Here is a 72,089-nt window from a genome sequence, read left to right as displayed (position 1 = left end):
ACCTCCTGTTCGTCAAGCAGCAAAATCAAGTCATCCACCAGAAGTGAAGTGGCGCCAGTGGGCAACCCCTAGCTGTTTTGGCCAAAATCTCCTCCTTTTGCAGGTCGGTTAGAATTAGCCTATTTTTCAGCATTTGTTTGATCCAGTTGCATACGATAGCAGATATCCTTTTTAATGCTGCTGTATCATAAAGAGAATTTGGTAGTGCATTATCAAATACGTCTTCTATATCTAGAAAGGCGGTTAATGCAATCTCTCAATTATTAATGGAGTGACTGATTTTCTGAACTACTTCGTCCACTGCTGTTTCTGCTGATTTTTCTTTTTGACATGCATGCTGGTTGCCACTGAGATGATGATCACTCAATGGCCCGTCCTTATTATGTCTATTAAAAATGTTTTCTATTGTCTTACAGAAATAATGTAAGAGTTATCGGTCTGTAGGATTTACGTAGGGTGTTCTCTTGTCGTCATATTTTGTGTATGTACACTACCCTTACAGTTGTCTAAGGTTTTGGTATATACCCTAGTGTTATGCTAGTCCTAAATATTTTTGTTAGGATTGGCAATAAGATGTCCAATCATTTTTGTAGTAGAGCAAAAAATGTTCCTTTCTTCCCTGAAGATTGAAACGGATCAAAGTGGTTTATGACCCACTTTACATTCTCCGGTATGATGTTTATTACAGAGAATTCCTAGTATTCTTTCCTAGGATGTTTAGGACGTTCTAAGTTTTCAGTCTGCTCATCAATAATCGTTGATCCTGGGAAGTGCTTCTGTATTAAGAGCTAGCTCTAGTGTTTTCTTTTTAGATTCGGCAAAGGTGCCATCAGGTTTTTAAGTAAGCCTGGTACCTGTGCCGGATCCTTGGAAAGAATCTAGTGGATTCTAGTGCTGGCAGATATATCTAAAATACTCTGGCAGAACCTTCATGATTCCCTTTTCGCTCTTCTTATCTCTTTATTGAATTTCGTAAGAGTTTTCCTGTATGTTTACCAGTTCCCCAATTCTTTGGCTTTATTCGATAGAATTCTTAATTCCTTTCTTATTTCCGGTTTTATGTTCTTCCGAAACCTTTTTTTTTATTCGACTTGGTTTTAATTGAGCAATTCTCCTAGTATGATGTGAGAATAGCTTCCCTGATTTAAACATTTGCTTCTTTAATATCTAATGTATCACTGAATATCTCTGTTTCGATATTACTAATTGTATTTCCTATCTTTGCTTTCAAATCGGTTCAATATCCTTGCCAATTTGTACATTTCGAATATCTGTAGCTAATTAAAGATAGTTTATCTGTACATAAGGTAAAGTCAATGTATCGATGGTTCGAGGTAGTGCCAGTTAACAATTTTGTTGCTAATTTGTTCAGCACTTATAGTTATATCAATAACGTCCTGACTTTTCTTGTTGGTAAAGGAAGGTTGATTACCTTCAATATGATATTCATTATTATTATTCAATATGAGCCTGTTCAGAATTTTTTCAGTAGACATTCAGGTATCTTTTTCTTCATTAGGTATGTATGCAGGACATATCCTAGTTTTGGGCAGATCAGTTCCTTCGATTGTCTTAAGTTTTGCTCTTTCCCATGCGTTGAGTCATTCAGTCAACTCAGTTAGCTATTTGGAGCTTGTGGTTTCCACACATGCTACCTGAAGCCATCCCAGCTGATGTGAGCAGCAGTAGAAATTAACTTCTGGCCCGTCTTAGGGTACATCCTCGACGTCTTGTAGAATGGCTTTCTGCAGATTCCTAAGATTATCATTATCTATTAGCTGTACTGGGTACTCAGGTGGATTATTCCTACCTTGATTCAGCTAGTTGCATCTTTGTAATTCATTTCCTCGGTTCTGAATCGTTTCATTTGCGCACCCTCAAGGGTGTTTGCATGGCCTGATTCTTTTCCCAGGAGTTTTGGTAGAAGAAGGTTCCCTCCTTTCTCTTTTTTTCGGGGGTTTTCTTGTTTGTAGTACCTCTTCTAGAGCTTTCTCATAGAGTGTTCCTAATTTCAGACGATGATTTAACTACCTCCGTGCCGCTCCACCTAGTCTCTTCCTTTTTTCTCTAGAGTATATCTTGAGGGCAATCCGAGATCTGTTCTTCTACTTTAGAGATGTCTTTTTCAGGGGCATTTTTACCGACCTACTAAAGATCCATTTTTTCTTTTATTTTTTCTTTTCTTTTCTTCTGTATATTTTCTTTAAGAAGCAAGGCTTCTTACAACCGGAGGTCGCCTGGTATCCGGAGAGGGCCGTTCGAAACACTAGACTACAAGCCCAAGGGACATTTTTAGGGGTTGATTTGACCCAACATGAAGCACATTTAAATCAATACTACAATATGTAATAACAACTTTAGAAACTATGCCGCCAATTTTTATCGGTACTGAACGCATGGGGTTTCAAATTAAGAGTCGCGTTTTAGATTTCTCACCCCTTTTTCAGCCAAAATGAACGGTGTTAAAAAAATTTAATCTATGAACCGATCAGAATGGTCAGTGGATGAATGCTATACTATATCAAATTGCTGAAAATGTAGAAAAAGTTATCTGATAATAAAAAGTTTTCCCTACTTTCGGTGCAAAATATTTTTGTACGGCATTAGGTCGCAGGTCATTATTTTTGTATTACCTACCTAAGTTATAAATTTTTTTTACTATTTAAATGGGAATAAGCCACAATTAAAGGTTAAAGTACGTTTATTGACGTTTCAATTTCCACTTCGGAAATCGTTCTCAAAAACAAATTTTGTTTAATTTACTAAGTTATAAAAGCCGTACAAATATGTTTGGCCAAAAAATTCCCCCTACCGATTGAGTGGTAAGTTTATCCTACCTGTAACTCACCTATATCGATAATAATTGACGGCATAGTTTCTAAAATTTCTATTACATGTTTAAAATGGGATAATTCCCGTGAGTCGGTTGTATACCATATAAGTTAAAAAACTCGAGCATCGAAGTAAAAAACTTCCGTTGAAAGTATATACCACTTATGATCATAATCTACTTTATTTTATTTATTAATTTATTTATTTAATTTAGTTTAATTTGGATTTTTTAATTTAATTTTTTAGTATTAAGTTTTACTCCGGTTTTTGAGTTTTTTGGTATTAATAATAATAATATTGTAGTATTTTTTTATATGTTGTAAATAGTATGCTGGGTCAATATCCCTTCCATGGGCTTGTAGTCTATTGTGTCAAGTGATCATGCATCGTTTAGCACGGTGTCCCACACTTTGGATTACGGGTTTTTCCCTCTGGTATTCTCCATCAGTTTTTTATTTTGCATCAGGTTGTCTTCTGGGGTTATGTAGAAGGTATGAAGGTTTATGGGAGGAGGGAAATTTGTACGTGCCAGTTGGGAGCGACTGTCATCGAAAATAGTATTTGGAAACGCTTGAGGTCCGTAGTGGATGCTCATCATGGCGCTCAACCATCATTATCCGTTTAGTCGCCTTCTACGAAAAGTAGGAGAAACTGTGGGGATATTCTTTTTGAGTGGCCCGTGCTCCACACGGGGAACTCTTTTATTTACTGATTAAAATTTTGTATTATTAGCTAGTAGGATTTTTTTTTTGGTATTTAATTTTTTTTAATAACTTTGCTGATTTTTTTCTTTAACCCGAATATGCCGGAGTAGAGTAATCACCATTTTTTATCGATTTATTTCGTAATTACTTAGAAATAGAGTTTTCAAGACATATAACTATAGTAAGAGTGTTAAGGTAGTGTTTAACAATTATCCAGCTTTTTTACTCTACTTACAAATTAATATTTTAATTTTAATAGTTTTTTTTTATGTAACGACTATTTTTGATGGATAAATGCTTCTCCATATACAGTACTTCAAATGGCTCGTAAAATATACCACACCCGACACAACCAATTCACTCTTCGTTACGGCAAATGTAGACAAAGGCTTACATAACTATTACACTTCAGTGAACATAAGAATGTATGACGATATATGTATGAAAATCACGATGTTACTCGTTAACCAGCAGGTAATTCTGTATACATGAAAGTTTAATGAATATAAACAAATTTGATTAAGATGCCATGAAGTTTAACAAAGAGACTGCAAAAGTGGTGAAAATAAGTGTTTTAACATAATCCAGAGATTATATATTATTTCTTGTCCGTATCCAGGAAAGGTAGTGTGTTATTATATTCCTTTTCCATGGTAAATGTTATTGTCTCTTCTATATTTACACAAACCAAACTTATGTGGAATCATCTGATATTACTTATTATTTAAATATAATTTGAAAAAACCATCCTACAAAATCAAAGAATATTTATTTTAAAGCAATTTAATCACAACAATACACGAAATTTAATGAAAACCATCAATTCTTAAATAATAAAATTGAAATTATTGGTTTAAAAGTAAATATCATACAAAATTTCAATGTAAAAGGAATAAGATTTAAATTGTTTTTGTTTATTTATGTGTTTTTTAGTAGTCATTGCTAGTAGCCCTAGGCCTTATGCAAGTTCCAATTCGCATGGGCATGCTCCTAAACAAATTGTTAACATTTTATTATGGTAGGTTGTTTCGTTTCTTCAAGAGCAGTTTGTACTAGCTCTATGGTGTTTTGTGAATTATGTCAGCGAGGTTTATTTCTTTTTGAAGCATATCCCACAAATGCTCTATAGGGTTAAGGTCGGGTGAGCAAGCAGGCCACTACAGAGTAGTGATATATTCTGCTTCAAGGAAGTCTGTAGTGACTCTGCTGGTATGTGGAGATGGAAATTAAATTATTTTCAAATCAAATTAATATACCTACAGGCTATTAAAGTTGGTTGAATGGAGATTAAAGGAGCTTTTCATCGACTATATTACTTTTCCAAAGCATAACACTTCCTCCTTTATCTCTGCGTACAGATCTGGCTGTTTCCGTTATTGCTTGTCTTCCTCGCCCTCTAATTACACGAATTCATCGGTCATTTGATTTTACACAAATCTTGGTTTCGTCTAAAAATAGCAAATTTTGCCAATTTCCAATGTTTCAGTTTTGGTATTGAAGACACCAATTTAGTCGATCAATCTTGTGCTGCCTTATTAACTCGGGAATCCGTAACTCTCTACTGCTGTAGAGTCTTTGGGCACGAAGTCTTCTTATCGTTTCAACTGAAACACTTACACCTGTACCTTCCAAAAGCTGCTTTTGAAGTTGCGGGTGAGAAATTGTTGGGCCTCTTCTAGCTACTTGTGACAGAAAAAAATTGCGACAAGCCGTTATTACTTTTTGGCAACTTAATCTTGATCTATTTTTAATGTTTCTAGGCGTTTCTAACTCCTGATACCTAGCATAGGTTTTTAACACAACGGGCTGTGTTACGCCTACCACTGCAGCTATGTCCCGCTGTATTTTAATAATTGTTTGTCCATAAATATATGTTAATTAAATAAATAATTTCAAATGGTCATATTAGATCATTAGGTCATATACACTTAGATTGTCTGGGTGGCGTATAATTTTGAAAAAAGTTTCACATAGGATTTGTTGTCCATTTTTTTTTTCTATTCACTACAATGAACATCTCGACACTTTTTTCACAATTTTTTGCTGCAACCTCCCACAACTTTCGTCTCAAGATGTTAAAGAAATCTAACGAAATATAACGAAATTATTGATAAGCTGCTACCCAAATGAACCACCTCCCACCTTTTCGACATTTATATGATTTACACAGCTGTTAACATCATATATATAAATATATATATATATATATATATATATATATATATATATATATATATATATATATATATATATATAGATAGATATATATATACATATGTATATTTATATATATATATATATATATATATATATATATATATATATTTCCAAATTATTCAACAAGCGAATTCAGAAGTTTAATCGGTCATTCAGGTTGGCAAATAAAAAAAAAGTTAATTAAAATCCTTTGTAAAAGGTATATACCTATTTAAAAACCCAAACGGGCTGTGTTAGACAGAACGTTTTCGGAATACATCATTCCATCATCGGTGTCCTAGAAAATATGTAACCACTTAATTAAAAAGAACATGAAGTTAAAATTTTGACCAAGGTTAAAGAAAAGTGTGGTTAATACTTACTAGGAGTACATGAATGTAGCCACTAAATATATGGGTAAAAACCCGTTAACAAATAATTAGTTACATTTGTTCGACATTATATCTTATAAATACTTATGATGTTAAAGTTACCGTTGGATTAGGTAACATGACGACATATGACTCCACGTTGAAGTTGCAAGTCCTGAGACGGTGTGTCTACGAGGACTTTATGGAAGCAACTGATTGAAATGACAATGTTGACAAGTTAGGACGGAAGTCGTAACAGAGTAGTCAATATAACTGTATGTGACACATTTATGTTTTAATGAAACTTGGAAATATGGGATGATTGTGTTATTATTCTGAATGGAAAATAAGCCAAATTTTAAAATATTTTCCATATTATAGTATTATCCATATTATAAAAAATACTGCCATAATAATTGTTTATTTTAACTTATTCACTAAAAATTGTACAATGGGAATTCACTCTATAAAATATTGCGGTTACCATAATTCCTAAATAAAAATCAAACAAAAATGATAGATATTGATATATCTTAGATATGTTAAAAAAATAAAAAAATTCAAATTTTTACTCTTATAGTTGTAAGTATTGAAATATTCACTTTATTACATATAATAATTAATTATTCTAATAAATTTACTGTTTTCTCCTGAAGAAGTCACAAAATCGTGACGAAATATTGAGACATAGAACAAATAGAGTTTTATTTCTTACAGACCGATTGCTTACTATATACTATATATATATATACTATATATATACTATATACTATATAATATATATATATATATATATATATATATATATATATATATATATATATATAAAAATGTGCACTCGTAAGTGAATGGGATGTTTTCGGTCAATTTGGAGATAAAAAAGACAAGAGTTGTGCTACTTTATCTTTATTGAAGACGTTTCGCCTATTGTTCAATAAGCATCATCAGTTCATCTAAAAGAGTGTTATTAGCGATACATCTAATATGAAAAAACAATTAAGTAAATGATCTTACCTTTAAAAGATCTGTAGCATTACAATGTTGTTATTGCAAAGAAACATCAAAAAATTAATATAATAAATATAACAGCAAAAAATATAAAAACACAGAACGCTGGAAGATTCCCAATTTAACTAATTTGTTTTAAATTTCACTTTTGAAAACATTGATTGATTAAATCTATCAAAAAATATAATTGTCAATTTTGAATTGTTATATAAACAACGGCACGGCTAGGGTTCTTGACTGTTATGATCATATCATGAAAATGAAGTATTTGAAAGCTCGACTGTCAGAAATGACAATCAGCTGGTGAGATTGAAGGAAAAGTTTTATAGATGTCAACATAAATGTTATGATATAATAAAAGAAGTTGAAGAAGAAAACAATAATTAAAAGTAGAATACGGAAGAATCAATTTTGTAGTATTAGTGCATGGTAAATTTGGCTTAAGTTGCTGATATCAGTTCTCTTATTTAATGCATTAGGTTGTTTCAAAATATGACACATCTCCATAAATTGTCTCTTATTAAGGTTACGTTCTCTACAGAGAATTCTAACATCATCAAAATTAACAGTATGTTTGGTGTTGATTGCATGTTCTGCAAGGGCACAAGTATGTTTAGAAAGTTTAATGTCACTACGATGTGAAGTAAGGCGTCCTTTAAGGGAACGGCCAGTCTGACCAATATAACATGCATCACATTCAGAACAGGGTATGTGATAGACTACATTCACTTGTTCCAAAAAGGAAAGAGGTGTTTTAATTTTAGAAAACAAGTTCCTGACAGTCTTAGCATTATTGATAGCAATCTTAACCGGGATATTGTTCTGTTTGTACAATTTAATAAGCTTTTCAGTAACATATGGGAAATAGGGTAGTGAAGAGTAATGATATTATTCATTTTCATTTTCATGATATGATCATAACAGTCAAGAACCCTAGCCGTGCCGTTGTTTATATAACAATTCAAAATTGACAATTATATTTTTTGATAGATTTAATCAATCAATGTTTTCAAAAGTGAAATTTAAAACAAATTAGTTAAATTGGGAATCTTCCAGCGTTCTGTGTTTCTATATTTTTTGCTGTTATATTTATTATATTAATTTTTTGATGTTTCTTTGCAATAACAACATTGTAATGCTACAGATCTTTTAAAGGTAAGATCATTTACTTAATTGTTTTTTCATATTAGATGTATCGCTAATAACACTCTTTTAGATGAACTGATGATGCTTATTGAACAATAGGCGAAACGTCTTCAATAAAGATAAAGTAGCACAACTCTTGTCTTTTTTATCTCCAAATTGACCGAAAACATCCCAAGAGTAAGAAAAAAGAAGTACTTGTGACTCGTTTGGAAAAAATATATAAATGTTTTGGATGGGTTGGAGTCAATAAAAGGGGCTATTGGTTAACTATTTATTATCTCGAGCTTTCAATTGTGTTTACAATTCTTATAAAGAGCTGCTAAAGACAAAATATCTTACAAAGTTGCCAAATAAAATTAGTTTGGTTAATAAAATTGCTGCAAATCATTTCAAAAATAATTAATACTAAAATGCCCTTATCTAATAAATTCTTCCCTGAAATTTTAATAATTTTGAAAACATTTTCCGAACAAAAATAATTGAATTTATAAATAGTTTAAAGTAGCAACCAATTACAAATAAGCCTCAATGTCATAAATGCCAACTTAAGATTTTTACTTTTGACAATTATATTGTCAAAAATAAAATTTTGTTTAAAATTTCTTTTTTGTTTAGTAACATAAAAGAAGAAGATTTATTCACCATTGATATAGTTATTAGTAGTATTAGTATTTAATATAGCATAAAAACAAACAAAGACGCTCACCAAAATATATATGTAAGTACCTCTATAATATATGTGTGAATTACTATTGTAAATCATTATTATCAAATAGGTTATAAATATAATGAGTATAAGAGATATAATTATAAGAGTAATTTTAGTTCGGCTAATGGATTAAGTCCACAGTCAAAAGAAACCAACAGCACACACATATATTATAAATATATATAAATATAAAATATAATATAAAATATATATAAATATAAATATATATATATATATATATATATATATATGTATATATATATATATATATATATATATATATATATATATATATATACATCCCGAGAACTCAGTAATTTTCATATATATATATATATATATATATATATATATATATGTATATATAGATTAAGTTGGTTGATGTTCAACGTAGAGACGTTAATTACCCAATACAAAGAATTGCTGATCTGCGGCTTCCTGGAAGTAGTAGGAGAGGAAGACCAAAAAAGATCTGGGAGGAGGCGCTTAAGCAGGACATGTCGGTAAAGGGTATTAATATTGATATGACTCAAGATAGACATTTAAGGAGAAATGTAATTATAGAAGCCGACCCCGCATAGAGATAAAGGTCAAGAGAATAATAATGATGATATAGATATATAATTATAATTAAGTGGTTATAATATGAATTAAAAGTATTCGGTTTAGTTTTTAGACGGCCTATGTAATAATTTTCATATTTCTTGTTTGAAATAGCCACAAAATATTTTATAATAATAGAAAACATCATTCAACTTTCTTTATTACCACTAGTTCTTATTACACAATATTAGCGCTTTTAAACTAGAAGTTAAAAAGATGAATTGATGGAAGTACCCACAAGAAATGGGCGTATTTCTCAGGGTCATCCGGTGCACTTCGTGAAAGTAGAACAAGTGCATATAAAACATATTCGCAAAGTACCGATTTCGTCCACCATTATATATTATGAACAAGTCATTACTGCAAGAAAAACTAGTAATTCTGGTCATGTATATCTTTGTGTTGTATTATAAGAGCATTCCAAACTGAAAAATATTTGGATCAATGTTTATCTAAGTGTTATTTTGCTCATTGATAGTTATGTGTTGTATTTTAATTAAAAAGGTGCATTTTCCATAAATTTTTATTATCAAATTATTATAATTTACGAACATGTTTGATACGAACCAAATAATTAATTTGCAAATTATATATTGTACCAGGGATAATTGAAAAATTCCAGGAATAATTGAAAAAAAATAAGTAATTTAATATTATCTTTTCCCTAATTTAAAAATTTTCTTTCCCTAATAAAAAAGTACCTTTTTCCCGGGGAAAAAAGTAATTTCATAAACAGTGATATTTTGTTACCTGTCAACCGAATAAAATACATTTTAAATTATTTGAACTATTCTTTACAATAATAATAATAATATTAATGAGACATTATGGGCATTAGGATCAGAACACGAGGGGGTACTAATATCAAAAGGAATAAAGGAATACATCCGAGGAATAAGAAGTAGAAAAATCATCAGGAGAGCTGAAGAATATTGCTGAATACTCTAAGACACTCACAACATAATCCAGAAAATAACACACCGCTACAATGCCTGGACACATTAAAACAAAAACTTTCCGTTTATTCAGGCCGCCTAATGAGATACAAAGTAAGCAACAACCGCAAATGCGACAATATACTTTTTGAGCATACAGAGAAGGCGTTTTGTAGGAAACTTAATTTCACTATAGATAACGAAAATAAATCATACCCAAGCCAAGAAGAAATTCAAGAGTTCTGGGGAAATCAACTTTCAACGCCAGCTACTCATAACATCAATGCTGGATGGATTGAAGACACAACGAACAACCGTCAACATTACAATAATATTCCTTACGAGCCCTTCACCACTGAGGAAGTCTCGAATACTATCAAAGAGCTTTATAACTGAAAATCTCCTGGACCAGAAGGAGTTTAGAACTTCTGGTTAAAGAAGTTTTGGAGTGTTCATGAGTATTTGTCAGTATTGATTAATCATGTTATCATCATTTCTTAAATAGGGAACCATTTATCTAATATCAAAGGATTAAAATAACACCCAAGTACCACCCACTTACTTGTCTTCCAACTTTGTACAAATTGGTCACATCCTGTGTGGCCCGGCGTATCTACCAACACTGTGCTCTAAACAATATCATAAAGCCTCACTCAGAATTATCGACTCAGTCATTTCTAACATATTAGCTATACATTAAAAAAAGGAATCCTTTTACTGCCTTTATTGACTACAAGAAGGCCTTTGATTCAGTGCCGCATGAATGGCTTATAGATATATTGAATATATATATATATATATATATATATATATATATATATTTATATATATATATAAATATATATATATATATATATATATATATATATATATATATTTATATATATATATATATATATATCTTTATATATATATATATATTTATATATATATATATATATATATATATATATTTATATATATATATATATATATATATATATATATATATATATATATATATATATATATATATATATATATATAAGGTTCTTGAACTCCTAGGTGGAGCATAGAGCTTCAGTGAAAACGCGCCATCGGGTTCTATTTTGCGCTAAGTCCTTCACTTCATTCCAAGACTTTCCTTGGCCTCTTATCTCGTCCATGATGGATCTTCTCCAAGTTTGTACTGGGCGACCTCTTTTTCTTTTCCGTTGGGAATTCCACTCTAGGGCAGTCTTTGCGATACTGGAACTATTTTTTCGGAGTGTGTGACCGATCCAACCCCACTTTCTGGACTTAATTTCATTTTGTACCCTCTTTTGTTCGGTCAGGTGTAGCAGATCTTCGTTTCTGATGGTGTTAGGCCAGAATATACGGACAATTCTTCGTAGAAATTTGTTAACAAAGACCTGCAGTTTGTCTGTGAAGGTGTTTGTCACTTTCCAGGTTTCACATCTGTAGAGTAGAACAGACATGACATTTGATCGGAATATTCGGATCTTTGTCCTTGTAGTATACTCGCCAGATCTCCAAACAGGGTTGAGCGTGCTGAAACCTCGTTGAGTTATCCTCATACGAATATCGTCTTCTGTACCTCCGTTTTCTGTTATGACACTTCCAAGATACGTAAAGTTTTCCACATTTTTAATCTGCATATTGTCGATAGTAAATAGCGTGTTGTTCCTTACATTTATTCTCATGGACTTAGTTTTACTAATATTGATTTTCAAACCTATTTTATTGGCTTCAGTGAAAAGTGTTTCCAATTGGTAAGCCAGATCTTGGAACCTTTGACCTAATAGGCAGATATCGTCCGCGTATTCTAGATCGCTTAGGTGTGTGGTTAACGTCCATTGTATCCCTCTTGTGTCGGAGTCTAGTTTGGAGAGAACATAGTCTATAGCTATGTTAAAAAGAAACGGAGAAAGCACGCATCCCTGTCTAACTCCAGTAAGTACGTCGAATTCGTCACTGTTGATCCCATTTTGTGTCACGCTGCATTTCGCATCAGTATATAGTGACTTTATAATAGAAATTATTTTTTGCGGGATGTTTCTTAGCTCTAAAATTTTCCATACAACAGCGTGAGACAAGCTATCAAAGGCACGTTCAAAATCAACAAAAACTATGTATAGGGGTGTGTTCCATTCAACCGATTGTTCCATTATTACCCTCACAGTATTAATGTGGTCTATGCAGGAGGATTCTGGTCTAAAGCCTGCTTGATTAGCTCGAAACTCAACCTTGTTTGTTATTCTTTTCAGTATGATGGTCGTGAAAATTTTATTTATGACAGTAACCAAGGTAATTCCTCTCCAATTTTTGCACCATGTGAGGTTGCCTTTTTTGGAAGCTTGATAATGTTACCTTTTTTCCAGCCCGCTGGAATGTGGTTTGTTTCGCACACCTCTCGGATTATGGGGAGCAAAAGTTCAGCAGTTAGATGCGGATCAGCTTTAAGTATTTCAGCAGCAATGTTATCGATTTCCGGTGACTTGTTGTTTCTCAGAGATTTGATAGCTGCTATTATCTCCGTTTTGGAAGGGGCCTCGCAAGAAATATGCAAGTCTATATTCTGCGGGTTTTCGACAATTTCGTCTGCGTTATCTCCGGGAATACCTAGCATCTCCTGAAAATGCTCTTTCCATCTCTCTACTTGGGCATCTGTTGTAGTAAGTAATTCGCCTGTCTTGGATCTTACAATGTTCGAACAGTTGGACCCTTTTTGTGTTAGTCGTCTAGTAATTTGGTAAAGCTCCCTAGTTCTGTTGTGTTGTGCAGCTGTTTCTGCTTGTTTTGCCAGTTCTTCGGCCCACCTTCTTTTGTCTCTTCTTGCTTTTCTTTTAACTGATTTATTTATTGTTTGATATTCCTGTTGTCGGTGTGCTCTTCTTTCTACAGTTTTTGCTTGCAGGATGTCCTTTTTTCGTTGTTTTCTTTCCTCGATAAGATTCCATGTTTCATCTGATATCCATTCCTTTCTATCTTTCTCTTTTTTACCCAGTTTGTCTTCAGCTATTTCTGTCAAAACATCTGCGAAATCTTCCCAGCTATTTATTTCACGTTCTCTTGTTTTGAGTTGAAATTCCTCTCTAAACATATGTCTTCCTGGGACCGTTTTTAGTTTATCTAGATTGTATGTTGGTCTCTTGGTGTTTCGCGTGGTTTCGTTTTTTGCCATCTTGATTTTAATGGTACCAATTACGAGATGATGGTCACTTGCGATGTCTGCTCCTCTTTTATTACGTACATCAAGAAGAGATGATCTCCATCTTTTTGATATTGCGATGTGGTCTATTTGATTTAAGATAAGATAAGATGTGTGATCCATTTCCCATTTATAAGTATTTTGAGATCTTAAAGAACAATCTTGTTGAATTAGATCTTAATGATAAGCCTAAGCAAATATGGAATTTGGACGAGACCAGCTTATGCGTTGACCCATCCCGAGTGAAGGTGCTAGGAGCCAAAGGTGTTCGCGAACTACGAGTGGTCCAGGTAAGGAGAATGTAACAATATTATCTGCGGCAATTGCATTTGGAGACAAAGTACCACCATGTATTGTATTTAAAGGAAAGTTCGTATGGGACCAGTGGATGGCAACACAGGACCCAGATAATCTTGATATAGCATATGCAGCTACTCCAAACGGCTGGATGGAAACGGACGTTTTCGTCAATTTCTTAAAAAATACATTTTTGAATGCTGTGGGACAACAAAGACCACTATTATTGATATATGATGGTCACAGCACTCACGTAAATACAAAAGTCATCGAATTAGCTCGTGAAAATGAGATTACCATTCTCAAGTTGCCGCCACACACATCGCATTTACTACAACCCTTAGATTTGTCCGTGTTTAAATCCTTTAAGACTGAGGGGGACAAAAAATTGGTGGCTTGGCAGCGAAGAAATCAAGGAATAAAAATGCCAAAGCGAACATTTTCTGGACATGTTCGTGACGTGTGGTATGGTACCAAGCCAGAAATCATCCAAAGCGGATTTCGGAAAGCGGGAATATTCCCATACAAAAATGACGTTGTAGAAGAAGATAAATTTTACCCCGATGCCTATAAACGTTGAAAGGAGATAAATAACAAAACTGCGAATCAAGGTGACGAAAATATGGAAGCAACTCTAGAAGATTTACCGCCATCGGTTTCTTTTGAAGACTTGCTTTTGAAAACAGTCAAACCAATGCCTCGTTTGGAACCAGTAAAGAAAACACGAGTAACTCCTGGTGCCGAGGTTATAACCAGTAATGATTATTACCAAAAATTACAATAAAAAGCAAACAATAGTATTGAAGCAGTGCCCATCACCAGTGGGGTAAAGTATCAGCGAAAAATAAAATCTAGACGACGAAAACAGCATAGTTCCAGTTCTAGTGACGAGTTATCTGATATAGATCCACCGTTAGATGATGATTCGTTAGATGAGCTATCTGATATATATCCACCGTTAGATGATGATTCTTTGGATAATGATTCGCTAGATGATTTGGTTGAGGACATCCTAGATGACGATATGGGCAACAATATTGAAAATTTAAAGGAAGATTTTGAGTCTGGATAGTGGCTTGTAGTGAAATACACCGGAAAGAAATCTGTGAAACACTTTATTGGAACAATAGTGGGATTTGACCAGGAAAACAAAAATCCAATTGTTAAATTCACGAAAAAGAAGAATAACAATTATACATTTTACTGACCAGATAATGATGACATTGACACTGTTTCCAGGGAAAATATTGTCATGATATTGCCAGATCCTGTAGAAAATAGAAGAGGAAAATCGTTCCAGTTCAGTGTCTCTTTGAAAGGATTGAATTTCGTATGCTAGGAAATTTAGCTTTTATATTTTGTTCTCATCAAAAAATTTTGGACTTTTTATAAAAATAAATATTACTGACACTAAATTTTATGTTTCTTATTCGCAATTGCCCCATACATAGTGAAATACACAACACATATAATAGCCACATGCTATTCCCTCTTGCCCCACAGTCTGGGGCAAGTGAGAATATTTGATCAGGTAACAAAAAAAAATTGTATTTGATAATGTTTGCATAATTAACACGTCTTACTAAATCAGTACTAATTAGAAACTTCTAATGACTTTATATACTAATTGTGATTATTCTAGAATGCATACTTCAGTTTTAATAGTGACATGAACATCATCTCTAGAAAAATGCGTTCGCTCTTACCCTGACTTACCTTACCTGATACTATATCTAATTAGTACTTGTAAATCATCGATACATATTATAGCCAAACCGGTTGCACAAAGTGTATTGCAATTAAAAATTTTAAAAATTAAGTACTAATTGGATCTAATGTTTGCCCCTGAATTTTGATGATCAGTTAATTGATTTAAGTCTCATAATCATTCTTTACAGTAGCAGCTAACTATAAGTTTAATCAGATTCTACATACGCCATTAAACTTAGTACTCAATGCTATATCATAAATAATGCAGCATGTAATACCTTAATATTCACCATTAGATAAAAAGTATGTATAAGTTATTTGTCGTTTGGGAATAAATCTGTGCTGATTGTTAAGGTTGATACACAATAATATAAAACTAAAGCGAGGACGTCCACAATTCGGATTTAGAATCGAAGTATTGATTAATTAGTATCATTATTTACTATCTTATTTCCATTAAAATACAGCAGGTTCTAAATCAGGTCAAAATAAGTACTTTTTATTGCAACTTGTTTAAATAAACTAAAGGTTAGTTTTTGTAGGTTCTAATATTATGTACATTATTACCAACATTAGTAGCATGGCTTTTTCAAGGAAGGAAGATTTTCCTTTCTTTTCTACGCTTTCTTTCTTTATTTGCAACATTTCTAACAGTATTTCAGTCGAACCGGAACGGATATGCTTGATTTTGGAATCTTACAATTAAGCCATTCTCCTTCGATCTTGTTGCCATCCGAGAGTGAATCGGCGAACTTAGTTTCAGAGTTCGTGAAAACTCTCATATAAGAAGTGGGTTGGTTAGTGGAGCGGGCCATTATGAGAACTATTTTGGTGTAAGGAAATTTGTTTTCGGATAGGTTATCCTCGATGTTTTTCTGGAAAAGTTTTTTGTCAACGCCGGCAATGACTAGATGAAAGATTTGAGGATCATTTAGAACTGGTTGCGGATTAGGGGGTTTTCTGGATTTGAGTTTTGAATTTAATGAGATCATTTCGAGTGAATTGTCGTAGTTTTGCCGTGAGATCTTTGAGGTCTAGATATTCGGTAGTTCGCACTGAGTGAATCTTCTTTGGATGTGGACGGGGTGAGATTGTGTTCCTCTGTGTGTATGTTTCTTTGTGTTTTCTTTGGTAGGGTGGGCATTCTTGGTGTTGTGTTGTTTGTGTCTGTGTATTCTGTGGGTTTTCGCTTGGAAACGGTTATGTGACTGTGGTCTGTGATGGCTTGCACATTCTCTTTCCATTCTCTTATTTTGGGAATGGGACCTGTTGTGTAGAGGATGGCCTGGTTTTCGGGTGGTTCCATTTCTAGGTTGAAAGGGATGTCTACTAGGAAATTGTGGTTATTGAGGATTCGGAAAAATTTTCTGTAGTTAGAAAACTTTTTCGGGATAAGGTGTGGATAAGTGTGTTGGTGTAGGTGGAGGTATAGGTGAGGGTGACGGTGAGGGTGGTAGGGGTTTTAGGCATTTGGTTTTAGTGAGGGATTCGCTTATTATTTGTCTGATTTGTTCGGAATGGAGTCGTGATTTTTTCGTTCTTTTTCTAGTTTTTGGACTATCCGTGTAATATGTATTCTAACCGCCTCAGGATTTTGGAGGCAGACCTCTTCCAGAGCCTCCCGCCATTCCTGTGGCGACTTTGGTTTGTATCCATCTATAGTGACAGACACTTGTGATGTTTGTGATGTTGTGGAATGTGTGTTATGTGTTTCTGTGTCTGTGTCCCATTCTGTGTCTGGTGATTTTGGTGGTTTGGGTGGTTCTTTCTGTTTTCGTGCTCTTGATCGTGTTAGTGGCATGTTGGTGTAGTGTGTGAGCGGGTGTATTTATGTGTGTATGAGTTGTGTAATTTGTAATTTAAAAGTGTATGTTGTGTGTGTTTGTGTAATTTGTAAATGTGTGAATTCGTGTAAATTGTATGTGTATCAATTGTGTTGGTGTGGTAAATAGTAAGTGTGTCAATTGTGTTGATGTGTGTAAATTGTAAGTGTATGATGAAGGATTTGAGTGTGTGTATGTGTGAGGTTTGTGTGTGTGCGTGTTAAGTGTCGATACTCCCTTGTCACCTATTATGTTTTTCAATAACCGGTTCTAGGAATTATCGACCGGCTGGTGCCACGCCCGTTTGTTTTTGATGCTTGATTGCCAGTTTTGGTACCTTACATGCACTATTGTTATACTTCCACGTGTCAATTTCGCATCTAAAGTTTGTTTCTGGTGGTCCACGCTTCCAGATTCGCGACTCGTTGATACCGTGATTCCGTTCGCGTATTTCGCGCCCGTTGATACACGTATGTGCCGTTTCGTGGGTTTCCGATTTGGACCATTGCTATCGTGTTCTCTTCTCCTGTTGGCACCGGTTTTCTGGTCGGGAGTTGCTTCTCCGGAAAAATTAATAATCTCTAGACATAGTTAACTGAAAATACAGGCTCGTAATAAGTTTTAAATTCGAGAAATTCAAAAGAAATTTAGTATGCTACAAGACAAGAAGTGAAACAAAAACGCAAAGAAAACGGGATGCATATTTAAGATTTAGAACATTAGGAATATGGGAAGTATAATTTCGATTACAAAAGTGTAAGGAACAAAACAAATATATTACTAAATGAAATAAAGCCAGAGCACTGAGAAGTATACTCAAAACAGTTAGAGAATAATTTTTATGAGACGGAAAAGCAAATATTGAGAACAAGAAGAACTCAATGTAAAGAAGTGAATTAATTCAGATAGTTGCAAGTAATTGCCAAACAATAACCACCAAGTAACATGGAATATCTAGTGAGAGACCGCAGGACAAATCGACTGTAATTATCGGCTGTGATGGGAATGCACACTATCTTACCTAGAGCAGCACAAGCACCAATGAAAAAATAGTCATTGCTACAGTTTTTGTTAGTTAGACATGCTAAATGTAGGAAACAAAGCAACTTTCGTCACTTCATAATGAAAGGGTTACAATGGCTTGTGTCAGATGAAGTGTCTTGTTCAGACTATTCAGAAATAATAGCTAATGAGCCTATCAAGGAATATTATAGTATCCCTTGTAAAACAGACAAGAAAGCATATAGAGCATATCTGAAATATTATGTAGCCATGATTAAAGGGACGATAAGGCATATACGGAGCTAAAAATGGTTGCCGAATAATTTCTAGAGGCAATCGAAGGCAATTCTCTGAAGATTGTGAAGAATTCCAACAGGAAAGTGTCCTGGTATAATATCAACCTTGAAAATCAAAGGACAAAAGTCAGATAAAAATTTAATTTCATAAAAAGATCAGGTCAGCGGGTCTGGAAAATCACTGTATCCAAGTGGAATTTATCCAATACTTCTACTAAAGGGACATGACCTTCTGTGGATAAAGTTATGCATTGTGCTATAGGATAGCTTAGTACTGGGTATATACCACAAATATGGAGGCTTATATGAAGAGCTTTTATACCTGAACCTGGCAAAACCGAATTGGAAAAAATCTGGTGTCATTTGTACTGGAGATTCTAGAAAAATTGCACGATGTGCATATTAGGGATGGAGAATTGGTTAAAAATCGAAAACATCAGGGGCAGTATGTATGTAATGTAATTACATTTACTGTAGCGTAGTTACAGAATGGACTTCAAATGTAGAGCTCATGGAAAAATGTGGGTATTATTTCATGCGGGACAGCGGGACCAGGGACAGGCTTTTGTCCCTTCTCGCGTCCCACACTTTTCCATCAGTCCCGTCCCGCAGATATTTTTGCTGTCCCATTTCGCGTCTTGTCCCCCGTCCCGTCCCGCTGTTCCGGTCACATTATGAGGAACAGCGAAAGATATGGATTGCTGCATCTAACATTACAGGGAAAAGTAGAAGGAAAACGAGGCCCAGGAAGACGAGGGATTTCCAGCATAGAATCTACGTACGTGGTTCAACACAACAACCGCAAATGTTTTCAGATCAGCAGTGTGCAAAGTAGAGATTGCTGTGATGGTCGCCAACATCCGTTACGGATAGGATTTACAACAAGAAGAATGGTTCAGAAACATTAGAAACTCGTGCGGCATATCTGATGTCAAAAGGATAAAAAGAGAGCAGAAGAAGGATCTCTGTATATTTCAACAACCAGCATGAACGCGATGCAAAGCGTACGATAACCAAAGAATAAGGTATTTAGTAGATAGGCAATGCCTGCTGACCTACCAATTTCTCCTTTAAACGTCTTACTTTTACTTTAAAATCTTTTTAAAATTTCCCAACAAACTTTTAAAATATCGGTGTATAAATTACTACAGTAGGAGGAAAGCATTAGTAAATATACCGGGCAGCCAATAATACAAAAATTAATATTAGCCATTAAAAACAGAAAATATGGCAAACGCTAAACCAAGATGTCGAGTATCCTACATTTTCACTAGATTTTAGGTCATTTGATGAGAATATTTGAAAATTAAAATTGGAAATATCGAGAACTACTCTCAAAGGGTAATAATTTATTTCCAGTTTTTTTTTCTAGCAACCACTCTTTTTAAATAAATTTAATGATTTTCAGAATCGTAACTATTATAGTATATAGTAACAGTATGCATTATATAAATTAATTAACAAGTAGATACCATGTTTATATTTTAATATTATTTATTAAAAGAACACGAATATCAAAGAAATTGATAATGTAATAGTGTAAGAGATAATTGTTTTCAAGGTAACCAAATCAATCACAATAAAAAATTTTAACGAGTTATAATTTTATTTATAATTTAATTGTATGATTAAAATTGTGTAATATAATGATATGTTAAAAATATGTAATCTATCAGTGTTATTTTTGTATACAATATCAAACAAACATTCATACAGCATTCTTATTTTGGTTATTCAAAAACCAATAATTATTTCGAAACTAAATGATTGTATCACTATGTATTGTACAATTTTATGTTATTATTTTATACTGAAGTAACATTCTATTGAAAACCATCAAATATCGCAGGCGTACCTGCATGCCTTGATAAACAAATACCACACAAACAAGCAGACTTCGCTAAGGGTAAGGGCACAAGGGAGCAAATTCACAATATGCGATAGCTCAATGAAAAAGCCCGAGAATTCAAAATTCCTATATCATCTGCTTTCTGAACCAGAAAACATTTAACTGTTTAAAATGGAAAGTTTTGTGGAGAATTCTACACGAGATGTGAGTTCCTGATCATCTATCAGGTCTGGTAAACTGCCTATACAAGAATAATGAAACCAGAATAAGAATTAAAAACCGTCCAACCCTTTTAAAGTCAGTAGCGGAGTCCGTCAATGATGTATTCTATACCAAAGTCTCTTCAACTTCTACGGGGAATATTATAAAGAGAAAAGCAATTGAATAATCAAATGGCGGTATAACTATTGTGAGAAAAAAGATCTCAAACCTTAGATATGCAGACGATACAGCTAACCTGCTACAGCTAATATAAACCGAAAGCAATATAAAAACCAATAGATGTGGTCTCAAGATTAATAAACAAAAAACAAAAATTATGATAGTCGATTATTTAAACTTATTATTCAAACAATCGGAGCCCTAGACCAGTTAGAAATGGTTAACCAGTTTATTTATCTAGGATTCTATATTAGTAATGCAGACACTTGTGAACTGAAATATGTAGGAGAATTATTATTATAGAAATTATAGAAACTATGAAAAAATCGCTTTGTCCAAGAACGTCAGTATGAGATTTTTACGTGCTTTACTTTTTCCTATCTTTAGTTACGGGTCTGAAACGTGGACAATAAAATCGGAAGATAGGAAAATAATTAATGCCTTCAAGATCTGGTGCTGGAGGAGAATGCTTCGAATATCATGGACAGAGTACAGAAAGAGAGAGTTGCTCATATGATAGAAAATCATAACATTCGTAAGTAATGGGGAAACAAAATCAATATTCGGTAGTCATGTTTTTAAATATAATTCAAATATTTTGTTAATTGTAGCATTCTAATTTAAATATTTCCCAATAAATTTTTCTCTATTTACAATCTATAATACATAAGTTACATAAGTAAACTGTTGGAGTTGTTGGACTCAAGAGAACTGTCCAGTGATTTTACCTTGTATGTTTATAATTGTGGCACTATTGTGAATCAAAACGGCACTTTTAGAAATGAAAAATAACAAATCCTCTGGCGATGATGGTGGAAATAAAATTATTCAGGCTTTGGCCAAGCTTTTCACCGAATGCGTCTACCAAGGAAAAACTCCTTCTCAATGGAATAATGCAGTCATTACTTTATTACACAAGCAAGGAGACAACATATTTAAAAAAACTACCCTCCTATTAGTTTGAATTCACGCATATATAACCTTTTCACAAAAATTATCAAAAAAAGACTGGACACTAAATTAGACTTTTATCAGCCTAGAGAACAAGCTAGATTTAGATCGGGATACAAAACTAACGACCACTTACTAGTGATAGAGAACCTAATAGAAGAGAAGTTTGCAGAATATAACAAACCATTGGCACTAATATTTGTCGACTACGAGAAAGCATTCGATAGATTAACCTTCAGAAAATGTTAAAAGCATTAGCAGAGTGCTGAATAGACTATCGCTACACTAACATAATCAAATATATCTACCAAAATGCCACAGCTAGCGTAAGACTATCTGAACAAGAAACAAATAAATTCTGTATACAGCTAGGAGTACGGTAAGTAGACACAGTATCTTTAGAACCGTTCACGTCGCTTTAAGAACATACTTCTAAGAAGGCACATCTGAACGAACTTAGTATCAACATACATGGAGAGAAGCTCAGATGACATCGTCCTTATAGCCGATCGTATGGATGTTGCAATAATAATGTTTGAAACATTATATTACGCTTCCTTGGAGGTCGGACTAAAGATTAATATGAACAAGACGCAAATAATGACTAATCGGGTGCTAAATCGAAATATTAATATTCAAGAAAGGGATATTATACAGACTTCATCGTATAAGTACCTAGGACATAAAATTCGGTTGGGTAGAGATACATCATGAGATACATCCCAATCAAACATGGGAACATACAAAGATGTGGATTATAGACGCAATAAATATTACAAACCCCAAAGAAACCCCAAGGAAAGAAAAACACTGGATGGCTGATGAGACACTGAACCTAGTAGAAGAACGAGGAAAAATTAGAAACAATGCTTCAAATCCAACAGAAACTGAAAACAAGAAAGCAAATGTAAACAGACGCATAAAATCATCAAGTAGAAGAGACAAAAATAATCATATTAAAGAAATATACAAACAACTACAAGAACACGCCGACCGTCAAGAATCTAGAGAATTGTTTGCCAAAGTAAAATACTTAACTAAATAGTTCAAACCACAAACGCAGATAATTAAAGATACTTGGGAACGATCATCACCAATTCAGAGGGCATAGCAGCGACATGGAGACAATATTGTGAAATGCTGTTTCATAGTGACCATGAAGACGTTAATCCAGAAGAAATAAATGACGAAAAAGAACCACATATTTTAAAATCGGAAATAGAAACCGCAATAAAAAAATTAAAAACTGGAAAATCTCAAGGAGAAGACGGAATCACGGCGAAAGTACTTAAAAAAATGGGAGATATAGGAATTGAAGTAATGTTCAAACTGTGTAATGAAATCTGGAACACAGGACAATGGCCAGATGATTGGTGTAAGTTCACTTTCATACCCCTTTATAAGAAAGGCTCACCAACTGACTGTAATAACTACCGCACTATAGCCCTGATCTCCCACACAACTAAAGTTCTGCTAACTATAATTAACAAAAGATTAAAATCAATACTTCTACCACAGATTCCACAAGAACAATGTGGATTTGTCCCTGGAAGAGGCACACGAGAACAAATTCTCAAGCTCAGACAAATTATAGAAAAATCTAGAGAATTTAATCTAGAAACATATTTGTGCTTCGTCGACTACTCAAAAGCATTCGATACTGTAAAATCGCATAAAATGTGGGGAATACTGAGAGAAATGGGTACCCCCGAACATCTAATATACCTACTGAAACAACTGTATATCAACAACACAGCAAACGTGAGAGTTTCAACAACATATACTCCGATAATTTTAAACTAAAAGCCGGTATTCGTCAGGGATACAGAAGACCAAGGTAACGATAATCGATCGAGTTAGAAATAACCAGTCGGAAATACGAAACGTAGCGGGGATTGAAGTGGTAAGCCGTTTCAATTACTTAGGTTATGTTATCACAAACAATGGTGGATGCGAAGAAGAGATACGTCGACGCCTTACAATGGCCAGATCAGCAATGGTCAAACTTACTAAAATCTGGAAAGATACGGACATAACCAGGAACACGAAACTACGCCTAGTACGGACGCTTATCTTTCCTATCGCTACCTATGCGTCAGAAACTTGGACCATTAAAAAGTCCGACCCACGACGTATAATGCCTTTGAAATGTGGGTATATCGTAGAATGATGCGCATACCCTGGACAGCACATCGTACAAATGTCTCAATATTGACAGAACTCGACATAAATACTAGGCTTACACAATCATCAACCAAAATATATTGAGGTACTTTGGACACATTACCAGATGAATGGAAGGCATGGAGAGGTTGGTGATTGAAGGCAAGGTAGATTGTAAATGAACTCAAAGAACTCGAGGAAGATCGCCACTCCGATGGTCAGACCAAATAAAGTGCGGTACCGGTTACTCTCTGTCTGAGGCAGCACACCGCGCCCAGGAGAGAGAAGAATGGATAGCAATCATTCTTCAAATATCATAACGTCACCATATCCTTACGAAGGATAAAGGATAGAGGAGGAGGATAAAATGTAATTTTCATTACAATCAAACGTGAGTTAATCCCATATCAACATAATATTTAGCTTAGACATTCCGCAAGAAAACAGTTTCTGAAAAAGGCTTGCTGCTAATATTATCCTTTACCTTATGAGTAATTTTCTTGTCAAGGGTCATAGTTTGTAATTTTTGCATGAAAATACCTATTAAGTAATACTATTACTGAGTGCTTAAATATTACGTCTGATCCATTTGGCTTTATGGAAACCTGGACAATAAAAGTCAAAAATCTAAATAGATTTTAAACGTTTGAGTTGTGTTGTTACCGTCTTCAACAACCGAAAATGTTAAGAAATAATTTGGTGAAGATATGACCAAGACAATAAAAGAACATAGTATAATTAATAGATTCAATTCATGACGGAAGAAATACTAGACCTTAAAAACAAAGAAAATAATACAAGAATAAGGCAGACGAATACGGAAGAAAACAAAGAGAAATAAAAGAAAAAATACGAACGTCTAAAGAAAAGGGGAATGGTTGATTGATCTTCAGAAACATAAGAACTAAAAAAGAAACATGACATGTTTAATATACACAAGAAATTATGTTAAGTGGATGGACTGTATAATAAGAAAAACACTAATACTCATGCTAGCAAATAATGCAGGATAATTTATTATTGATGAACAAGAAATACTTGAAATATTGAGTAACTATATAAAACTGAATTATTCCAAGATAACATGAGACAGGCCAAACTCCTAAAAATGATAAAAGAGAACCACAATAGTGCTCTAGTTAAGCTTTTGAATGACGTGTATACTACTGGTGAAATACCTGAGGAATGGCTGTTTTTATAGCAATTGTACCCATTTTGGTACCCGTGAGGTACTTTTTACCTTAAATGTAGTTGTCGCGACCAACGTAGATATTCCACACCCCCAAGAACGTCAAGAAACCAAGAAATTAAAGAAAACCTATTATTTATATCTGTTATGTAGTTTGGGTTTATCTTTTTCATGTCTTTTGGTTGATGTTCCATTGGAAAATCCCTCCCCTCCAGCTCCAAGTTAAAAGTTCTTCCCCCAAGGCAAATGTCTAGATTCGCCACTGGAGGGACCTACGTATCATAGAAAACTTATATTGGAAGCAGAAAGCGGTTGTACGACTGGATGAGAGATTAACCGACGAATATTAAATTCGAAGAGGCATCAGACAGGGATGCATTCTATCCGCGCTGTAATTCAATATCTATTTGGATATAATTTCCAAACAGCCTTTTCAAGATAAAAGTTTGGAAGTGAAAGTCAATGGTGCACTGATTAATAATTTTAGATACGCTGACGACACTGTTATCTTATGTGGTAGTCTCCAGGGTCTTCAAGATTTATAGGATTCCATAAACACGACAGGAAGAGAAATGGGTCTAAAAATGAATGCATCTAAGACAAAATTTATGATATTTGGTCGCCAACTTCACGACAATGCTTCCCTACAGATAATCAACAAAACATTAAGAGAGTTCCTTACTTTAAATATCGGGGATGCTACATTACAGATGGCTATATTTGGTAAATGTTGTTACATGGCACCGAGACCTAGACTCTAAAGGCTGATACCATCAATCACCTAGAGGCGTTTGAGATGTGGTTGTGGTTGCATAAAAGAATGCTTCGGATACCCTGGACAGAAACGCAGGTCAATAGAGCTGCGTTAAATAGACCAAATGTCTTTCATGAGTTTTTGGAAATTTTTATAATGAGACAAAATTTCATACCTAGGTCATGTGGAAAGAGAGCCTGGCAGTATCCTCTGCTGGTTGCATGTTATTTCGAGAAAAAAGTTGGTTCATCTAATTTTAGAATAGCTTGCGTTCTAGGTGAAAACTTTTTAAAACATTCGGCGTACCTTAAACCAAAAGATCTTCCTCATCCACTGTTCTTTGTTTCTTTTGCTCGTTTTTATTTTTAGGTATACCAGTATAGGTATATACTCGTTTTTATTTTAGGTATATACTCAATGTCATTCTGTTGTTTCTTATTCTTGGATTTTCATTTTTTCTTTTTGTAAGAAGCATTATTTTTCTGTTGGGATCTACCTTAGAAAAGAAAAGAGAGAGTACAGGTAACGAAACGTTCGAAAAAATGAGTCCAGTTTTGATTTGAACTCCATATTTTGGTGCCTGTACATTGCCCATTACTACATCTCGCAGGGTTACCAGGTCCACTGATTTTTCAGTAGATCTACTGATTTCAACTTCAATATACTGATCTACTATAGATCAGTAATATCGATCTACCAAAAAATCTGTAATAATATAATATAAAATCATATTCAAAAAGTGGTCATTATATCAGTGGCATTTATAAATTTTTAGAAAAAATCCATTTGCTGATATATATCCATTATCCTCAATCTACTGAAGAAATAAAATATGACCTGGCAACCTTTCTGGTGTCGGTTTAGGCATCAGTCAATTCCATACAATTACGCGTCCCTCTCTTTCCTTGTTTAAGGGCTCCACGGACTTTCTATTCGCGACGTCTTGAGTTTACTTCTTCTGTCATTGACGACTGAGAATCTCTACAATTAGGGTACAAATATACGTAGAGATGATAAAGCTTATCAATGAAGAATATCTTCAGACGTTAACACTATTATTTTACAAAATATATACCACTGTAATCTTCCCAGAAGACTGGCTCAGATCGACATTTATACCTATACCAAAGAAAAATAAAGCAAATAGCTTAATGCCTAAATAATTAGCCTAATGAGCCATTTTCTGAAAATTTTACTCAAAATTGTACATCAACGAATATAGAGAGAATGCGAAAGAAACCTGAGCGACAATCAATTTGGATTTCGTATGGGCTTGGTACAAGGGAGGCATTATTTGGCCTCCAGATATTACTACAAAAATGCCGAGATCAGCGAAAAGACGTATTTCTCTGTTTTATCGACTACGAAAAAGCGTTTGATCGAATAAAACACACAGAACTCATAGAAACCCTAACACAACATGGTATAGACCATAACACTGTAGCACTTATTAAAAAACAATATTGGGATCAATTGGCGTCGATCAAAATAGACAATCGTATGACAGCAAAATTGCCAATAAAAAGAGGAGTTAGTCAGGGCTGTGTACTTTCTCCACTGTTATTCAATATATATATATATATATATATATATATATATATATATATATATATATATATATATATATATATATATATACAAAGAATGCAGTTTATTAGGGCTGCAGTCAGTAGGTTTGGCCGGGATGTTAAAGAGACACTCTTTTGACTTTTGGTCGAGCTTTCGGAATTTCTTTATTCCTTCTTCAAGACACTGTAATTAGAAGAAAGTGTAAATATTTACAACATATCTTAAATTGTCATTACAACTTACTAGTCGTTGAGATTATCTATGTAAAGCTACGACACTCAACATTAAAAACACACATATAAAATATAACATTTAAAATAATGGACAAAACAAATTTTAAAATTTAGTTGAATAGTTAAAATTTCTCTTGTTACATCTTTTAATGGTGTGTTTTGACTGATCCATAGAGAACAGAAAAAAAACAAAACAAACATAGTGTGGTTTAAAAGGTAATATATATATATATATATATATATATATATATATATATATATATATATATATATATATATATATATATATATATATATATATTCCGAAAAGATCTTTCAAAATTCCCTCGAAAATATTGAAGAAGGAATAAAAATCAACGGTAAATACATAAACAACTTAAGATACGCAGACGACACCGTCTTTATTGCGGACAGTGCTGAGTGTTTCCAACGACTTTTGAATGCCATAACCAGAGGGGGAGATAGCTTGGGACTAAATATAAACACAAATAAAACAAAAGTAATGGCTGTTACACGTGCACCAAATGTCGACATTAATATTTGTATCTATAACAAACATATAGAACCAGTAAAAAGATTCCAGTATCTTGGTTGCTGGATAACAAACGATCTTGACCACGAGGTCGAAATACGTGCTCGTATAGAATATGCTAGGTCCGCATTTCAACGAATGAAAAAATTCCTAATAAACTCTACGTTATCGTTGGATATCCGATACCAATTTGTAAAAACGTTTATTTATTCCATATTGCTATAGGGAGTTTAAACATGGACTCTCGGAATTACAAGTATGAGGCGTATAGAAGCCTTTGAGATGTGGGTTTTTCGAATGATGCTGAAGATCTCTTGGACAGAGCACGTGACCAACAACGAGGTGCTAAGAAGAATGGGTACTGAGAAAGAACTCCTAAATATTGTAAAAAACAGAAAAACGAGTTATCTAGGACATATTTACAGAGGAGAAAAATACAACTTCCTACGACTTATAATGGAAGGGAAAGTGAAAGGAAGAAGAGGTCCAGGAAGAAGAAAATGCTCCTGGCTGAAGAATGTAAGAAACTGGACAGGCATGAACACACATTCGATACTAATAACAGCTCAAGATATAGAGCAATTTGCTGTAGTTATAGCCAACCTTCAGTAATGGAGAAGGCACCTTAAGAAGAAGAAGTAAATTATAATTAAAAAATGTTAATAAACAAAAAAGGTATTGCACATTAAACCCGAGAGTAAGCATTTTTTCAATTGTTTATAATTACTAAAATAAACAATAAAAACATTTTAAACACATTTCACTATGTGAGTTTTTATGTAGTTACTATATTTGCAAAGTATGGACCCGATCGGTAGAGTAGTTTTTAAAAACAATTCTCTTTACTTACCCCATTTAAGAGAAAAAAAGGTCCTTTTCAAGAATGATTTTTTGGTCTGATTGCCTTCGTAACATTTCAAAATTTTCGTGTTTTTAAAAAAGGATATTAATTTTTAATTGTTTATAAATAATTGATACATAAGGAAGTACCATTTTTCGCTTTATAGACAATTTAATTATCTGCACCCTTTTGCCATTTACAAAAAAAAACAAAATACAACATCTGAAAGGTTATAAAAAACACATCTTAAAAAAAGGAGAAGTTTGTACAACCAATAGGACCTGAGATAATATTATTTAGTTTGGCAGTTTTAAATGAAAAACTTAAATTTCGTTACTTAAACGTTAGTAAAAAACCATGGCGCAGTAAAAATGTCGAGACTCACTCATGGTACGCCTTTTGTATTGACTTGTATCAAAAGATAAATAATATACCTACTAATTATACTAAAAGCTTTTTTATAATAATTTTCACCCGTGTAAATAGAGGACTTCCTTTTAATTTATTTCATATCTTGCTATCCCTGCCACTTCAAAACAAATAATAACTTGTAACAGAAAATTATGAGCCTCCTTGTATAGCGTTAGAGATTAACCAATGAGTAATGTACATAAAAAAATATTTGTTTAGAAAGACGATTACCAGCCGATCAGTGCAGCCGTGACCTCCAAGTAGAAACAACGATAATACAACGACCGGTAATATGGCGAATGACGGCGGTAAGTCCAAAAATACTATGATAATGTGATAGAATTTTAATGACTATTTCATAGGAGTTTTATTTAAATATTTGTCGTTTGCTGCGACAGTGAAACTGTAAATAATTTGACATCGTTTATAATAAATAATTTGTAATAATTTGTAAATAATAACAATTTGTAGGTACATTTAGGCACTGATCGTTCATTGCTGTTTCAGAATTATCAAATATTACTAAGGAAATACATATATTAAACTTTATAGATATAGTAGAATAACGAAAAGTGCCGAATGTCGATCTTGCCGAAAGTTTTTGTTGATGTTTTAAGACATAAGAAAAGTACTTTGTATATTCGCATTGAGGCTCGTTGTAAATGTTGAACCTGTAGAGTTATGAAGTACCTAATTACATTTAATAAAGTCTGATTAACATTAGGAAGACCTAATTTGCCCTTTTTTTTGAGTTTCCTTTGATGCCTCTTAGTAAGTGTAGTTGCTCCTAATTTTTATTTACTTATAGAAACTTAAGGTATTTTGTGACTTTAGATAGGAGAGAGCATTGTCTTCGATTTCTTGTACTCAAAGTATTATAGTAATAATTTAAAATTTATGTTTCAGAGTTTGTAGTTAAATATTTTTGTTATTATACTCTCTTCTTTTAATAAGACTAGACTCTGTTTAATACGCTGTGTTTAGCCCTCTTCTGATCTTTTCCTGAACACCAACCCTCGTAATATATTTTTGTTCTCCATGTGTTTGATTAGCGAGCCTTATCCCATAGCCCATCTTGCCACCTCTCTTCTGGAACTCTGTCATAAATATTCTCTCCATTGTGGCTTGCATGCTTTGATCCGCCTTAACAAACTCTGTACACTAAGTTCTTTTCTAATTTCCCTCTTTTCTTATTTGTTTAAGGGTTACTCCCTTGATAGTTCTTAATATTTGCATTTCGAGAATTCTAAATATTGTTGTTGATATTTTTGCTCTGGATTATGTAACGTAAGTGAGTATTCGCTCCGGGTGTGTCTGTAACACAATTTGCGTCCTCATATTTCTTTATTTATAGTTTTTTCTTCCTATCCTATCCTTTCTTCTTTCTATCCGATTATAGAACGTTGGCGATCATATTGGCAATAGTAACTTTGTTTCAGGCACCCCAAAACAGATTAGCGGATGTCTCTTAATATCACTCTCGGAGGAGATTTCGGAGCCAGGATATTCTTCTTCGGACTGGGCGTATTCTGCCGGTGATCTTGCCTTGTATTATGAGGTATAGAAGTTTATACCTCTCTGGATGTCTCAATATATGGCCGAAATATTGTAACTGTCGAATTTTTATTGTTTTTGTCATTTTGTACTCTTTTTTTATTTTATCCTGAATATTCGTCGGTAAATCCACATCTCAAAGGCCTCAAATTTTTTCATTAGTGTTTCTGTAAGAGTTATTTTATACGTTATTTTATACATTATTTTCTACATAGTTTTAATGGAACAAATTAAACATGTGAAAATAAATAGTTAAAGAAAATTTTCTACTGTTTTTAAGTTGTTAATATTGGAAAATATTTAATAAGCATAATAAAAGTTTCTACTGTTTGGTTTTAATAATACTGGAAAATATTTGGTTTACTTGATTATTAGACAAAAAAATTAAAAGTGATAAAAACTCCATTGGTAGAATTCCACTTTTTATCACCTAGTTACGCCAAATGTAGGCCACTTACAGTTTCTTGTTGCATGGTTGCATAGTTCGACCGTTTCATGACTGTATTTATATTACCACAGAATACTCCATCCCAGTGACAAGATAATGTACAGTCAACAACGACTGAAACATAATAAGAGGCAGACAAACAGGAGTAATCCTAGTCGCACGAAGAAGAAAAAGAGAAATCAATTTGGTCTTGATTATGTGAAGAATCTGATTCGAACTTACCCGCTAAGACCTTTCGGAATTCCTCTTCATATGTTCTTACTTTGAAGGTATTTATCCGCGTTGTTTTTTTAGAAAATGTTTTTTTCTCCTCTTTCATGTTAATGAAAGTGAAACTGTTGTGTCTCTGACTCTAAACTATTTAAATGCGTTTTTTCCGAAAACAGTTAAAATTATCGTGTTTAATGGGGAATTTTAAGGGAAATGATTTTTTTGTTACGGAGTATCAAAGCGAAGTAGAAAACCCAAATTTGACTGGTGGGTGCTGCTGGTAGATCTTATTGTCTAAATGGTTTAGAAATATCTATTATAAAGTTTGTAGTTTAGTAAAAATATAGAACCAGCTATACAGATTTTAAAGAAGAGATGCGGTAGACTATGTTGAAAAGTAATAAAGCAGCAGGATATTCTGCCACCCAGTCTGAAACAATTGTACTTTCAGATAAAAACTGTTAATTTATTCTTAATAAAGTTCTAAAACTATTATCTTGTAACATTTCTTTGTTATCTTGTATATTTAGTGAGAATAAACCACAATTTGAATTGAAAATATTATAAAGGCCACTTCGGAAATCGTTCTCTACAAATTATTGGTTTAATTTTTTAATTATCTTAAAGCTATTGGCGAATTTTGTCATTGTCTCTCTCTCTCCCTTTCACTATCACTCTATAGTCATATCCTTATTACTGCGAACATACGGTTTTTAATTCTTATTTTGGTTTTATTATTCTCGTATAGGCTGTTCACCAGAGCTGACCGACGATCAGGAACTTCCATTCGGGTAGAATTTTCTATAAAACTTTCTAGTTTACATAGTCAAATGCTTTCTGGTAATCTAGAAGGCAGATAATCATGGGAATTTTGAATTCTCGAGCGTTTTCAATGAGATACCGCATATTGAGAATTTGCTCTTACGTGCAGGAGGGATTGATGATTTTCGATAGAATTTTACTTGGGTATGAAATTAATGAGATGGTTCGGCGGTGACGACATTTTGTAGTTTCATCTTTCTTAAGAATTGTAGTAAATAATATACAGGACCATTTACCGATTCTCCATATCTGAATGCACAGGTTTTACATTAATTGGAGACAAAGTTTACCTATGTTAGGTAGCAGCTCTACTGTGATATGGTCGAAGACAGGTAATTTATTTCTTTTAAGATGTTTTATGGCTTTATGTCTGATTCTAAGTTTGCTGGTGTGATTTATAGCTATGTGCTAGACGTTTTTCCTTTATAGAGTTCTATGCAGAATTTGTTCCAGGTCTCCATAATATTACCTGTTTCATCTTATATAGCATAGATTTGGATTTAAATTTCCGAGCAAGGAAAGCTTAGCTTTCTGAAAAAGATCTCTTGTTTTATTTCGATGTACGTGGATATCTATTTACTGGCAGATGTTAGAAACGTATTATTCATCTTTATCTTACGATATCACTATCAATTTTAAGTTACCTTCTTTCTTCTATAATTTCCCATGTTTGGTTACTGATCGATGGTTTACGACCGCTTCTTGCGAATTAAAGACATTGATTAGCCATATCTAATATGGCTCGTTTTAAGTCCCTCCAGAAAGTATCAACATCATCTTTGGAAGTACCAATTGTTCCACTTCATACTGGGTTTATTCTTTCTTTGTTAGTTACCAGTTCTCTTTCAGTTAAGATAGGGAGTCGAAGAGTTAGCTTGTGCTTGTTTCTAAAACGCAAAAGTTTTTGCGTTTGTAATTCAATACTTTCAGCTTGTTATGTCCCTCGAGGATTTTTAAGTGTAGAGTGTTCGTGCCAAAACAGCTACGGAGGTTCTACTAAGCCTGCCTCCCTTGCATTTGATAATACAAGGAGAGGCAAGATTAAAAGCCTTCAGTATTAAACAATCACTGAAACTTCACAATAAAAAAAGTAAAGTTCGTGTAACCTTCTGGCTAAGGTCTAGTGTTAGGGTTTTCAGGTCGCGTAAGCGCCCCTAACATGACTTGACGACTACTTTCGTAGCCGGGACCGACGGCTTTACGTGCCCTCCGAAGCACGGTAGCAGCTCAATTAAATTAAAAATTGAAAATTTTGTCGGTGCCGGGATAATAATAACTGAAACTTCACAGCAGAGATATGAACAAAGACGTGTACATATGCTTTATAGACTACGCAAAAGCATTCGATAACGTAAAGCACGAAAAGATAATTGAAGTTCTCCATAAGATCGGAGTCGACTACAGAGACATTCGAACAATAGCGAGTCTCTATTGGGGCCAAACAGCTAAAGTGAAAGTAGAATCTACATTTACCAATAAAATTGAGATCAAGAAAGGGGTACGACAGGGCTGTATCTTGTCTCCTATTCTCTTTAATATATACTCAGAAGAAGTATTTAAGACAGCGCTGGAGGAAAGCACAGAAGGCATAAAGATAAACGGAGAAATAATTAATAACATAAGGTATGCTGATGACACTGTGATTCTAGCAAGTAGCATGGAGGAACTGAGTTGCCTAATGAGTAAGATACAAAAAACAAGTGCACAATACGGACTCAGACTAAATATCACAAAAACCAAATGGATGTTAGTAAGCAAAACCCAACAACCACCACAGCAACTGATATTAGACGATGAAAGAATTGAACACGTGGATTCGTACATCTACTTGGGAGCAACAGTTAACTCAAACTGGGATCAAGCGAAGGAAATACGTATAAGAGTAGAAAAGGCAAGAGCATCGTTCACTAGCATGAAGCAAATTTTCACCTCTAAAAGCCTCACCCTACCTCTCAAAATTCGACTTCTGAAATGTTATGTATTCCCGGTTTTGTTATATGGAATGGAGGCGTGGACAATGACCGCAACATTGATGAAAAAAGTAGAGGCCTTCGAAATGTGGGCTTACCGACGTATATTACGTATATCCTGGACTGAGCACGTGACCAACGAAGAGGTACTACGCCGGATAGGTAAAGAGAGAGAGGTAGGAATAAGTATAAAGAAAAGAAAGTTGGAATACTTGGGTCACGTTATGAGACACAATAAATATAGAGTACTACAACTGATCGTCCAAGGGAAAATAGACAGCAGAAGGGGTCCAGGGAGGAGAAGACACTCGTGGCTCCAAAACTTGCGGCAATGGTTCGGATTGTCATCTGCTGAACTATTCAGATCTGCCGCAAACAAAGTCAGAATGCCATGTTGATTGCCAACGTTCGGAACGGACAAGGCACATGAAGAAGAAGAAGAAACTTCACAATGAAGGGACAGGGCATATGAGTATCACAAGAACTGTGACGAATGACATCTTTAATGCCATCTTCAATCATTTCACAACCTCTTTACCTACTTTACAAGTGTACATCAGATATTTTTTATAAAAAGATATTGTATTGGTAAATTCGCCAATAAAAGGGTACAGTGGTAAAAGATACGGTTTAGATAAAAAATATATTGTATTACTAAATTCCCCAAAAAAATGGTTACTGTAGCAAAAAAAATTAAGTTGCATATAAAAATATCTATAAACAGATTGTTAACAACTGTTAAAAGTAGGAAAGCGTCATACCCGGGCCATGTGTTCCGTAATGATAAGTACAGTCTGCTACAGCTTATCGTGGAAGACAAAATTGAAGGTAGAAGAGGTTTGGGCAGAAAGAAGAAATCCTGGCTGAGAAACCTGAGAGAATGGTTTCAAATACCAGAAGCATGCGAACATAATACATGCGGCACAAAACAGAGAAACGTATAGTTTGATGGTCGCCAACCTTCGGTAGAAGACGGCACATAAAGAAGAAGATAAACAGACCACAGACACAATCCAAAAAACTTGAATTCACTTCACATTCACTTTATAGTAAGCTAATATAGCTAGTTAGGAAAATTAAGTTCCTCAAACAAAGTTAAAAAAATCTCAGTCAGCATCTTGATACTGAAACTGCATTGGAAACATAATATTACACACAAACGTGATGTAGTAGACAAAAATGGTTAGTCAGTTAACACTTTCAACTCGACCTAAGATAAATTATTCAATATTTTGTAATAAAATACGAAAAGAGATTGGTGAGTCCGATAAAGGATTTCCGATGAGTTAAAAAACATTGCTTCTTATCAATTCAAGTTTTTTTAATAATATCCAAAATAGCATGTGATACATGCATCCTTAGTCTTTTTATTACTACTTCTCAAATAATAAAACATTTACACCTCTTGCTACCAAAGGAACTCTCAATATTCGTCTTAAAATAAATTATGATTATTTTCTCTGCTTCGTTACCTGACGCAATGATCAAACTGAGAAGTGTTTTTCAAAGTCTGATGCAAATTTCGCAATTGCTGATATAGCTTTTTTTCAGTGCATTTTAAAATCATGAAACCAGGGAACAAAATTTTATTGCCTTTGTTTTCGTTCAATTTTTTATACCTTCAGTATAACAAGGATTCGAAGAATTGTATATAGTTTGTTTTACATATACATTCCTGTTTTTAGGTCCTGGTTACGCTACTCCACTTGATGCCATGAAAACTGGCCCAAAAGAAAAACTTATGTACGTCGTTTGCATTAATCCAAATGAAGGAGAAGATAAAACCGATCTTTTGGCGACAGTAGACGTTGATCCGGAGTCACCAACGTATTGTCAGGTAAGATGTGTTAAGTCAGCAATGCATAGTTAATATAGATTCTGCAGTAGGTACTTGCTTTTTTAAATTCCAAGTGAATGTTGCTTTAGTATAAATAATTATCTTTTCAGATTATTCATCGCTTAAGAACTGGTCACAAGAACGATGAGCTTCACCACTCTGGATGGAACGTCTGTTCCAGCTGTCATAGTTCCACAGGCTGTTGTAATGGTCTTGTTAGGGACAAACTTATTCTACCTGCTTTGGGATCTGATAGGATTTACGTAGTGGATGTTGGAAAAAATCCGAAGGCACCAGAATTTCACAAAGTAATAACTCAATATTTTTGTACAATTTAGATATATAATATATATATATATATATATATATATATATATATATATATATATATATATATATATATATATATATATATATGTATACATATATATATATATATATATATATATATATATATATGTATATATATATATATATATATATATATATATGTATATATATATATATATATATATATATATATATATTAGTGTGTGTGTGTGTGTGTGTGTGTGTGTGTTCTGAAGCTTTCCGCGGTTAGTACAATTCAACCTCGAGCTAAGATTAATACTATTACAGGAATAATATTAAACTCAACAGTCTTCCCGGTTAAACCGCGTTATTACTGCGACGAGCTTTCGATATCCTGTTCGATATCTTCTTCAGGGCTTTCGAGGTCTCAGCCTCCCGATCCCCTCAGATACTACTACACGGATCACTAATGTATTGATTATAAAATCATATATTTTATCTATATCATATCAAATAAAAATCAAATATTTTATCTATATAGTTTAATCTATACAACAAAAGCCAAGTGTCTTAATAATTATTAGATTTAGAAATTTTGTTAAGAAATAGTTGAGAAATTTTGAATCACTGTGTACATTAAACATTACTTTATCCACATAATGTGAAGTTTCATAAACATAGACATTATTAAAAAATATTTACAATTTTATTATTGTAAACGAGATATACACTAGTATACAGGGTGTCAAATCGGACACTGTTACATAATAAAATTGGTCATATCTCTAAAAACACTAAAAACACTCTAAAAATACTGTAAGCTACCATAACCCTATATTGAGCAAATCCTTAAGAACAGTTCTATCGAAATACGTGATAATATGTAGGGCGTTATATTCAAAATAAGGGAGTTTTAAGAGATGGCATAAGTAATACACAAATGGGTTCTTTCGCAGAGATACTTAGATATGAATCAGGAAGTATATGCCTGTTTCATTAATTTTGAGAAGACATTTGACAGAGTGAAGCATATTAGACTCAAAAAAATTTTGTTAAATAGAAACATAGACAGTAGAGATATTAGAATTATATATAAACCCTATTGGAATCAAACAGCAAAACTGAAAGTTGAAAATTAACTGAGAATGTCCAGATTCGCTGTGGAGTGCACCAAGGGTGTACTTCGTCACCGTTGTTGTTTAATTTATACATTGAAGCCATCTTAGAATTAGCGTTGGCCGAAATCAATAAGGGTTTAATAAGAAATGGTGGTAACATAAGATGTGCTCACGATACCTTTCTTCTGGCGGGAACCCTAAGAAATATGCAACATCTTGCTCAACAATTAAAAATACATTGCAACGATTAAGGACTAAAAATAAATTTGAAGAAAACCAAGTTAATAGGTAATAAAGAAATTGAACAAATACCTTCGTGCAAACACCTTGGAGCATGGATCACAGAAGATACTGAACAAATAAAAGAAATAGAAAAGAGATGTCGCATTGAAATTGCACAGTCAACTTTTAACCGAATGAGAAAACGGTTCTGTAATTGCAATATCAAGATAACGCTCCGGATAAGAATGATATGATGTTATATTTTCTCCGCCCTTTTCTATGGGGTTGAGGCCTGGATACTGAAACAATTCAACATTAACAACCTGGAAGCATTCCAAATGCGGTGTTTCCGGAGTGTTCTGAAAATATCATGGATGGATCGCAAAACGAACGCACAAGTTCTCGACTAACTAGGAAAACAATGCGAAGTTTTAGATTCCATAGAAATCAGAAAGTTGAAATACTTGAGGCACATCATGAGAGGTGAAAAATACTAACTATCAAGGAATATAATGCAGGGTAAAATCAAAGGCAGAAGAAGCGTAGGAAGACGCAAAATCTCGTGGCTACGCAATCTCCGTGAATGGTTTGGATGCAGTTCAATTGAACTATTCAGGCGCGTAACCAACAAAATTATAATTTCCAGAATGATTTCCAATCTCCAATAGGAACGGAACTTGAAGAAGGAAATCCCCTCATCTTAAATTTTCTGTTATTAATTTTGTCATTATGTCTACTCCCAAATGAAGGTTGATTTATATATTGTTTTTAGTTTTTTATCAGACAATATTTCAAATTGAATATATATTTTTTAGATTATAGAAGGAACCGAAATGAGACGTTTCAACTGCAGGACTCCTCATACTACTCACTGTTTAGCAAGTGGAGAGGTTATGATCTCTATCATGGGAGACAACGAAGGAAACTCGAAATGTGATTTTATTTTATTGGATGGCAAAAGTTTTGAAGTCAAAGGTACGTTAATTATTGATTCTAAAAATAAATAAATAATAATCAGTAGTCGATATAATTAAGACTTTCAAAAGTAAATCGAAGCCAATAATGATATTTTAATATCATATTCGCTTCGTTTTAACGAAAGCAATTGTTAAATATGTACTGGAAAAATGAATATCAAATGAATGACCGCCGACAGAGTCTGTAGTCATCATTCTGTCAGCGGTCTGTAGCCATCACTGTAGGTTCTGTAAGTTACAGACAGGACCGTAAGAATAGACTATATCTGGAAAAGGATATAAAGTAATACACTCATTCAGGCATACATTTCATATTTTGTCATACAAGTAATAGTGACTTAGATTCCGTATTTTGTATACCCTGTATATATACAGAGTGTATTAAATAGATATGACCATTTTCGTACATCTTTTAGAAATTTATAATTGCATTTCCAAATTGTCTTCTTTCTCACTACCATTATTCTTCTTCTTTTTTTATGTAGACATGACTCTGTTTTTCAATGCCACTCCAGTAAGTTGTCGTTCCATCGTTTTCGTGGTCTTCCTACTGATCGTCTTCCTATGTACTGACGTCACAATGTGCGAGAGATTTAAAAACCTTTCCAAACATTTCTAATTTGTGTGTATTTGTCTCATAAGAAGTTTGGAAATATTAGTTGTTTTATTTGTTTGAAGAATAAATAAGGACTTTTCATAAATAAGGAATAAATAAGGAATGTTCATATGTATTTTAAAGGCATGTTGTTGTTTGGTTAAAACTCATTATTTTTTACTGTATTTTAAAATTTTAAGGTATTTTGTTATTGTTTTTTTTTTTTCGGGGTTATTTCAAAATTAATCAATAAATCATTAAATTTATTTACGAAGGTAAATAATATTTAAATTATTGTTTTTTTCTTTTTTAAGTGCTAGTAATTTTATCCCCTAAAAGACTAACTATATTCGTTTTCTCGTAGTTTAAATAGTTAATATTAGTTTTGTTGTCATTACTGAAAAATTAAGTGATACTGAATATATTCAACACATGTTTAGTAGCCATTATATGCCCAGATCTAAAAAATAAACCCAAAAACAAATAAAACATTCAAAAAACATTTTTTTTTAAACTCATTATGGCAATTTAATAGAAAGGTTTCCACAAAATGTTAAATTACAACTTAAACTACGAGAAAACGAATATCGGTGGTCTTTTACAGGATAAAATCACTGGCAACTAAAAAAGAATAAAACATTGATTTAAATATTTTTCAACTTCGCAAAAAAAATTCAACGATTTATTTTAAAATAACCCTGATAAAAACAACAACAAAATACCTTGAAACATTAACAACCTTAAAATACGAACATTTATTTAAAATCTCCGCCCTTTGTGACGTCAGACTTGGTAGTCCATTGGGAATCGTCTCTTGTCCTCGTTACTACTCTATTTGTTGTCATTCGGCTGATATGATCGTTCCATTCTACTCCTCTATTTCTTACTCAGTTCTTGATGTTTTCCACCTTACATCTACGTCGTATATCTGTACTTCTAGCTCTGTGCCATAGTGCCTTACAATCAATGTTTCTAAGTGTTTGCATCTCTGCTGTTTCTAACATCCTTTTTGCCCACTCTGTGTCAGGTCGTGTTTCTGCCGCGTATGTCTTTATTAGTCTGATGACTGTTTTGTAAATTCTGCCTTTCATTTCTTTCCCGATATTTTCTCCATATTGTTTCATTCAGGCAACCTGCGGCTCTGTTTGTTCCATTCACTTCATCTTCCACTTCAGTTTCGAGCTTTCCGTAGCTAGATAATGTGATGCCTAGATATTTAAACTTCATCACTTGTTCTATTATCTGACTTTCCAGCTCCAATTTACATATTAGTAAATTTGCTGATATAACCATGCATTTTGTCTTTTTTGTGGAAATTAGCATGTCAAATTTTCTCTCGGTTATATTAAATTGGTGCAACTACCCATACATTTTAATTTAAGTGTATTACTTTTATTACCTTATCTAACACCATATGTTTAATATTGGTCTTTTTTATCGTAGTGTCTATTAACATAGTTTGTTATACTGTATCGAATGTTTGTTCATTATCGAAAAACTGAATACATGTTTTTGTTGTTCTGTCATGTGTAAATACTCTTGTATAGATAAATTTACCGAATCGTGTAAAATACGTGATATCGAGCTTATGTATTTGAAGTTTTAATATATTTTGGGGTTTTCCCTCTTGGTAAAAAAATTAAAACATTGTTGATTTAATCTTATGGAATCTTGTTTGTTTTATAACTTTGATTAGCTAAATTATTTTCTAATTGCACTACATTTTTTTTCTGAAAAATGGCTTTGGCAGAGCCAATTAGCCAGACTTGTTTGTGAATCGACTGAATTTTAATTATATTATTGATTGCAGATTCATAGTCGAAATTTCCTTGTTATCAGTTATCAATGTTAGTATTACATATACCTAATATTTTGATGGATACATTTTTGTTTTGATATATTTTTATTTTGTTTTTTTATTCTTTGATCTTCCTGTTTTTTTGTTGTTTTTTTGTTTCTTTTTATTTTGCATTACATTGCATATTCATAAAAATATAACGGATAAATATACTTTTGTTTATTCTTTCCCTGATTTCATTTTATTTTCGCCATTACCAATATTTTAAAGATTACTCCTAGATATTTGCGTGTTTCTACACCCTCAAGTTTGTTATTTTCTACGTCATATGCTTCGTCTTTGCTCACGATTAGGTATTTACATTTTATATATTCATTGTTAGATTCGCCGCATCATATTCTTTTGGTGACTTTCTTATTCTTTACAATCATTATGTGATCATCCGCAAAGAAGAGTGTTTAAAAATGTGTCATCTTCTACCATTATTCACATATTCCGAATTCTGTCAACCATTTCTCTAGAAAGAAAGAGAGAAACAGAGAGAAAGTAGTAGAATTTAATACACCTGCATTCATATCTTCGATCAACCTTACTAAAGCCTTCGACTGTTTAGACTACAAGATGTGATTGAACTTTTACACAGAGAGAATATAAAAGCCACTACGACACGGATATTAAAGGATATTAACGCTGATCACAAAACAAAAATAAAAATAGGAACAGAACTAGCAGAGGAAGTCAACATTCAATCACGTATAAGACATGGTGATAGCTTGAGCCCATTCTTGTTTAACTTGATAATGGACAAACTAATAGAAGTAAAAAAGTCAGGAACAGGGTACAAAATGGAAAACAGAGCAATAAAGATTCTAAGCTACGCAAATGACGCAGTAATAATATCAAATAATGAAGATGGCTTGCAACGAATGGTCCACGCTTTGGAAGTCCCTCGTTATTGCTAGGAAGCCAGTGAGATGCAAAATTGTAATAAACGAAGAAATAATAGAACAAGTATCGAAACTTAACTACCTGGAAACGCAAATATCGTATTATGGAAACATCTCCGAAGGAACCCGCTAATAAAGCAGCGTACGTGTCAGGATGCCTACGAAACGTGATATGGAGAAATAAGGACATGAGGACAGAAGAAAAAATACGCATGTATATGACTTAGCAGGTAAAACTTTAAGAGACAGAATCCCTAATACACAAATTAGAGACATGTGTAAAGTACATGATATCGTTAGATGGGGACGTCAAAGAAGACGAGAATGGAACCAGCATATTAACAGAATGGGAAGAGAGATTTGCCCGAATAGTAAGAGATGGAAAACCAGAACCACGTACGTAGATTTTTCAGCCAGGAAATCCTTCGCCTTCCTGGTCTTCGTTTTCATTCTACTTTTCCTTGTAGAATTAATTGCAGCAACCCATATCTTTCGCTGTTCCTCGTGATGTGACCGAGGTATTCAATTTTGGCTGTTTTATTGTGGTTAACAACTCTTTTCCTTTTTGCATTTTTAATAAAACGTTCTGGTTAGTAAAGTGGTCGCTAATACTGCTAAATCGCAAATACTGCTAAATCAGACCGGAAACAATAGGCCTTAAGGCCTAACATACGAAGAAGAAGAAAAAGATTTCTCTAGAGATATGCCCCGATAAATCCTAAATAAAAGGTGGGTGATAAACAATAAGCCCAATGTCCTAATCTGTTAGTTGTTTTAAATAGGGGGTGATTTGATTTCCTGTTTTAATTCTCACATAGTAATCTTCGTAGTATTTTTTCTTCGCATATTTTTTTATTTATTAATCACCCAAGCTGTCTTTAAATGAAATCTAGTTACAGATTACCAATAACATACAACACAGTACTATGCTCTGCTTTTACACCTTAACACACTTCCTCAAACGGTTTTCTTCGTTTGAGTCGTCTTTCTAATCCAGTATTATCGAGGAGCTGGATTGCCTCGATTTTTACGTGACTATGGAGCCGTTATTCGTGACTACTTTCAATTTTCTTGATAATTTTATCTATATCTTCCATCTCAATATCCTAGAGGAGGTCGATATTTCTGATATACCAAGGATCAACCATGTTCCTTAATACTTTTGGAATCTCTGGATGATATGGATATTACTTGAATTGGCATAGCGCCAGAGTTGGCAACCATACGTCCATACTGATTTCAGTACTTAGTGATATTTTGGAATATCACTAAGAGACAAGATTAGAAACACCGAGATAAGACGTAGAACGAAGATTAGGGATATTGTGGAAGAAATTGCAAAAATGAAATGGCGCTGGGCAGGTCACGTAGCCCGATATAATGACAACAGGTGGACACGGAGAATTCTAGAATGGATACCAAGGACGACAACAAGAAGCATGGGAAGACCTCAAAAAAGATGGGTAGATGACATAAGAACAGTGACAGGCAAACAGTGGATTAGATTGGCGCAAGATAGAGAAAGATGGAAGCAATTGGTAGAGACCTACATTCAGGAGTGGATGGAAAATGGTTGACAAAGAGATTTCAGTACTTGTTTATGTAACAGTTGTTTGTTATGTGTGGACAATGCTGAATTTCTTCCCATCCGGCAATACATTTTCTTGCAACGGATACCTAGTTCTTCCCTTTTTTTTTAATATGGACTTTCCAGCGAAGTCTTGCATTAAGTGTGATACTTAAGTATTTTGCGGAAGATGCATATGGTACTTGGACATCATTTATTCTAATTGGAATGTTTTGGATCTTTTTATTTGGTAGATTAACGTGAATTGACCTAGATTCATTACGTTTAATTCATTATTTTTTAGTCCAATTATGGATTTTATTTATTGACAACTGTAATTTGTCTGCTGCTTCTTTGCTGGTATTACCTACTTCTAGGATAGCAGTAACATCTGCACAGGTGGCTGGTGGCTATAGTAGAATTTTCTAGTCCAGATAATGTCGTGTGTGTATAACAGGTAGAGGAGCGGACCTAATACGCTTTCTACTGTAATTTCTTTTGGATCTGTGCACTCGCCTCGCCGGTTACATGGGTTTCTTCATTTCGTTAAACTCTTTTTTAGGGCTATTTTTAAACAAATTATTTTTATAAATGGATCTTCAAGCTTTAAGTCTTACATTATCTTGAGGTGGTTTGTCTTTAATGTCTGTATTTACTAGGTTCTGTGTCATTCTTGAATGTAATTTATCTAGGATCGGTATTACCGCTATTCATTCGAAAAATTACCGCTGTAATTTTTCGGATCGGTTTTTGTGAATTTCTTTTATATTGGGTAGATGAAGGATTGTTTTCATTCTTCTGGAACCAATTCTCCGTTCTAACACCTCTCTAATAACTTACACTGCATTTCAAATAGCTTCGACCATCCATATCTAATCAGCTTTAGGTATATTTTTCCTGGACTTAAAACTTTTCAATTCTTGTCTTGAACTTCATCTTCTAATTTTTCTATTGATAGGTCTACCTCTCCTATGATTTCTACACGTTAACTTGTTAGCAGAAATGTATTTCCCGTCCCTACCAATAAATCCTTGTGATTATAGTAAATGGTATAATAGTATAATCAACTTATATTAAAAGGGGAATTTGGTTTTGTTCCAAGGTCACTAAATAATTCCTTGGTGAACTTTATTTACGTTGTTTATAAAGTGTTTGTTGTTATTTGTTAGACTAGTAAAACTTTACAACTACTTCTTTGTATTTTTGTATATATATATATATATATATATATATATATATATATATATATATATATATATATATATATATATAAGGTAAAAGAAATAATAAATTAGACTTACTCACAATCAATTTAATTTAACTAATCAGACGACCGGTTTCGCTTTCTATAATATGCAAAGCATCTTCAGGTCACGATACAAAGTTAAATAAATGCTGAAAATAATAAACCCATATTAGGGTGTTGTCTAATAAAGATAAAACAAAGATAGGTGATATAAATTATAAAAATTACAGTAATTATGCCAATATTACATGTCTGTGGTTTTTCAAAATGAATAAAATGTTTAAGCAGACAAGGTAAGACCCACAAATTGGTAAAATAGTCTATTAAACTGTAATGAATTAATAAATAAACAAATAAATAAAACATTACTTACATGCCGGTACTCTATTAATTGATGGTTGAAAGAACATGGTTCAAACTATCTTGTATTGTTGATTGGAGAACTCAAGTCAACTATTGTAATTGTTTAACAGTAAACGAGGAAGTTCTTCAGGAGACAGATTTTATCCAATGAAGTAGAGATAGGTAAATGTAATTGTTTGTTTGATGAAAGTAATGTTCTATACCATTAAGTTCTTTAAAGTTATTTATATTTATTCTGGAGATATATTTATGAAATGTGTGTTATTTATTGAGATTTTTATTTTTGTTTTGGAAGGTGACAGTTGTGAGACAATGAATAAGAATAGATGTACAAATTGTGTGGGTGTGCAATTATATCAGCTTGTAATTATCAAATTTCTTTGATAAAGTTATGTTGCAATATGTGGCAAATAGTTGTAAAGTCCAATATATAAAGTTAAAAATTAAAATTGAGACACTTTAAGACACACAGAAAACACACAGAAAACACTTAAAAAAACGGGGGGACGAAACAGACATTAAATTTAAAAAGGGGAGGATTTTAAATTTTTTTTTAAAATCCTCCCCTTTCTTTTAAAGTAGCCCCCTGTAGCCCCAATACTAGCGGATAAATTTGACCCCTAATTCAATTTACTTTATTAATGTACTTGTAGTATGCTTTAGAGGTTTAGCTGGTTTAAAATGCTTAGTTTTAAATAAGAGGAAGATTTTTGTATTTTTACAAAAATTTAATACTATAAATAACTACAATAGAACTACATAATATAAAAGCAAAACCTACAATTTTGTACTTTACAAAATTTTGCATATCTCTAAAAGTTATCCATTTATTACAAAAAAAAGGGATTTTTTGTAAAAAGACAAAAATCCTGTTCTCACTTTAAACTCAATTTTTTCAAACTAGCCAAACTATAAGTACATTAATAAAGTGAATTGAACTTGATTAACGATTATTTTTAATTGGGGTGGTAAGGGGTTTTTTGTCGCTGAACCGGTTAAATTTTAGAATAAGTGAACATCAATCAATATTAAAAATAGAGAATTTCATAGATCTCAAGTATGTAAACACGCATAGAAAAATGAACATAGTGTTCAATGGAATAATTCAAGTATAGTCATAAAAGAAACAGATGGTAAAAAAATCAAAGAAGCGGCTCTAATAATGCTAAATGAGGCCATCTAGTTACCCATATTAAAAGAGGAAGTTAATAAAAGAAAAATACTACTATTATTAAGTCAGTAACATATCGAGGATACATCATTTATGTTTTTTAAATACTAAAATACTAATAAATACTTAAAAACTATCTTACAAATAAAGTCGTCCCAGGAACGCAACTCAACAATATTGGCAATATCATTTTAAAGTCGTCTACTTTAAAACGTATTATATATGTCTGAATTGTCAATATAAATGAGTCAGATAAAGTTAAGTCATTAGAAGAAGTTTTCACCAAGTAACAAAAAACAAAATTTGTTTAATTTTTTAATGTTTGTGTTTTGAGAACGATTTCCGAAGTGGAAATTGAAACGTTAATAGACTTATTTTAACCTTCAATTGTGGCTTGTTCCCATTAAAATAGTAATTACTTTAAAATGCCCAAGAAAATATCTTCAGAACAATATTTTAAAATATAGTTAGTATAGCTATATGAAAAAATATAAATAAAGATTTTTTCAAGCACTACAAAAAAGGTTGTATAATTCTTCCACGAAAAGTATATTGGGTTCTTTATAGTTCACGCTGAAACTTTGGCGGTGAAATTTTGGCGGTTGACGGAGATGAACCAACTTTCAACAAGCTATTCTCCACTTGTAGTAGGGCTACAGACACCATAAATCGACCATTCTTTTTTTTTATAAGCTTCACCTTTATAACAATAATTTATTTGATAAAATACATACTTTTTGAGTAATTTGCAAAAAACCGTTTGAAAAAGCTTTTTTTTGATAAAAACTTGACTTTTTCACTTGCGAATAAGTCGAAAACTATTGACTTCCAGAAAAATGTATAAAACGTAAGTTTTGTGCACTCTACTGCACAGAGTCAACTTTGAAGTTGAGGTTAAGTAGAACCTATAGCCAAATTTTGATGCAAATCGGTGGGTTCTCAGAAAATTATGCGGGAAAATGGTCATTGACTGGATTAATATTCTTTACTTGTAAGTTCAGATTTTTCACATTTTAATATATTTAAATTTGTATTTAAATTTTCTTTCATATCTTGATGTAATATTTTGAACGTGATTTTTTAATTTCCTATATTTTTCTCTTGAAAGTCATGTTCTTCTTCTTCTTAGTGGTATCGATGGCTTTTGGTGTGGTCATGTTGGGTGTTTATATTCCAGTATAATTTTTATTAATCGATTCGTGGTCCGTTGGCATCGCGTTCTAACCGTTTATCAGATGTTCAATTTTATTTCATCTCCTAATGATACCAAAGACCTACAGTCAGCAACATTAAATAAAGTTTATGAAATAAATTAACAACTAATCGTTGTATTTTAAATTTTAGGAACTTGGCTCAAAGGTGAAAAAGCACCCAAATATAATTACGATTTCTGGTATCAACCATACTTCGACGTTATGGTAGCTACAGAATGGGGTGTTCCAAAAATATTCAAGAAAGGTTTTCAACCGTCCGACACAGAACCCGAAACGTATGGAAGAAGTCTTAACTTCTTCTCGTGGAAAAAAAGAGAATTTATTCAAAGCATTAATTTAGGTGAAGATGGTATTGCACCGTTAGAAGTCAGATTTTTACACAATCCCAAAGAATCACAAGGATATGTTGGTTGTGCTGTTAATGCAAATATCTATAGGTAGGTAGAATAAATTTATAAGCCCAGATAAATCCATGCAAACGAGAAAAAACAAAAATAAAACTAGACAACTACTGACTTCTAGATTCTTGTTGACTTTCACGACTCTAAAAAACGCTGAAAGGTTTTGTTTATTGAAAGATTTTAGCAAAGCATCTGTAGCAAAGATTTTCAACGGAAATTCTCATAGATGTGAAGTAAATCGTAGTATCAGGTCAGAATAAAATCGGACATAAAAAAGCATTGCTCAAACTTTAAAAGGAACATAAATACAAGTGGAGATTTAGCTTGTTATGTTGACTGTAAAAAACCTTTGTTCCCTTGAAACATTAGTGATCGTTAGCAATTTTATAAGAAGTATAAATGGATGAGACATGACTGCAATATATATTTACTAGAACCATTAAGACTGTGTAAAAACCGGAATCAGAAATAATAAACTTCACCATTACCATTGGTTCGACAATCCTTGTCAAGTCTTCGTCTTGTCCTTCGGCTTTATCTTTTATGTTTCGTTTTCCATTTGTTTATATTCAAAATTTCACGTCTATGTACTTTAACTTGTTCCATGTATCTGACTCTAGATTTTTCCTTTGTTTTTCTTCTATTAGTGTCTGCTTAGTTAGTTTCTTGAACATTTCATTTTTCTGCAATCCATTACACATGGACTACAGAGCTTTCTTCTATCCTGCCATGTCGTAGCATTTGGTTTACTAATACTTTCAACGTATCTCTTTCTTGGGCGTGTTATATTACATTCCGATAATTAGCGTAATTGTCCAATTTTTATAAATGTAATTTTGAGTATGCGGCAGACATGGTTCTCCTAAACGTCTAGAATTTTTCTTCAATCTCAAACCGTTTTTGACGTATGTTGTCAATGCCTATGTCTCCGATTCGTATGTTAAGACTGTCAAGAGTTTTACCGACAACAGCAAAACGATATTTTTCCAGTTTTTAGGTCATATTCAGGGACTTTTCTGGAATTTATTTCGTTCATTATTATATGGGATATTTCTCTACAAGTAAATTTTCGAATCGGCAAATCCATCTGATGCGGTGTTTCGAGGAATTTTTGTATTTCGTTATCTTCCTGTTTCTAAGTCGTGGGGTTTGAAAATATTTATTAAATATTCCGCAAATGCCTTTTCCTTTCCTTTTCTCACACCAAATAGAATCATCTGTTGCTTCTGTAAATGTTAGACTTTCCAAGTATGTTTTTAAAGTTTGATTTTTAATCGTATGTAAAAGTGTCTTTAGTTCTGATGTGGCTTTATTATAGTTTCTTTTAGTTCTTGCAATTCTGCATTTCTGCCATTTTGCGAAGTCTCCTTTTTCTGCGATTTTCTCTAACTCCAATTGGGTTTTCATCTTATGTATTGTTATTCATAAATGGAGTTGCATACCAAGCAGCAGTTTATATTCTGAATGTAATGTTTTCTAGGAGTCTTCTATATCATGTTGTGATTTGAGGGAGACATTTAGTTCAATTGCTCATCTAGTCTTTCTCTAAAAGCAACATTGTAGAAAATAGAAAAATTTTAATGTAAATAGATAGTGTAAAATAAGATTCTGAACATGTAAAAGATAATAAATAGTAATTATTTTCAAAGATTAACATGCAAACCACAAAAATGCTGTGATACCAACTTTAGATTTTATGTCTAAATTTTAAAATAAAATATTCATTATGACAAATTGGATATATCAGATTGATTAATGAGTTAATATGTTTCATTTTGCCTAATAACTGTAGGTTCTATCGTAAAGATGACGGTACTTGGGCTGCACATAAAGTTATCGACGTCCTTCAAAAGAAAGTTTCTGGGTGGATTGGGCCCTACATTCAAGGTAAAATAAAACAAAATGAAATATAATACAAATAACACTATAATATGAACAGGTATTAGAACAGTCTCGTCTAATTATAAGAAATAAAAAATAACACAGGCAACTTTTTTGTAGGAATGATAACTGACATCTTAATCTCCTTAGATGACAAGTATTTATACTTTAACAATTGGTTACACGGAGATGTTAGACAGTACGATATCACTGATAGGGAACATCCAAAATTAACTGGTAAGCATTATCGTAGAAGAGAATAAATCTTTTTATTTCTAAAACATATTGCCAAGTTTTCTATAAGTGTCTGATTTTGTAAACTTTCATGTATATTGCAAATTAAAGTAAGGTCACATAAGTCCACTATTATTTGCAAAAATTGCAAAAATCAAGTTTCAGCTGACAGTTATTTGTCACATGTTATAGCTATTTGCTGATGTAGAAGTTCAGTTGCAAAGTCAGGTATTTGCTAAGAAATAGGCGCTAGAAATCTTGAGTCAGATGCAAAAACTCTGTATTTGTGAGCCTATGCCAGTTGCATAACTGTGTAATTGCAATTGGCCAATCGCTTACATTGTTTGAGTTACAGGACACGTCACATTATGGGTCTTCATGTGCATATTAGACCTTGTAAAAAAGGAAACGGGAGAAAATGAGTTGTACAAATAGAAAAATGGAAACTAAATGGAATAAAACTTAAGAGGTAGTCACTCGGGGTGAATCCGGACGATTTTCGCGGTTTTTTGACAATAAATCGTTTGAAGTAGTTCTAAAATAATTTAAATACTTTAATATCTTCAGCATAAGAGATTCTGATAAAAGTTTTAAAATTGTACTGTCACACTTTAATTTTTTTGGGTTATTTAGTGTCCGAATTCGCCCCTACGTCTGGGGTGAAACCGGACATAGCATTATTTTGTGTTATAAATCATATTCGGCCGTGAATAGGGGTTAATTCGGACAGAAAAAGATAAAAAAACTTTCGGAAAGAAAAAGAATAAGATAAAAAAACATTTTAAATTTGAAAAAAATTCATTTCAGCGAAGCAGCATGAATATAAACTGAAACAGGGCTCCTTAATTCTAAACACATTCTATAAAATAAGACTAACGAAAAAAACTCAAAATTCCACATTTAAACTAAAAACTAGAAAAAATTTATTCGATTCGAATATTTTCCATTCGTAATAGAATGGGAAATTGGTATCTCTGACGTCTCATATCCGTCACTTTTTCAAGAATTTTGAAAGTTTGACCCCCCTCAATTACACTTTCATCTTTTATTTGAGGATGCGTAAACTAGACGCCCATTTTTTCTGATGTTTGTTTTCTAAGAAAATTGACAAGATAAAGATTTTTCTTTTTATCAATTACCTCTGTAACATTCCCAACATAATATGTATCTACATTCTTTGGTGAAACTAATTACAAAAGTACAAAAGTATTAATGTCTATAGAACAACCGGTCTCACCCATTTCAATTTGTTTACTTTCAACCTCAGCCTCTTCTTCAGTCTGCAGCTCTGTTCCACTTTGGTCATCCTCACTACTTTCTCTATATTCTTCAGTCTCCCTTTTTTCTTCGATTAATGGTTGTTCTAAATCTCTTACGCTTACCCCTTTACCTGCAGGCACCTGTAACTTTTTGCCCCGTGTTTTTAAACGTTATTGGGTTAACTGTCTACTTTCATGAAGAAAGTTTTGAAGAGTGTTGGTCCAGTGGTCTTGGTTTTCAGTTTCTGAAGGTTCACTAGCTGGTAACTTTTTGATGACGTCGTCTGACTTTAATCGAATAATTTCGCAAGATTTAAAACCAGACGTAATATTATCTTTGATATGAACAATGGCTTCAATGGCTTTTTTAAATAGTCCAGGAAACTCAGAGTTGGGAATACATCCTCTATTTTTGGTTTTTCATTCGGTAAGGGTATTTCGCCACGACTTTTCAAATGGAGCAAAAAAAGCGACGTCTAGCGGCTGTAAAAAATGCGTTGCATTTGGTGGCAGCAATACAAACTGAATGTCATACTTTTCGCAGTTTTCGACAACATGTATAGACGTATGGCTAGCTAAGTTATCGCATATGATTACTTTTTTCCCTGGCAATTTTTTAAAATATGGGAGAAGAATTTTATCGTACCAGTCATCGAATCTTGGAGAGTCGAACCAGCCTGACTTTGTTCTATTGTAGACACAACCTTCTGGCCCTCCCTCTACCCATGATAGATATAAATGTACCGATTTGTACACCACATACATTTGGGGCTAAAAGGACACCTGATCCGCTGATAGCCATCATAACTGATGTGCTGGCTTTGCTCGAATCCATTATTCTTTTGACCCTTTTTGATCCGCGGCGGCACAACTCTTTTATTCTACCCGGGTCGTCAGTTAAATTAGTTTCGTCGTAATTGACAATATGAGACGGGAGAACGCCTTTAAGTGTGTTTTTTAAATTGTTAAAATAGTTTAAAACTATTTCTCGTGTAACATTTGCCCTGCACTGCTTTATATTTTGGGCCATACGTTCTGTTAGAACATTATTTCTCATAAGGAATGTATAAAATCAGTCGATCCCGGATAGATTGTTCTTAAAAACTCTAATAGTTTGTCCTTTTCTCTCCAGATAGCTTTTTATTAAGACTCTTATATCGGAACGGGTCATGGGAAACCCCCTTTCACAAAATTTTATGATACCTTGTGCTATCATTCTTTCTTCTTGTGCACTAAGAGCATTTTGTCCACCTTGTTGAAATGTCGATTTGCCTTTGAGTCTATCATGCAAGGTGGATTTTGGTTCACGATAATATTCAACAGCTTGTCTTAAGGTTTTCATTTTATTCCTAACATCAGAAATAGCTCTCAACATATTTTCTGAATTGTATTTCATGAAGTTTATACCTACTTTCTTTTTGTACTGTCGCACCATGGTGTCCAGATTCGCCCCACCTGAAGACAAACTTTTGCAAATTAATTTCTAAAAAAAAACTAGGCTAAATAAAACTATAATATTTTATACATAAATTGTCAACAAACCACTAAACAGTTTGTTGCCACTCCCTAGCTCTTACATATAATTGCTTTTCTTGTACAGCAGTTTCATTTAAGATTAAAAAAAAAGACTGAAAAAAGGTTATAAAATATGTACCTATGAGTCAACAAAACGTTACGATGTCACGTACACCACTATATCTCGACCTTATCTCGGCTACTCACTACTCACTTAGACACCGAGACACCCGACAAAATTCAGTACCATTGTACCATGATCATGGTACAATGAATACACAATGTGTATTCATTGTACCATGAGTACAAAAAGTTGATTTGTGAGTTCGCGCATTGGTAACAGTGACGTAGAAGTAGACATAGGCGGCTGTGTACGAATTCGCCCCTACTGTCCGGATTCACCCCGAGGTATTAAGAGGTATCTACAATTGACTAAATAGGTTCGGGACTTATTGTTAATATTTTTAGGCATAAACCTAAGCATTTACCCGGGTTTTCCACTTGTGATCATACAAAGAACGTGTATTGTTGTATAGATTTAAAGATGCGACAGAATAAAACAATATAATTTTTTTGCTAAAATTTTGTGAAGGTCAAAAGCCCAAGAAAACAAATATGAAATTTCAATTAAATATTTTGTTCCTACAGTAAAGGATACTTTTAAGAGTAGGTATGCAAGAGAGCATTTCTTGGAATAACTCGTTTAAGTTATGAAAGGATAGAGCGTGTTGTAAAAAGGTAAAAAGGTCCGGAGTGAAACCAGAAGAGAGAAGAGGGGGGACAACAAAAGATAGATTTGATCCAATAAAATTATCTATCCAAACATTTATGGGGCGTTTGAACGCTGCAGAGAGTCATTATAATAAAGAACGATCAACTAGATTGTATTTACCATGTGATCTGAATTTTACAAAGCTTTTAAGGAATGTACTCTCAACGTTATCCGTTATCCACATCATTCCGTAAAGTTATTATATTTCCGGACACACGTTAATGAACACTACAACGTACCATTCGGCATTCCCGTAATAGATGCTTGTTCTGCGTAATGCCTTTTATTCTTTGTTAAAAACAAATCAAATCATAATATACAAATATTCACTTTTGATTGTCAAAAAAATCTCTCCTTACTAAAGCTTCCCAACCAGGCCGCTTATTTCTCGCAGTAAATAATTTTTTATAATTTCACCCTCGTGGCTGACAATTAGAAATCCCATCTTTCTTCTGCAAATGTGACGTCATATGGAGTATCAACATCCAAAAGATTCAAATCCTGTTGCCTCTGTTGTACATGATACTATCATAAAACTCAACTTTAAAAATCAAATCGAAAAAGTTCACCTATTTGCAGATGAATGTGATGGACAGAACAAAAATAGCACGATGATGTCTATGATAATCTACTGGTTGGTTTATGAAGCAACTGATCACATTAAAGAAGTGGTGTTTACGTTTCCTGTTGTCTGTCATTCCCTTTTGCCACCAGAATAGGATTTTCGGTATGATAAAAAGGGAGATAAAAAAGAAGAACGTTGTAATAAACAGAAAAGGATATGAAAACATAATTGGAAAATACTCAAAGGTGAGACTTGGTAAAGACTGGAAGATATCAGACAGGAGAAAGACGAGTGAAGTTGTTGTTAAAAAACCTTCCCAGTGGCATTTTAAATGTAATGCATCGAAAAGATTTATATTTTCTAAGGACAAAGATCATATGATCACGGTAAGGGGGAAAATATTTTAACGTTCTGACATAGGGTTAAGCAAGTCTATAATACGAAAAGGGAAAAGATTTCTTTATTGAAACCTATGTAACATGTTGGATGTTTATTGAAAGGAGATAAATTGTCCGTAGACACTCTTCTTAGAAAACATTTTGGTGAAAATTGGAGAGACCAGCCGGATCTCACATTTTATAAAATAATAGATACTCTCGTACAGACAAATAATAATGAGAGTGCTGCAGAAAATGGTCATATTGATGATGATGATCCAGAGTAACTTAGTTTGGAAATTAATATATACACATGATTTGTAAGACATTTTCTACTTTGGATGAAAATAAACTGTTGTCTAAAAGTTTACTTCCACATGCTTTCTTCTTTATGCGTAACACACTAGGTTTAGAAAACAGACTAATCCAAGACCCACTAATATCGTTAATGGTTGACTATTATCAAGTATTTGCAAATGTTAGTTGCATAAATCTGTATTTACATAGTTTACTTGCAAAACTCGATATTTTCAAATTTTTCTAACTTTCCTAGCAAACACAATAACTTTCTAAGAAAATAAAAATTTCGAATATTTTACTTAACAAGGCATTTATCTATCACAAAAAATTGACATTTATTAAATCTAAGGTTTTTTGTAAACTTTGCCGGTCTTTTGCAAATAACTCAGTTTGACTAATACGGTAAATATAAAGTTTTGCACTTTGATCTAATAAGACCTTTCGGGCACAACAGTTCTACGCACTTAGTACCAAATTATTTTAGTTCTTCCTGGCAAACTGAAGGTAAAATTATATTTTGCCATTAATCAATTGCTTAAAGAATTAATATTGAGAATTTCTACCTGCTTTTTAGTACACTTTCCAGATATATTATGGAACGTATTAAGTTTCTGACTAGATCTTGGGAAATCGCTTCCCACTCTTCACATAACACAGCTTTCAGTTCCTTAGCTGTCGCTGGCGCTGTATTGGGTGAGTGAACTCTGCATTTTAGCTCATACCATAATTTCTGGATGGATTTCATGTACGAACTTAATGAAGGCCAGTCCAATGTCGTTATACTGGTATCAGCCAGGTAACCGTGTTGTGTGTCATCGAGCGTTATCATGCATTAGCATGCTTCCATTACTGGTGTAGCCGACGTAAATAACAACATAGTCTTATATCTGAAATGTATCGGTCCGCTGTAAAAATCCCTTCTCGATTACCACAGGGAACCAACACCAGTTCTGGTTTTCCGTCAAAAAAGATACCACCCCAAAACATACACGAATCATCTCCATAACTTACCTTTGGATACTGAACAATTAGGCAAATCACGAGTCTCATGTGGAAGCATCATCTTCTGTCATTGCTATAAATGGACATGCGGCTCCCATGTATAAAATCCTACTGTATTAGCGACGGTTTCAATTAACGGGTTCTCGAGCCAACTAAAGCCGAGTTTGTATCTGAAGAATATTCAATTAGAGCCCTGTATTATCTTTTGAGTTAATCTGGCCGTCTGAAATCTTCATCTAATTGTTCTTCATCTGGCTGACAGTGTCAGCCTCGTACCTCTCTCAATACTTATTGAGTTTTAATTACTACCCTTGAGACAGAACATTAAGTCATATGAGTTATTGTCCGTATGAGTCATACTCAAGCGACGGTCCTCAGAGTATTGCCCTATTTCCTATAGCAACAATGGAATTAACTAAACCGTGCTATCTGTACTCATCGAATATTTATGAGTTAGGGTTAACTAGTTTCTTGTTAACTTTTTAGGTCAGATTTTCCTTGGTGGTAGAATACTGAACGATTCAGACCTTAAGGTTCTAGAAGACCAGGAATTAAAAGAACAACCCAAACCAGTCTACATTAAAGGTAAAAGATTCCAAGCAGGACCACAAATGATGCAGCTCTCGCTTGATGGCAAAAGACTTTATATAACATCCAGCGTGCTTTCTCCTTGGGACAAACAGTTCTATCCCCAAGTTATAAAAGAGGGTACAAAGATGGTAAAGATTGATATTGACCACGAAAACGGCGGTATGAAGCTTGATGAGAACTTCCTGGTTGATTTTGGTGAAGGACCCGATGGACCACTTTTGGCACACGAACCTAGGTAAATATATTATTTTTAACATACACACACGAACCTAGGTAAATATATTATTTTTAACATAATTTATGCAACTGAACATAAATGTAATTGAAATTATATATTTCTAAATAATAATTTTTACATGGACGTTGTCTGCATTGCTTATGGAAGAGTGTGTTATGTACCTAAGTATTAAATATAAATTACCATATAGACGCATATAGTTAAACATAAACAAAAATGTTTTCAACCAATTTCTGATCTAAAATCTTCAAAACTATAAGATGCACAAGTAATAATATTTCATTAAGTTCAATATAAATATATATATATATATATATATATATATATATATATATATATATATATATATATATATATATATATATATATTTATATTGAACTTAATGAAATATATATATATATATATATATATATATATATATATATATATATATATATTGTGGCTAAACACCCCACACGGGGTTACGCCGCTTAAGCTCTCTAGATCTATGTTACGGGGTAGATCAGTCCTCATTTTCTTTATTTAATTTTTCCTGTTATTTTTCTCCACTGTTTCCTATCTCTGGTTTTTTCTCTCCATTGTCGTACGCCCGCCCTGTTGAGATCATTTTTTACTTCTTGTCGCCATGTAGATCTTGGTCTTCCACGTCTTCTTTTACCAGCTGGTATCCATTTCAATATTGAAAATATTTTAAAATATTTTATAAATATTGTCGTAGATGGTCCTGATCTCCATATGTGTCCTAGCCATTTTGCCCTTTGCTGTTTTATTTTACAAACTACTTATATCCTCTTTAATTTCATTTAGTAGTTCATGATTCGTTCTTTGTCTATATTGATTTTCATTAATTTTTTTTTGGTCCTAATTAGTATTTTCCTTTCTAGTATTCTAAGGTATTCCTCTTGTTTTTTTGTCATGCTAAGGGTTTCGGCAGCATACATCATAGTCGGTCGAATTACTTTCTAACAAAAGTCAAGAACCAAGAAATATGAAATCCCCCATTTTCTAACCAAACCAGAAGTCCCCTTGACAAGTACTGACAACTGATAACCCCATCCGTAGTATCTAGAGCCCCGTGATAGTAATCATAACCTGCCGATATGATATATTTCATCTTTTTTTATATATATACTTGTAATTAATACATTTAGTAGTCATTAAAACGCACTGGAGCTCTTTTGGGAATGGTTTGAATGCAGTAGTGCAGAACTTTTTAGAGCGGTAGTCAACAGAGTCCGCATAGCAATGATGATTTCCAACCTTCGATAGCAGATGGAACTTAAAGAAGAAGAAGGAGGGAGCTCTTTTGAGTCTAGCGCTAGTTCTATTTTCAGCATTCATCTGGGACGTTGAAGGTTCATGTACTCCATGAATCCGATTCCCAAATGAGGAGTTCAATGAGCGATCATTATGTGCAAAATCAGCATTCTTTTTAATTTCAGCTTTAATTAGGGATAACTGTTTCGCCTTACCACTTCTTCATTTTCTTTCTGCACTAAATAAGATCTGGGTGCTTCATCTACTCTTTCCAAGTTTTACTTAGTCTCCATTCTCTACCCTCTCTGACACCTACATTCTCTCCTGGCGTTTTCCCTTCTTTCCTTGGTGTTTCTATCATAATAATTTTTATATTCGTTTCTTTTTGCCTCTAGTTTCTCCCACTCTTCCTTTAAGATTATATCTTTGTGCTTTTTATTTGATGGTAGCTTCAATCTAAGAACACTGTTAGTCACTTATTGTGCCTGTGTTGCATCTGTTCCATTGATATTCCAGGAGTGGCATATCTAAAACATTACACTTTCTAAGCATGTTTTTCCAATTTGCAGCCTTTAGCAAACTACTGACAATGCCAAGAATTAGAAGGCAAGTTACCCGATATGAATTCGTAGGGTATTCTGTGTGTCGAAAAAATTTTCTTTAATTCCTTGATGATTGCCTGAGAAGTTTTTAAATTAATTTTCACTATATCGAGCCATTTAGAAAAATAATCGATCAGAACTAGATATGACTGTCCGCCATAATCTAATATATTACTACCATTTCAAAAGGCGATTGAGGCAATTTTTAAGTAATAATAGTTCTTTAGCACTGTGACTTTTAAATATTTCACACTTGCTACAATTTCTTACCCAGTCTTTTATACTTTTGTTCATTTGTGGCCAATGTAATATCCGTCTTCCCTTCTGTTGAGTTTTCTGAATGCCAAAATGACTCGAACGCAATAATCTTAGCATGCTCTCTCTCAATGTTTTTGGGACTAAAACCCTGTCTTTATAAAATATTAGTCCATCAAGTAAATATAGTTCTTTTCTTATATAATAATAATACCTAATTGAATCGCTCACTCCTGTTAAGGTTTTGGGACACCCCTGTATACATAATTTATTTACTAGATTCAGATTCTCATCAACTCCTTTTCAATTTAACTCATATTCGACTCTGCCGTCATTAGCGCCCTAGATGCAAATACTACGGGTCTGTTATTCTGTAAAAGACAGCACCCTAAACCAGTACTACTACTGTCAGTCTGTATCACGGTTAGTAACTTCTTATTGAAATTGGCAAACACATTACTCGAACATAATTACTTCTTTTATTTTATTTAGTGCATCAGAATGTGTATAAGCCCATACCCATGCATTCCCTTTTTTTAAGAATTCTCTTACGAGCGTGGAAATTTGTGGAATTTTGTTTGGAATGAATTATATCCCTGCTGAACTTTACTTCCAATTGATTCAATTTTCACCTTCTCCAAGCTTTTCTGAACATCTTTTATTTGGGCTTGGGATTCTTCATGCATTTTACATATTTCAATAGCTTTGGTCAGATCTAAATTAATTGTTTTATTGCTGTGTTGTGCATCCTTACTATTAGTGCCTAATACTATTCTATCTTTGTTTTCTATAAAGAAAACAAAGTCCTACGACTTTGGGAGGGCTAAAACAAAAAGTAAAAAGACACAAAATTGTTTTTAGCTTCATGGTAGCACTAGTTACAAACTAAAAGGACAAATGAACTTTCTCTCGTTTTTCGCCTTGTTAGCCTTCCAGTTATGTGGGTGTATAGTCTGTTTTCGTGCCTAGTTTTTATTAACAGGCATAGGAAAAACATCCATCCAAGTGACAACATAGAAATTATATAAGCGTCCATTAAAGTTTTGGTTCGAATGAAGCCCTTTTATTGGCTGGCGTGAGTGTAGCCATGTTTGATGCTGAGCTTGTGTGGATGTAACCAAGTTTGTTTCAAACCAAATTTTTTTAAAAAAGAACTTTTTTAAAAGAACTCCGGACTAAGCTAAATTTAATCCCAAACTGCTTCTTTAGGTAATAGGCAGCCTTGAAATAAAAATGTTGTCATCAAAAAGTCAATTTCTAAAAATTGTAGATGTAGCTATTTTTGATACTGTACCCCTAATAAATTTTAACATTTGACATTTTAATATAAATTAGAGGACTTACGAGTATCTATTTAAAATAAAACACTTTCCTAGTAGACTAAACGAACGGCAAAGATATCTCAAAATTTTATAAAATTGGACTGAAATAATCTAATTTGAAATAATCAAATAAACTAAAATTTTTTATATTCGTAATGTAATATTGATTTTCCCGAGTTTTTATTGATAATTGAAAAATAAATAACATATTTTTTTAGGTATCCTGGTGGAGACTGCACTTCAGATATTTGGTTGGCGTCCAAATGAAATCACAATTAAATAGAAGAGATGATTGATATATATTTTTAATGATTAGATGAATATATGATATATTTTTAATGATTATACTTAAAGGATTTTCGAGTTTGTAATATTTGTTTAAAAAAATTCTTTTACTTGAAGCTATTTCAATAAAATGAGATTAAGCTATCATCATGTGTGTAAATGTTTGACCATTTAAGTATTATCAAATGGAATAAATTTGAAATATATCAAGAAAGATTTAGACAAGGATACAATAATACGATATACCAAATATACCCAATGAGAAAAGTAATATTCATCCCACTTCCCAAAAAAGCCAACCCTAGGAAATGTGAACACCGAATAATTAGTTTGATTAGCCGTGTAGTTAAAGTTCTCCGTACTATAATTCACTCGCAAATATACACCAAATTATAAGAACGCCGAAGAAATCATTAAAAGTGTCAACAAAGAAAGAGGATACAGAATGGGAAATAATGAAGTAAAAGTACTCTGTTATGCCGACGACGCAATATTGATAGCTTAAGATGAAGATAGTCTATAACGACTAATCCATAGATTTAACATAAGAGCAAAAGAATTTAATATAAAAATCTCAACTCAAAAAACTAAAACAATAGTAATCAACAAAGAAACAATTAGCAATGATATAAAATAGAAATGGATGGCATCAGTATTAAACAAGTCATCATCATAAGTGGCTCGACAATCCGTTCTGGATCTTGACCTGCTCACAAAGAAGTCGCTACTCCTGTCAATTCCTGGCAACAGAAGATGTAGGGCATCTTCTGACCCTTAGACTCTGTAGGTCTTCTTCCACATCATCAATCCATCTCCTTCGTGGTCGTCCTCTACTTCTTGTGCCCTCTGGTTTTGAAAATGTTAATCTCTTCGTGCACTTTAACGAATTTTACAATATCTGGATCGGTGTATAACTGATATAGTTCAAAGTTGTATCTTCGACGCCATAGTCCATTTTTATTTACGGCCCCAAAAATTTTTCTAAGAATTTTTCTCTCAAAAATACCAAGAAGTCTTTTATCATTTTGAGATAAGGTCCACGTTTCAGCCCTATATATTAAAACCGGTCTTATTAAGGTCGTGTATATTGAGCTTTAGACCATGAACAATTCTGTTTGATATTGCTACGCGTCTTTTTATTTCATCGCTTGTCGTGTTTGTTGTGTTTACTAGCGATCCAAGATATGTGAATTCTTTGACTTATTCAAAAGTATGATTGTTAATTTAAATCCTCTGTTGGATATTTCGGGGGTTTTTAGAAACCAATATATATTTGGTTCTTTCCTCGTTTACCAGAAGTCCTAATTCACTTTCCGCGTCCGCAAGCCTTGTAAAACACTGCATACTTCTGCCCACCATAACTATATCGCCAGCGAATGAGAAGATTTGCGTAGATCTATTACAAATAATTCCATTCATTCTAATATTTAATTGTCTGATTGCCTTTTCCAAGGCAATATTAAAAAAGAGACACGCTAGCGCGTCCCCTTGTCTTAGACCGTTAGTGTTAAAGAACGTAGAGTTTTCTCCTTCAATTCTAACGCATGAGCTTAAGTTTTGCATTGTAAGTTGGGTCACCTTAACTAACTTAGGCAAGTTCCCAAAGTCTATCATTGCATTATATAATGCAGTTCTTTTCACACTGTCATAGGCTGCTTTGAAGTCGACGAAGAGATGGTGTGTATCTATGTTATATTCTAGTGACTTTTCTAGAATCTGCCTATGTGCTTGAATTTGATGTATAGTTGACTTTCCAGCAGTAAATCCGCATTGATATTGACCAACAATATCCCTTGTAACATGTTTAATTTTTTTAAACAATACATTGCCGAAGATTTTATACGCAGATGCTAACAGAGTAATGCCTCTATAGTTCTTACACTCCAGTTGATCACCCTTTTTATGCAACGGACATATTATCCGTTGCCCTTTAGCCACTCTTCTAGTACCAATTCATTCTGCCATATAAGTACTATTAGGTGATGGATCGCTGCAAAAAGTTGATCACCATCTTTTTTTATACATTTCCGAACAGATTTTATCGATTCCTGGGGATTTATTCTATTTGCGTTTTAGGATGGCATTTGACATTTCTTCTCTTATTGGGTCTTCACTCTGTAGTTGACGTTGTAGATTTTTTTGATTGTCTATTTATTAAACAAGTAATGAAAATAACATACCTTGAAAGTACACTGTCCAGCTATGGAGACCTGGACAAAGAAGTGAGACTATCAGGATGCCTTAATAACACTATATGGCAAAACTGACATATTAACACTGAGATGAAGTCAAGAATTTATAAAGCCAGTGTAAGACCAATAATGACATATGCATCAGAGACAAAATCTGATACAGCCATAACACCAAGAGTACTGTAAAGGGCAGAGATGAGATTACTGAGAAGAATTACAGGATATAAGCTGAGACATCGAAAGATGAGTAACGATTTTAAAAGAAAATGTTACGTACCTATAGTGTGTAAACGAGTGGATACTAAATAGAAAAAATAATGTAATAACCACATAAGCAGAATGGGGGACACCCACGTGGTCAAAATTACAAAAGATAGATCACCTATCGTTAGAAGTGCAAGTTTTGCACGGCCGACCGTGCAAAAGATAGAATGACAACTTCCATAGAGGTATCAATCCACCAATTAACAAGCAGAGTTGCTTAAAAAGAAGATGAAGACGAAGAAGAAACTAGCAGAAAAGAAAAAGAACAAGAGACTTTATAATATGACAAATCTGAGAATTTTAAAAGATTTGATATTGCTATCAAGCCATATGAACGAACTGGATGAAATGGTTAGTGAGTTACAAAGTGTAACGCAGAAGGTACGAATAAAAATGAACACTCAAACACAAAAATAATTTCAAACTACGAAGATGTAATGTAAATAGATGACCAACGCTAGAGCTTCGTAGGCAGCTATTAACCCTTAATTACACTTATACCATAACTCTAAATAAAAGAATGCCAATAAATATCATTTTAGACATATCCATGGCTAACGACTCTTCAAAGTTGAATGTCCCATATTCCTGCAGAATTTATCATGCAATGAACCTACTTAACTGAAAGCAATATCCACCCTTATATCAATACAAGAACATATCTTCATTTTCACCTTGGATTATAAAAATTCCAATAGTCAATTGCAGTCTATTACAATTCCAAAAGAATAGCACTAACTCCAATTCCGATTTCATAGTATACTATACAGACGCGTCTAAAATTGAAAATGGACTCAGAGTGGCAATAATTAACAGCACAGAGATTCTCAAACATAGAATTCCAGATACTGCAATTATTTTAACAGGAGAACTCTATGCAATTTACCAAGCGATACTACACGCAAATGTAAATAAGATGAACAAAATATTAATTTTGACAGATTTTATGTCATCACTACAAATAATCAGAAAAATATACACGCAGCATCCATTAACTTTACTAATAAAGGAAGAACTAAATAAATTGCATACTAAAGATACAGCCATCAAGTTTTTCAGGGTCTCAGTATTCCCATCCATATCACCCAATCCGTAAGTATGGATCTAAAAAGGTATTTCATAAAGTATCTGTTCGAGAACTGGAACAATAAATGGAAATCCACACCATCAAACCTTCGGGAGATAAAAAATAAATTGGACCATGGCAACCACCAGACGTATCCAGACGAAAGCAGATAATTATTTCTCGTTTACGACTTGGACATACCAAGTTTTCTCACGAACGTTTGTTCAAGAAAGAAGAACGCTCAATTTGTGATGAGTGCAGGTCACCCCTTACGGTAAAACATGTGCTAGTGGAAAAGTGGGAAAAGTGCAATCGTCACAGAATTAAGTACCATTTACCAAACAATCTTAAAAACATTTTAAATTCAAAAACACTTTTGTTTTTAAAAGACTTTAATTTACTAAGCAAAGTGTAATTAACCATTACCGTTCCGCTAAGCTTATTAGGTTGAAGCGGGTTTTTTGTAAATAAAAAAAGTGTAAATAGGTGACTGAAAAGAAAATGTGAGAATAGTCAAAAAAAAAAAATACGTGAGGAGGTAAAATGCAAACAGTCTTAAGTCACACAAAAATCAAAGTTGAGTTAGATGTGCCAATGCATTGTTCTGTTGTAGCCAAAGTGGTTTATTCTATCTAATTGATGCAAAAAAATTATTTCTAATGATAACAGCATGTTAAAAACCACCTATAGGGTAGAGTGAGGTTAACTGGACATCTTTTGAAAAAAAAAATTATATTTACTTAGTGTCTGGTTCAAAATAAGCCAATATTTATCCTGTTTCGTTGTTATTTGACTAACCATTTAAAACGGTTTTTGAAGTTTAATAAATATCTAAAGGAATAAGGGGATGATTTTCGTAATAATCTGCAATTTTGACCAGTTAACCTACCTAGTAGGTTAACTGAAACATGGAAGCGGGCTAACTGAACAGTATGATATACCAAAAAAAAAATGAGTAAAGAAAATAGGGAATTTTCTTAACAACTCTTTATTGAACTAATATAAAGTAAAGTCAAATTCATTAAGGTCTATGTTAAAAGAAATCATTTTACCAAACCTGGCACTGCTACTTTTTATCGGCAGAGGCAGTTTGTAAATAATATCATCAATAGGAACAAAACCGGGGTCGCCTTCTAAGAAATATCGTGTTTGGTTATGGCGTTCCATAAAACTAACATCATAGCCGTTTAAAAAATTGTCATCAATGTGAGCCACATAATGCCTACAGGTTGCATTAGTCTTGCCATAAACTTTTGCAATAGCATAGTCCCCTTTTGAAACTTTGGGTGGATTGGATTCTACATCGTCAAAATCTTCTGGTGAATCGAAACTTTCTTGGTAACTGACACTTTCGTTACTGGAAGATGTGCTTTCTCTAAATACACGTTTTTTTTACAACTTGTGTCTTAGTTTGATTTATTTTTATTTTTTTATTGACCTTTTCTTCTCGAATCCTAGCTTCTTTTTCTAAATTTTCTTTGACAGGTGTGTCCGTTAGTATTAAAGATTTGCGTTTTTTACGTCTAACTTTAGATTTGCGTTGCTTGGCTTTTGGGTGAGAGCGAATCTGTTCGGGAGTTATAATTGTTGACATTGGGGTTTGACAAAGTGGCCTCTTTAATGTCAATCCCGACTGAGACTGTTGAGATTTCGTTTCTGCATCCACTGGATGTTCTTGAATTTGATGAAGACGAACATTTTTTTCAATAATTATCGGAGATATTTGAATTTGTAATGTTTGAGAGTTTTCTTCTGATGTTCCTATTTGACCACTGTTGGACGAAGTCTGTTGTCCGTTCTCTGGATTTGGCCTATCTGTTACATATGATGACAAATAGTCATCATCAGAAAATATTTGATCATTAAACGGCTCTATGCCAGTAGCTCTAAATCCACTGCATATATTTTTTGGTGTGAAAGCTTGAAGGAAAGCTTCTCCTGCTAGATTTGCAACATCATAAATGGTGATAGTCTTTCCCGAATTATTCACCATCCACCTGTCACAAGCGGCACCATAAAATTTTTTTAACGAGGCAAACACAGCCACATCTAGCGGCTGCAGCTTGTGACTGCAGTGAGGAGGTAACGTTAAAAGGATTATTCCATTTTCCTTCGCAAAATCTAGTGCCGTTATGCTTAAGTGACTTTCATGATTGTCGATAATCATTAGTTTTGGGTGTTCCTTTGACGGTCTTTCATGTTGAGCAAAATGTTGCAAAACAGGCAAAAAGAGTTCACTTCTCATCCACCCAGATGGTGTTGCGGCACCTTTGCTTCCAGTAGGGGCTCCGTGAAGCATGTTATCCTTAAAATGCACGCGTGGAAATATAAAGTAGGGTGGCACATACCTTCCAGTGGCGCCAATAATTGCCACCAAGGTAACAAGGACCCCTCTTTCGGCAGAAGTCATTTGCCCCACGCTTCTTTTGCCTGTTGCGGCCAATACTTTTGGTGGTTTGTGCACCGTCGTTACACCTGTCTCATCTAGATTATAGACATCATTGGCATGTAACTTATATCTATTTTTAAGCTCTCTCAGATTTTTGAAAAATGCTTGTACATTTTCTTTATTAAAGCTGGTCGCCCTACTAAGGCTAGTTTGTTCAGGGGTTCTTAATGATAATCTGTGTCTTCCCATAAAATTAAACATCCACTCCCTTCCTGCCATTCCATCCCGAATCCAACTCTCCTTTATAGTTTTGTTGTTAGCTACAGCAAATTCATATGCCAACCTTCGACCTTGTTTGGCTGACAATCCATAATAAATGTTGCAAGCTTCTTGTAAATATTTTTTAAGAAGCAGTTCTTCGTCTTGAGAAAATACCATTAGGTGTTCATTACTTGGGCGAAAATTAACCGTCCCCAAATCATGGTCGCGGCACTTGTCTACATAACGTTTTAGTGCAATTCTCGGAAGACCAAACTGGATAGCTACGTTTCTTACCGAACGACTATTTTCTAAGACTTCTTTGCAAGCCTGTTTTAATGTTTCTGAACTGTAGGACCTATTGTTTGTCGTTCGTATTCTTTTCCTTGGCATTTTCTGAAACAAAAAAAATTATAAAGTAATAATAAATAGAAACCAGTAAAAATATTAAGACAAGGCGCTTAAATGATATTTGCTGAGCCAATTTCTTTATTGTTGACTTGGAACCAATACATTTAGACGTGACGCCCACATGAATGATTTACAATTAAATGTATTATTTCAGGTGACCCATAAACCAATTTTAAAAGCAGTTTATCTGCGTACCGCCATATAGTAGGTTAACTGGACATATGTTCATCTAACCTCACACGGTGAGTGTTCAATTAACCCAACTAGGTAATAAAAATTATAAATAATAATAATTCTAAGAACAACGCCAAATATACTAACTTCAAATAGTGGAATAGATGGCTCATACTTACCTCAAAAACTGTGTACAAAATAACTGGCTAAATTATATTTTAATCTGCTTAAAAATAAGAATTTTCACAGAGCGAAAAATTTACTTGCATCCAATAAAAACCATGTTGACTTCACTGACAATTCCCTGTAGGTTATATAGAAATCTTTAGTGGCCACAAGTAGTGGCTGTTAGAGTTTGCTTTAAACTACATGTGCACGGCTCTGATTCTCTCTAACAGATGGCAGGTACGTTGAAGTGTTCAGTTAACCTACCTGTCTGTTCAGTTAACCTCACTCTACCCTACATGCAAAACAACTTATTTCCACTGTACGTGACTGTACTGCTCCATGCAAACCAGCTTATTTCCAACCAACCAATAGAAGCGTTGCAACTGTCACTCAACTGACCCAGTGAGTTTTGAAAATTTAAGGTTATGTAAGGGTTTTGTATTAAAAGTTTTTGTGACTACTGTTTAGATTGTCAACGTATTTAGCAACAATTAGTAATTACGTTAGTATTTAAAGGAGAATGAATTATGCAGATGGAAGTGTAAGTGTTGGTGAACGAAATAAGGGGACTAGAAAGAGAAGAGTTACATGAGGAAAAAGGAAAAGTAAAAAAATTATCAGGTATGCAGCTCCTAAAAGCCCTAGTTTTTGTACAGTGTAAGCACAACAATAAACGTTTCACGTTCGTAAAAATAAAGCCTAATTACCTCAAAGCTTTCAAAGAAGAGTTTTTTAAAATTACAGACAAGAAAAGACAAGACAATATAACTGCCAGTTTGATTCATACAACAAAAATGAAAAAAATAGGCTTAGGCCGGTACACAAAAACAAAAAGAGAAAACTTGGCCTTGAGCGAAAGTACCTACTCAATACAATACTTTTTCCAACTGTCTCTGATGCTAAAACTTCTGTATGTTTAAAATTTTTCGCACTGTTATTAGTGTTGGAGAAACTAGAATAAAAAACATAGCCAAAAAAGTGCATTTTGTGTTTGCTGTTGAAGACAAAAGAGGAGGTGGCATTACCAAAAATAAGAAGTATCTGAAGAAAGAAAGTGTTAAGTGTACATAAAAAAGCTCAGAGGAACTGAATCACATTACAGCAGAAAGAAGTCCAAACGATTGTATCTGAGTAGTGATTTAAGTATTAGTAAAGTAAGTAATATGTATAATGATCAGTGTGAAGACGAGTTAAAAGTGAAATGCAACATGTTTAGGAGGATACATGTTTAGAAGGCACCTCCGATACTTGCAGTACGTGCTGCCTTCTTAAAGAACAATTTAAAAGTGCACCTGCATGGTCTGCTAAACAGGCGCAGCTAATGGTTGAAAAGCGGATTCATTCAAGAAGAGCAGAGGCATTTCCCCCTTCTGTTAGCCTTTGTTTTGATCTTCAACAAATTCAGCCACTACCGAAAAGTCCAATTAAAGAAGCTTATTACGCGAGCCAAATTGTGTTTTATAACTTTTGTATTAAGTACTGATCTATAAAACTCAAAACTCCATGTTCTATACTTGAACAGAGGAGCAGACAGAAAAAAGCAGTGTGGAAATATCATCTTTAACTCTCTTTAACTATTTGATAGAAGTTGATTTTCAGGGCTGTTCTGTAATAAGGTTGTTTATCGATCGTTGTGTTTCTCAAAATAGAAATACTTTTGTCCTGAGCACACTGATTCGTTTTTTGGAAATACACAAAACATCAATCCAAAAGATTTTATTGTATTTCAATGTACGCTTTCATAGTTTTTTACCCACCTACCGTATTTTTTGGACAGTAGAAAAGCAGTTGCGAAAAAACCCATAATTTTAATTAAATAGGAATACCATGACATCTACAGTAGTATAGGCAAGATAAAAGTACTAGGAGAAGATTGGCCACTACTTGATACTAAGAAGCTAAGTGAATACTATAAGGACATCCAATCAATTAGTGAACTGAAGAGAATTGAAATACGCTACCAGACACAAGAAGAAATTAAACACCTCCGAATTAAGGGAACAGGAAAGTCTTAGAAAAAGATTGTGTTAGTAAGAGGCTTAAAAAACTATAAGTATGAAGGAGAAGAGTCTTTTGTATTGTTGAGAAAGAAAGGGAAAAATAATCTAAGACAAGTGAGACTGGAAGAACTACCACTTCATCATGTGTTAACTAAAGATGTTTGACTTTTGAAAAAAATGTTTGACAAGGACTGGCCTACTTCTGATCCACGCCTTGGTTGGTACAAGAGTTTGATTTTGGATGAACACATTACAGCAGCTGCTGGTGAGGAGCTGGAAGAAATGTGTGACTGCCTCGACGATGAACGCTGTAACTTGCATATTTAAAAAACTGTTTGTTGCATTAACTACCCATTGTGACAATGTTTGTCACTTAGGTAATGCCTATATTATTATTTTATAAAAATAAAAGTTTATTCAGAAAACTATTATTCCTTTACTTTATTGCTTTATTACTTCATTTACATGTAAATCAGCTTATGTGCACAACATTTTACATGCGAAATGACTTATTTCCGCGAAGTTCGTACAAAAGGTCTTATTTCCAAAACAAAATCAATTTTTATAAATTTTTTAGCTACCCTAAGTGAAATGAGTATTTTAATCGCATGTTTGGAACCAATACTATTGTATAACATTGATTAGAACTCGTTATCCTTTTTCAGAACAAAGCTACAAGTTTTTCGCCCTCCCTGAAAAATTAATTATTTGTGACTTAAGCTTGTTTGCATTTTACCTCCTCACGTATATTAAGTTCAAAAACTAACCCCAGAAGAGCAACGACAATTTGGCGAAACCAAACGAAGAATACATATTGCATCGACAGCATTCGACAAGTAATGTCTTTAGAATCCCTTTTACACAGCAATAAAAAATTTTTACACAATGCGTCCTCCCACTGTGATATATAAATATATAAAAACTAAAAGTAACCAAAAAGAAAAATGAAAAAGTTATGTGCTCTGAATAAAACAAACATATAAATTGGCAATAAGACAAGAGTTCAAGATGTAATAAGTCGCATAGCTAGAGATGCAACCAATCATCATCATCATCATTCTCGGCATATTCTACCGATTATGATGCAGCCTCCCTTACATAGTCATTCTTCATTTCTGCCGACGATTGTCTAAAATTCGCTTTTCTGTGCCATGTTGTACCGGATTGTTTCCTTATGTCATAGTCCCATCTTAAATTTGGACGTCTTGTTGGTCTCTTGACGCCTCTTGGGTACTACAGTGTAATTCTAGTGGACCACGTGTTGTCAGTTCTTCTCGTAAATGTCCCACTCACTGCCATTTTAAAAATTTAATTCTATGGATTACATCAATGACTTTGGTTTTCTGTCTGATCCATTCTATTCTTTTTCGATCTCTCTTTGTTATACCTAGCATGCAGTGACTTTGAGTTTCAATATTATTTCTTTCTTTGGTGTCATGATTGGTAGTATACCGATTTGAATATAACTGCATTTCTACCAAAAGATGCCCAAGCCAGTTTCATTCTTGTGTTGATTTCTGGAAGTAAGGAGCCAGATTTATGTATTAATTGTCCTAGGTATACATACTGGTCTACTGTCTCAAGTGCAATGTTGTTTGTTATTACATCTTGGACATCCACTAGCTCGCTGTACATGGTTTTTGTTCATTGCTTCATTGCTAGCTGCATTTAGGTCGCTTGTAAATTCTTATAGTTCTGCAGGATTATTAGCAATCAGAACGATGTCGTCTGCAGATCATAGATAGCTGAGTTATTCTCCATCAATGGATATTCCTTTGTTCTGCTAGTTTATTTTGCTAAATATATTTTCTAGAATTGTAGTGAAGAGCTTTGATGGTATTGCGTCTCCTTGTCCAACGCCTCTAGTAGTGGGAAATTCTGGAGTGTTTTCACAAATTTTTACCTTGACTTTTGCTTGTCTGTATATATTTGCTAAAGTTTCTATGTACGGTTTGTCAATGCCTTGGTTGGTCAAATCTTCTATTACTACCTTGGAATATAGAGAATCGAAAGCCTTCTCGAAATGCTAGCGGTATTTCATATTCTTTAGCTCTACTCATTAGTTCTCGAAGCGTATGAATATGATCCATGCTACTGAATCCACTTCTGAAGCCAGCTTGCTTTCTCGGGTGTGTTGATGATTTTGGTGAATATCTTGTATAATGGTTGGTAGTAGGTAGACTTATAGGTCTGTAGTTTTTGATATCCTGTCTGGTACCTTTCTTATGAATGAGAATTATGTTTGCTGTATTCCACTGCTCTGGT

At 33.5% G+C, this 72,089-nt stretch overlaps 1 protein-coding gene across 1 annotated transcript; it reads left to right on the top strand.

The window, feature by feature from the left end:
• Positions 1-29,880: 29,880 nt before the first annotated feature.
• Positions 29,881-61,047, top strand: LOC140437074 (methanethiol oxidase). Its single transcript, XM_072526329.1, has 9 exons — positions 29,881-30,003; positions 36,385-36,536; positions 36,647-36,844; positions 38,983-39,142; positions 48,176-48,482; positions 50,239-50,333; positions 50,448-50,564; positions 56,838-57,177; positions 60,836-61,047. The coding sequence occupies exons 1-9, from the start codon at positions 29,988-29,990 to the stop codon at positions 60,882-60,884; spliced, it is 1,434 nt and encodes a 477-aa protein (XP_072382430.1). The 5' UTR covers positions 29,881-29,987; the 3' UTR covers positions 60,885-61,047.
• The last annotated feature ends 11,042 nt before the right edge of the window (positions 61,048-72,089 follow it).

Source organism: Diabrotica undecimpunctata, chromosome 3, assembly GCF_040954645.1.
Source record: "Diabrotica undecimpunctata isolate CICGRU chromosome 3, icDiaUnde3, whole genome shotgun sequence".
NCBI lineage: Eukaryota > Metazoa > Arthropoda > Insecta > Coleoptera > Chrysomelidae > Diabrotica > Diabrotica undecimpunctata.
The sequence above is the reverse complement of the archived record's forward strand: the minus strand, read 5'-3'. Positions and strand labels throughout refer to the sequence as shown.

Bases quoted from the DNA above. Each gene is read 5' to 3' on its own strand.
- LOC140437074 (XM_072526329.1), top strand. The intron at 39,143-48,175 runs GTACGTTAATTA...TTTAAATTTTAG, and splicing joins CAAAAGTTTTGAAGTCAAAG to GAACTTGGCTCAAAGGTGAA. The intron at 50,565-56,837 runs GTAAGCATTATC...TTAACTTTTTAG, and splicing joins GGAACATCCAAAATTAACTG to GTCAGATTTTCCTTGGTGGT.